We start from the raw sequence: 60,948 nt of genomic DNA, 5'->3' as shown, positions 1-60,948 counted from the left end.
CCACCACCAAACCAATGCTGCTGCTGCTGCTAAGTCGCTTCAGTCATCTCCGACTCTTCGCAACACCATGGACTGTAGCCTACCAGGCTCCTCCGTCCATGGGATTTTCCAGGCAAGAGTACTGGAGTGGGGTGCCACTATCTTCTCCGAAACCAATGCTAGCCTCCTACAATTTATAATCACCGGAGCAACCCTTACAGGTACAGGCAATGTCACCAGTGCACCCACTATGGTTATCTGTCCCTAAAACCCACAGTTCTGCCCAAGTGGACACTAACCATAGCAAGCCCCTGGCCCTGCACCCCTGGTGGCCTCTGCACCTTCCACTCTGTGAGCACTGTAGCCAGGGCTCCAACAGGAAGGCAGTCACCTGACCTGGGGGAGCTTCCCAACTTCTCACCAGGATCCCAACACAAAGCAAATGGAACCATGGCTTGGGCCATCCAGAGACAGCACCCCACGAGCCCTCTTTCATGGATGGATCATGAGGCTCCAATCCCCAGGCCTCCACACCAGCTGTCTCTTGATGGGTCGTGAATTTTCAATATACTGATTGTACACGTTAAATCAGCACCTTATAAACTGTCACCTTTAGATGTGAAAATAATATTTTAATAGGAACAGGAACACACAGCACCTCCTGGGCTGGAGGGTCCAAACAAGAACACTAAGCACAAGCCTCCCAGGTACCAAAGCTGCTTCCCTCACAGCTCTGTTGCGACAAAGGTCAGACACACCCCAGGTCTCCCTCAAGGAGGGGCCCCCCCGAGGCCCTGGCTCCTTACACAACGAAGGTCGCATGGACACTGCAGGTTTATCGTAAGTTGCCAATAGCACTTTATTTTTTCTTTTCAACATCCTGTTCTGCGGCTTCCTTGGCCCTTTTTGCCCGGATGCCGAAGAGCCGGGCGTTGGCACGGGCCATGCGGAGACTGGCAAATGCCTTAAAGTTCTTCTCCTCCTCTGTGATGACTCTGGCTTTCTCCTTCTTATAGACCTAGAAGGGAGCCCAGCCAACTGTCAGCAAACTGAGAGGCCTTGGGAGGGAATCCGCCCACCAGAGTAAAGCTAACTGGAGGCCACCAAGAGATTAGGACAGTGCCTCCTTGGTTCAAAGTAACCTCAAACTCAGAACCTAGTGCCGAAATCATGTGAAGGGTGGGTGGGGCCTGGATACAAGGTGGGTGTAGGGGTTCAGGCCCACCCCACCTCCCACTCCCAGGAGCCTTGTCAATTGCTGGTCAGGCTATAGGATCACCAAACATGCATGGAGACCTGCCTCTGGCCTGGGCTTCCCAAACATCAAGGAGTGGAAAGGACCTTACATAGAGAGTGAGGGCGACTAAGCTTTCCTCAAGGAGCCCATCTGTTTGGATGCAGCTGACTCTCCTCAGGGCAGGTCGGCCTTTCACAAACCAGTAAATCTCAACATGGGCCCTGGCTGCCACACAGAATCCCTCCAACCCAACCCCAGATACATTCTCCCAACACGCCCACTTACATTCCGTATGGGCATAACAGGTCCAGTCAGCTGAGTGGCCAGTTTGAGCTCTTCAGCCTGTTTGTCAATGATAAAGGAGTCAGGTGACTTTAGCTCATTTCCCAAGGAGCCCCAAACTTGTCACCCGAGTGCCTGTGGATTCCTGCCCGATCGAGTAAAGGGGGGCAGGGTCAGATGAGTCACCCATGCCTGAACCAGGGATGCAGGGAGAATGACTGCCAGCAACCCATGTAGATGGGCACTGCTGATCTCATGCAGAGTACATCATGAGAAACGCCGGACTGGAAGAAACACAAGTGGAATCCAGATTGCTGGGAGAAATATCAATAACCTCAGATATGCAAATGACACCACCCTTATGGCAGAAAGTGAAGAGGAACTAAAAAGCCTCTTGATGAAAGGGAAAGAGGAGAGTGAAAAAGTTGGCTTAAAGCTCAACATTCAGAAAACAAAGATCATGGCATCCGGTCCCATCACTTCATGGGAAATAGATGGGGAAACAGTGTTAGACTTTATTTTGGGGGGCTCCAAAATCACTGCAGATGGTGACTGCAGCCATGAAATTAAAAGACGCTTACTCCTTGGAAGAAAAGTTATGACCCACCTAGATAGTATATTCAAAAGCAGAGACATTACTTTGCCGACTAAGCTCCGTCTAATCAAGGCTATGGTTTTTCCTGTGGTCATGTATGGATGTGAGAGTTGGACTGTGAAGAAGGCAGAGCACCGAAGAATTGATGCTTTTGAACTGTGGTGTTGGAGAAGACTCTTGAGAGTCCCTTGGAATGCAAGGAGATCCAACCAGTCCATCCTAAAGGAGATCAGCCCTGGCATTTCTTTGGAAGGAATGATGCTAAAGCTGTACTGTGGCCACCTCATGAGAAGAGCTGACTCACTGGAAAAGACTCTGATGCTGGGAGGGATTGGGGTCAGGAGGAGAAGGGGACGACCGAGGATGAGATGGCTGGATGGCATCACTGACTCGATGGATGTGAGTCTGAGTGAACTCCGGGAGTTGGTGATGGACAGGGAGGCCTGGCGTGCTGCGATTCATGGGGTCGCAAAGAATCCGACAGGACTGAGTGACTGAACTGATCTCATGCAAAGATTACTAACACGCAGTACACTTTCAATTGTAACAAAGCTGACTCCAAGTCCTGCCCTTAGTGAATCCTGGCATTTCAGGCAATTAGTTTGAGGCTCCTCAGAGGCTTTCTCCCACATTATTTATCTTCTCTCTACTATGCGTTGCAACCCTGCTTTAGATAGGAAGCTGCAGACAGGTGCTTTGTCCTTGCAGCCCAGCTAGACCCACAGTGAGACCTCCACACCCTCACCCCGCTGGGCGCTGTGGGAGCCGGGTACTCACAGAGCTGTCTCCCTTCTTGGGGGCCGAGGGCTTCCTGGGGAACAGGATAAGTTTGGAGCGGTACTCCTTGAGCCGCTGCACGTTGGCTTGCAGGGACTCCGTGCACTTGTTCCGCCGCCTCGGGTCCACCGAGATCCCAATGGTCCGGGCCACCTTCTTGTGGATGCCGGCCACCTGTCCCGACAGAAACAGCTAAATCCCCGAAAACTCCCTGCCCCCCACCCCCTACACCAGGAGGGCCCAGCCGTCAGATGGAAAAGGGTTCAAATGCACTTTCATCATGGCAGTGCAGCGATTCCGGAGAAATGTCATCACTTGGCTGTGTGCCACGAGGAACCACCAGTGGGTCTCAGGACACGGGCTGGCGACACTCACCCTAAGCTCCTCCAGGCTGAAGCCCCTGCCGGCACGAACCTTCGTGTGGTACCTGACCGTCGGGCATCTCACCACCGGCCGGAGAGGACCGGACGCGGGGCGCGGGGCAATGCGGCGCGCCTTGGCCTGCCGGGCCTTGCGTCTGCGCAGAGAGAAGCCGAGCGGGGATCACTGTCCGCCCTCCCGCAGTGGGCCGGGCGCGCGGAGGACAGGACAGGACGGGACGGGACGGGATGGGATGGGATGGGATGGGACGGGACGGGACGGGACGGGCGCGCTCGCTCCCGGACGCTCACCTACGGATCTTGCGAGCCGGCTGGTTAAACCACGTGGCCACGCGCCGCTGCCAGTCCTTGTGGAAGTGGGGCTTCAGGATCATGCCATTCCGGCTAGGCGCCATGGCTGCGGCCGGAAGGCCTGGGGAGCGGGTAAGACGGGGAGCGAGTTAGGTGCGGGCGCCGAGTCCCGTCGGCGAGCGCACAGAGCACGGGCCAAGGCCCGACGCCGCTAGCGACAGGTGGACCCCGGTGACGGCCGATGGAGCCAGATGGGCTCGGATAACATCGATGGCACCGAGCTCCTGTATACTCACCTCCTCCGAGGGCTCACTGCCGGGAAAGGAGGAAGTGCCCCAGAGCACCCTGGGATGGTAGTGAGCCTGGCCAATCAGAAGCGTCAGAGCGTTGTGACCAATCAGAGCCAGGGCCACAGAGTGACGTCCATGCTTTCCCGGCAGTCCTCGCGGCGCGGGGAGATATGGCGCAGCGTTGCCGGCGTTCTAGGCGTTCATGCTGCGAGAACGGCGGTTGTCTGCGTCTGGCGAATCTCTGGTCTGCCTGCCTGCTAGTGTGCCACTGGAGGCCTCTCCCTCCTCGTCCCAAGCTGTAATACCGGACGCCGCGTGGAGCCGGCTTACCCTCTCTGTGGGCGCAGCGCGCACTTAGGAGCGGGCTTCCAGAGCGCCCCGAGCGTGTCGCCCGGAGCCTAGGCGCGCAGAGGTCTGTGGTCGGGCCGCTGGTGGCGAGTAGCCCGCAGATTGTGGAACTAGAAACCGTGGCCGGCCGCGGGTGGCCGGCGCTCCGCTGTGCGCACTGTCTTCCACGCAGATGAGCGTCTTAAAAACACCAAGTAGCCAGGCAAGCGTCCGCCCCCTGGACCCTGGCGCCTTCCTGTTCCCGGGTCAGCCTGGGACGACGCCAACACATCTGCCATCTATAAGCCTTTGCGCCCAGCAATCACCTTCCTTTCTACCCTCACGCCAATCGCCAAGATTCCTCTCGCGAAATCTGATCGCCATTAGGAATTTCATGACGCAAAATGAGAAATTCGGAGCCCTGTATCCTGCACCGAGTAAACAGTAGCTGATATTGATGCTGATAGAAGGAAATGGCAACCCACTCCGGTGTTCTTGCCTGGAGAATCCCAGGGACGGCGGAGCCTGGTGGGCTGCCGTCTATGGGGTCACACAGAGTCGGACACGACTGAAGTGACTTAGTAGCAGCAGCTTTGTGCCCTCTTGAGACACCCTCGGGTACTAGAAAAATCAGGTTGGGGCTAAGTGAGGAATTACAAGGTTACCGTAAGGTAGATAGAACATGTTAAGGGTAGAGGAGGCGTGTAACACAAGTGCCAAGGCTGTGGGGAACGTTGGAGCCCTGACACCTAGTAGGTGTGTGCTCAGCTCTGAAGCAAATAAACCCTGAATATTCATTGGAAGGACTGATGCTGAAGCTGAAGCTTCAATACTTTGACCACCTGATGTGAAAAGCCGACACATTGGAGAAGACCCTGATGCTGGGAAAGATTGAGGGCAGGAGGAGAAGGGGGCAACAGGATCAGATGGCTGGATAGCATCACCGATTCAATGGACACGAGTTTGAGCAAACTCTGGGAGATAGTGAAAGACAGGGAAGCCTGGCGTGCTGCAGTCCGTGGGGTGGCAAAGAGTTGGAGGCAACTGAGCGACTGAACAACAGCAGCAGCTGTGAAGCAAGGGTAGTACCAGCCTTGCTTTGCTGACAGTTGTTAGCAAATGCAAGAAAGCTCTTCTCAGTAACCTTGGAAGTGGTGCTTATTTCTGAAGATAGGGTCATGTTTAAAATCTCTAGCCTTTCATACGCACAGACAGCTAAACTGGAAGGTCAGTGATCCAGAGGAAAGTGTCTGAAGTCGGCTAGTATACTAGTAGAATCTTTGTACTAGATTTGAGATTTTGGGTATGTGATTGGTGTGAAATGGGAGAAGCTGCTGGGAGCCCTGTTAGGCCTCAGAACAAAGCTCAGTGCCCAGCTCTTGGTAAGTCAAGGTCACACCACTTTGTTTCCAGGTGACAGGGTAGGAGCCAGGATGGGGAAGGCAGTGCAGGAGAGAAGGAAGGGAGAGAGCAGGGGATTATCCACCTCATAAACTGCTTTGTCCATTGAAGCTGAACCCACACTCCATTCTGGAAGCAGAGGGTTTGTGTAGGAGATGTTTGCTGAAGAAATGCTTGCGTTGGCCTGGGGTTTATTTCTTCAGACACAGTCCAATGTTAGCCCTCACCTTCCATGTCTTTTTTTTTTTTTTTAGCTAAAGATTTCTGTATTGTTTTACTTTATTTTTGACTGTTCTAGGTTTTTGTGGCTGCACGAAGGCTTTCTCTAGTTGCAGTGCTCCAACTCTAGGTGCCCAGGGATCAAACCAGGGTCCTCTGTGTTGGCAGGTGGATTCTTAACCTCTGGAGCATCAGGCAGTACCCCGTGTCTTTGAGACACTTTTCAGTGATCCTGCCATGGGTCCTTCTCATTGAGAACACAGTCCCCATCCTCTTCTTCTGGACAGACTCACAGACTCGTGCAGCTCGTCTGCTCATAGTCAGGGTGCTGCCGGGGTACCGGGGTAAGATTTGAAGTCTGGAGTTAATGGTGAGAAGGTGAAGCTGTAGCTTGAGGACCTCAGTCTGCTGTGCACAGTCCAACACATTTTTTTGACACCTGAATAGTTCACACTTGCGTCCTTAGGGAACATGCAGAAAAGCAAGTCCTGAGGCTCTCATGTGACTGCTGAGAGCCTGCTGAGCTTCCCAGTTGGGAAGACTGAAGAAGTGAGCAGGAGTCCTTCTGATGCAAACACTTGTTTGCTCAAGGTTGTGAAAGTCTTCAGCTACAGGACAAGCCCCTCCCCGCTTGACACAAAACTCCACAGCACAACTCTGCCAAGGGGCTTTTGTCCCAGTCTGGGGCCTGCAAACGCCACTGAAAGGACTGGCCAGTGGCCCTGGACTAAGTGCTCACTGGGCACAAGGTTTCTGGAGGGATGGGGTACACACGGGCTTCCCAGAATTTCCTTGTAATTGTGCTTCAGTTACTCACAGATGGGTCTGCTTCCCCCACACCTTCACCTGACTGGCCCCCTCCAGCTGTTGCTTCAGAGTCGACCTCAAAGACAGTCAACACTACCTCCTGAAGCCCTTTGACACACAGTCTTGATTTTTTTAGTTTTTTATTTATTTTTGGCTGCACTGGGTCTTCATTGCTGCATGCAGGCTTTCTCTAGATGCAGTGAGCAGGGACTGCTCTTCATTGCAGTGCACAGGCTTCGCCTTGCAGTGGCTTCCCTTGTGGAGCACTGACTAGGCTGTGCAGCCTCAGTAGTTGCGGCTCCTGGGCTCGAGCACAGGCTGTAGTAGCACACACGTGTAGCTGCTCTGTGGCATGTGCTGTCCTGGATCAGGGATCAAACCTTTGTCCCCTGCATTGGCAGGTAGATTCCTAATCACGGGGCCACCAGGAAGGTCCCACAGTCTTGATTTTAAAAGTTAATCTCAAGGAAATCCCTGGGGATCCAGTGATTAGGATTCTGTGCTTTCACTGTTGAGGGCCTGGCTGGGTTCAGTCCCTAGTTGGGGAATTAAGATCCCACAAGCTGTGGGGTGCGGCCAAAATAATAACGATGTGTGTGTGCCAAGTCGCTCAGTCATGTCTGACTCTTTGTGACCTTGTGGACTGTAGTCCACCAGGCTCACCTGTCCATGGGATTCTCCAGCCAAGAATACTGGAGTGAGTTGCTCTATCCTCCTCCAGGGGATCTTCCCAACCCAGGAATCAAACCCACGTCTCCCGAATTGGCAGGCGTATTCTTTACCACTAGCGCCATCTGGGGAGCCCAACAATAATGATAATTAATTTAAAACATTAATCTCAAAGCAGCAATGTGTTTTTATTGTTTCGACACAAAGGCATGTTCCTATAGCACTTTGCAGAAACTAGCACACTAACAGTGTCCTCAATATGAACCATTGGTTGAATTAGGAAAAGCAGGAGCCTAATAACTCAGTAGGGACAGGTTGATGTTGGTGCTTCACAGAACTCAACCATCTGGCCTCTCAACTCTCCAGTCAGTTCAGTTGCTCAGTCATGTCTGACCCTGCCACTCCGTGGATTGCAGCACCCCAGGCTTCCCTGTCCATCACCAATTCCCAGAGCTTACTCAAACTCCTGTCCATTCAGTTGGTGATGTCATTCAACCATCTCATCTTCTATCATCCCCTTCTCCTCCTCCCTTCCATCTTTCCCAGCATCAGGGTCTTTTCCAATGAGTCAGCTCTCCATATCAGGTGTCCAAAGTACTGGAGCTTCAGCTTCAGCATCAGTCCTTCCAATGAATATTTAGTGTTGATTTCCTTTAGGATTGACTGGTTTGATCTCTTTGCAGTCTAAGGGAGTCTCAAGAGTCTTCTCCAACACCACAGTTCAAAAGCATCAATTCTTTGGTGCTCAGCTTTCTTTATGGTCCAGCTCTCACATCCGTCAGAGCCAATATGTAAACCTGATAAGAGGCTGGGCGATTGCCATAATATGAGGAACACCTCATGTCAGTGACCACCTGGCAGTGTGTTACTATAACACAGGTGTCTTATATGAAAGTTGCTGAGAGTGGATCTTGAAAGTAGTCATCACAAGAAAATCTCTGACTGTGTATGGTGACAAATGGTAATTGTGATCATCTCCCAGTATTTACAAACATGAACCACTGTCTTGTATATCTGGCATTAATATGATGGACTTCAACAAAAAATTTTAAAAACAAAAAATGTAACCAAAAATTGTACTGATTTGAGCATAGATCAGATTGGAAAACAACTTGCATTATGATGTGAGAACTATTTTAAGTTAATTCTTCCAATATTCTTTACTTGTCTTCTGGGCTCTGATGTGTTAAATGTGTCCACTTAATGTCTGTCTCAGCAAGGAGCCCTCACACACCTGATTCTGAGACAGTTCCAGAAACTGCAGTCAGGCCACGCCGTATCCACTCTGCTGGGCAGAGTAGGTTGCCCAGTGGTCTGGCTGCTCTGGTGGCCATGAGCTGCTGTGGAAGAACCTCTTCACCCCCAGGAACCCCTTAGGGAGGCGTGAGGAGTAGCAGGGGCGGCTAAGGCCCCACTCCCAGGGCTCTCCCCAAGTGCTGTGTCTTAAGGACCAGGAGGTGTCGTCACCTGTGACAACTCATTTCTGTACATCAGAGCACTGTCCCATCGGCCTCCCCTTGCTGGGCTCCCATGAGCCCATTCCCTGGCAAGCCCTGGGAAGGCAGGCTGCACTTCCTCCACTACGAGGTGCCCCTCTTCACCCCACCTAACAGCCTATTCCTGGCTATATGTCACCAGACACTGGCTGTTTTAATGGTAAAGTACAAGGGGGTGAGCTCGGCCATGTCCCAGTGAGGTCACAGAAGGGCCCCACCCTCCTAACTCCAGGCCATCTTCAGGAATGAAACAGGATGGGGCAGAGGCAAGGTGTTCCTTGGGTGGGCAGCCGCACCTGCCCTGCCCCTGTGCTTCCTTGGGGCACTGGGCGTGGGGGCGGCCCCACGTGCTGCGCACAGAAAGGGAATTAACAAGCAGCAGGTTGTGTCACAGGGGACTAGGGCCCTGAGTGCACCTCGTCTGTCTGTTTCCCCTGCTGCTGCTCAAGAGTCCTAGAGAAGGAAACTGGTTCCTGCACAGCTGACCTCTCACCCTGCAGACATGGGATCCCTGATCCAGGACACCATCAGGGCAGAGCTGACCACGCAGCATAGGCTTCCCTCCCATCCCCCAGACATCTGCCAGGGGCCCGCGTCCACATTGCAGGAGGTGGCCATTCCTTACTCCTCCAGGCCCAGCGCCTGCCCCTGGCTGACCACGGATCAGCGAGCCCAGGACAGGGCACCACAGAGGATAGGCAGCAAGGGGCTCAGAGGCCCTTCCTGTGCAGAGCTGGAGATATTCTGACCAGGTCTCAGGGGCCAGGAGGAGCCTCAAACTGTGAAACTGTCCAGATCCCTCGTGAGACAGGGCCACTCCATGCACCCCTGTGATGAGCACAGGTGAGCTTTCCACACGAGGACAACCCACAAACACAGATGAACCACCCATTTCGGCAGAGCCATTTATTCCTCCAGGCAAGGAAGTCAATAAATAGATCTTGAGGGGTCTTGACCAGCGAGGGCTGAGAGGTGAGGACTGCATGCCCAGCCCCCCGGCCAGCACCAGAACAGGGGTGGGGGTGGGGGCGCTACCGGGGCCAGGATGGTTCCTCCCCAAGCAGGGGCAGCTGCTAAGCCCCCTCCTCCTCCCCCGAGTCCTGCTTCTCCCTCTGGGCATCACTCCACTTCTGCGGCGCGATCCTTTTCTTGGGCCCGTGGGGAGGTGGGCCGATGAGGGCCTCGATGTCCTCGTAGTTGATCACTTCCTTTTCCAGCAGGGCACTCGCCAGCTGGAGGAACAAGAGGGCAGTGTGAGCGGCAGATAGGGGCCCAGACAAGAGCCCTTTGAGAGCAGAGCGCGGAAGGGGGAGGGCCCAGCCTCCCAGACCTGCCACTTCCCAGGGACACAGCACAGGCGGGCAGCCCACGCAAAGAATCGCTCCCTGTCTCCACCTTAGAGACAAGCCCAGCTGCCAGCCTCATTAACTTTTCTACTTCCCTTCCCAGTCTGTTTATTTTGGGCAACTTGGATTTCTTCTGCAAACGTGTGTGAGTGTCAGCATTGGGGGGGGCAGTGGAGGTGACGTGCAGGATATACCCCCCAGTGACAGGTTCCCGTCACCCCCACACTGGCTGCTCTGACAGCTGGCCCTTGGACAACACGGGCTTGAACTGCAAGGCTCTGCTCGCACTCGGGAGTTTTTTCAATGAACCTGACTGCAGGACTGGGGACCTACAAGCCACAGATGCAGAATCGTGGGCAGGGAGGGCTGACCCTGAAGGTGGCGCCCAGGGTAAGTTGTGTGGCACTCAGTCCTGGAACTCCAGGACAGTGTGGGCAGGTCACAGCAGCAGCACAGACTTGGCTCCCAAGACAGGGTCCCAGCAGGTTCTGCACTACCCACGGCTCCACGCAGGCAGGTGTTGCTGGTCTGAGGACCTGACACCAGTCCCCACAATGTTGCCTGAAAGAAATAGCTGACCATCCACCAGGAGCCGCCCCTTCACTAGGTCCAGAGACACTGCCTCTTGGGTCACTCCAGACCTGACACCTAGCATCACTGTGAGGACATCACACATAGCCCAACCGGGGATGTTCCCCACACACTAGACCAGCCCTCATGCTCTGCTATCTGCAATAGGAGGGGGACTATTCCAGCCAAGAGGGCCTGGCGGACGTGAGCACCGAGAACAGAAGGTGATCTGGGTGAAGTGTGGGCGTGGTGGTTGCTGGGTTGTGGAAAACAAGCCTGACTGATGGGGGGACTGTTCATGGGCTGAGGGCTCTGTGCCCTGTTTGCAGCTGCCTGTGCATCTAAAACTCTTCTGAGCTTTAACATCTAGTGTAAATTTCTAGAAGTTTGAATTGAAAAGGGATTAAGCCACATCAACCAGACCCACTGCACACTGAAGCTGGTAATGGGCCCTGAGGGCTGGCAGTGTCCTCCTGTCTGCCCTGAAGGAACTGGCCCTGGCCTGGCAGGTGCGTGCAAGGCAGGGAAGATGCTGGATCCAGCTGAGCTGGATGGGGTCCATTGGTCACATGGTTTTCTGAGGCGGGCGAGTGGCTGCGTCACTGTGAAGTGACAGTGGGCCCAGCTTCCGCAGGCCTGGGGCCGGGGACAGCGGAGGCTCACCGCGTGGAGCTTGTCCAGGTTGTCCCGAAGCACCTGTTCCGTATGCCTATAGGCAGTGGCCACCAGCAGCCTCGCTTCCTGCGAAGGGAGAAGATGTGTGATGGGTCAGGATGCTGCCGCTGTGCACGGGGTCCCCTGTGGCCTGGCCCCGGCACTAAGGCACATGGAAGAAACAGGAGTTCAGAACACGGCCTTTTGTGTCTTACAGGGGACAGGAGAGCATGGCGGCCAAGAATCTCCTGCCCTCACCCCCACCCCAGGAACCCTCATGTGCAAGGGGCCGCCTGCTCCTGGAGCCTTGGACCTCGTTTCATCCTCCACACCCAAGGCTGCCTATGTGCCAGTGTGCCAGGCCGCCAGAGCTGCCTGAGGGTGGTGACACTGCCTGGCTGTCTCCTCAGGCTGCAGAGGTCACAGGCACTGGCTCTGTCCCCGGAGGCATTTATTCGCTGTCCCTGATGGCGCCGCAGCACCCACAGTTCCATCAGGAGCCAGTGGGTCCTCACCCAGAACCTCAGCTCCTGCGGGCGTGGGGCCAGCACACCACACCCCCCTCCCCACACACAGGGCTCAGGCTGGGAGGGACTAACGTGGTCCATCATCTGCTGGAGGCCCTGGCTGAATGGACGCCGTCCGATGCCCGTGATGCCCTCCTGGGCCTCGGGGAAGGAGACGGGCCCAATGCTGGGCACCATCCCAAACTGCTTCACCATGGAGTAGGCGATGCGGGTGACCTTCCGCAGGTCGTCCTGTGCCCCTGGAGTGTGGGATCAGAAAAGGAGGTTCTTCCCTAGAACTGCAGGTCGGGGACCCCGCCAGCCCTGACAGCAGAGGCAGTACCCAGGGACCACTGTACCCGGACAGCAGAGGTGGGAACCCAGGGAACAACTGTGCCCTGTTGCTGGTCCTTTAAACTTAAAAAAATTTTCTTTTCTGTAAAAAAACAACTCGGGGTTTCCCTGGTAGTCCAGTGATTGGGAATCCACCTGCCAATGTAGGAGGCACAGGTTCAATCCCAGGTCCAGGAAGATCCCACATGCTGAGGACTAAGCCATGGGCCACAACTACTGAAGCTCAAGTGCCCCGAGAGCCCATGCTCAGTGACAAGAAAAGCCACCACAGTGAGAAACCTGCACGCTGCAACCAAGACCAGTGCAGCCAAACACAGCCCCTAATGAAATTCAAGATGGCACGTGCATCCCACTACTTAGACCCCTCCACAGACTCCCCCTCCCTCGCGGAAGGGCTGAGGGCAACGAAGCAGCATGGGAGCTGCCGCTCACCGGAAGTGACCCTGTTGAAAGAGATGGACTCGGATGCGCGGCCGCCCAGGGCCATGCACATGCGCTCAAAAAGCTGCTCCCTGGTGAAGAGGTGCTGGTCTCTCGGGAGCATCTGAGCAAAGCCCAGGGCTGCGTTGGTCCGAGGAGTGATGGACACCTGCACAATGAGGTGGTCTGTTAGCCGGCAGGACCCAGGCTTCAGAGACGAGGGGGCACAAGATAGTCTTTGCTCAGAGGGTTCGAAGCAAGAAAGCTAATCTGAGGCCCCCATGTTTGTAACAGCATTTGCAGAGAAGGGCGTGAGGACCCCACACACGACCATGTGTCCATGAAGGAAAGAACAGGGACGAGGAGAGGTGAGTCCACGCAATGAGGCCGGCCCTGAGCAGGCACAGGTCTGAGGGTCACAGCCGCGGGAGGCCACCCCGAGGCTCCGAGGAGTGCACGTCACCACGCTGGCTGGCAGGGACTGGGTGCGGGAGAGCACCTTCTCAGCACAACTCATCTACCTGGCCCTCAGGCACCAACTGAATGTCCTACATTCACTTTCTTGAGATACTGCATGAAGACACTGATCTTAATTACTGGGTCTTCTCACACGTACACGGGTCTCAGTCATAGCCCTCTGCAGAGGACACGACGGACCGGCCTGAGCAGCGGGGCACCATCCAAGGCAGCCTGACAGCAATGCTTGGCTGTAGCCAACGCCCCTGGGAGACACCCGTACCCAGCTTGTAGCTGCCGGCACGGCCCTCTGTCTGTAGGTCAGGGAACAAAGAGTGAGGGGGGACAGGTCCAAGTGGAGGGCAGTTACAACCCTCAACACGGGGCACCCACGTCCCCAACACGGGCACTGTCCCCGGTGGTCACTCAGGGACCCCCGGTCAGAATGTTACCACCAGGGGCAGCGGCATGGCATCAGCCCTGCCACATACATGATGTGTGCCGACCTCCCTTCTAAGTCAGCACATCTCAGAGCTGATGGTTCGCCTGGCAGTTCTTATTTCCACAATCTACCATGCAGATAAGGAGGGAGACTGCAGGTCATCATGTGGCTTTCCCACGGTCACCCACCCCTGCCCCTCCAGGCACAAAACGTGGGCCTTCCAAACTGAGCCCAACTGGGCAGCCAGGCCAGGGCTGCCCATACACACCTTCATCACAGCCTCCGTGTGCTCCAGCAGCCAGCCCACCAGGGCATGGCCCGACTCGTGGAAAGCAACCACCTTCTGCTCTTCCTTGGAAAGGACTTTGCTCTTCTTGGCAGTCCCTGAAAGAAGATCAGAAAGGTGAGCTCAGGCACCCCAAGTACATGGCAGGCACATTCCTGAGGTGCCAATGCAAAGCTGCCACCGGACACTCAGCTTGTGTCCCCAGCCCAGCTACCCATCCTCTCCCCGGCTGCTCAGACTGTGAGGATGCCACAGGAGCCTCGCTTGGCCCACTGAACCCACCACTCAAAACTCCGCAGACTGCAGCCCCTTCAACATGGCCCTCGCTGGGCTGCCGGGCCGACGGCATGACCTAGTGGGGCAGCTGCAGCCTGCGACTGTCCAGTCCTCTTACCTGAGTCGCTGACCCTTCACCTCATCATCTTTCATTACATCCTCTGCTCAGGTCACTGCTGAGGCCTCACCCACTGTCCACTCATTGTTACCCCTGGGTAAGCCCTGGGTTTGGGGATGCAACCGGGACCACCTACGCCGCCAGCTTCGAGAGGACACGTCTTACGTGCTGGCTGTGGCAGTCGGGCTGTCCCTCGGACCCCGGGAGCTGCCACGCGGGAGCACCCTGCTTGAGGCGCTGCACGCTCGGGCAGGATGCTAGGCGCTCTTCTCTAGTCTTTCCTGCTTAGAACACTTGCTGTAAGCATGTCAGTTTCATGCAAAACAACCGGCTTATGTAAACCCTGATCTACAGTGAGGAATCTCAAGGCGAGCCCTTCTGTCCTCGCGCACTTGCTGTCCCCATTGCGGAGGGTCCTGTCCTAGGTCTGAAAGACTAAGAGGGACGGGCCATCTGAGCGAGGCGCTGCCTCCTCGGCGTCCCGCTCAAGTGCCTTGGTTGGAATTCCGTTTAAGGACAAGACACACCATGTCTGGTGTTGCCACAGGGGCTATGGGAGCCCTGGCCTGCTCTCCTCACAGAAGTCCACGCATTCCACGTCCAGCAGCAGTGGGTAAGCACTGCCCAGACGCCGCCCTCCCCTTCCCCCCAACAGGGCACGGAGACCCTGGCATAAAAGGCCACCTCCTCGACCTCAGGAGCAGCGGCTCCAACCCCTGCCCATGTGGACAGCGGCTGTCTGGGTACCACCTATCAGCTGGTGGGCCAAGGATGCTGAGTTTGCGAGATCCTTCTACATTTCTGTTTCAAGAGCCCGCCTGTTCTTGGTCAACAGAGAGTATCTCAAACTAAGGAGAACAAGTCACACCTGACAGAAAAGCAGGAACAGGTGGCCTGTCTTCCCTCTTGGGCAATAATGCCATCACACAATGTCTAGGCCTGCCCCCTCCTGCCGCCCCCCAAGACAAGTCCACGTACCGGCCACGACGCGCTCCACGGCATAGTCCAGGTTGGACGTGTGTACAGCTGTGTGCCCCTCCCGTGCCGCGTGCAACGCAGCCTCATTACAGATGTTGGCAATGTCAGCGCCTATCAGCACAGGGGTGGGGGGTGTTAGTAGATGCAGTGGTACAGGGACGGGAGGGGAGCCACCCTGTCCCCCTCGAGCTGCCCCACAGCTGTGCAAGCAGCCTCTCTGGACCCTCTCTTTCCTTCCACCCACTGTTTCACACACACACACTGAGGAATGAGAAAGGTTCTTGACACCCATGAGGTTGTAGTTCAGGGTGTTAAAGGTCCAAAGGGAAGACACTTACATCATGATAACAGAGGTTTACACCATGATAACAGGGGTTTTTATTTATATCACCCTGTGAAATGAGAACCGTACAGAAAAATCTAGATTTGTGATAACATGGAGAAGGTGGCGGGGAGGGACACGGCCTCTCAGGGTTGCCTCTGGTGGGGAGCAGTGGGAGGGAGCAAGGCTGGGTCAGCCCTGGGGCACAGGACAGAACCTTGGGGAGGAGTCCCTCTACCTCTGCCTGCTGGGCGCACACCTCTCCCACCCCAGCTGTGCTGGCCAAGGAGCCCAGAGCACAGCTGGAGAGTTCCCGGGGAGGCCCGCCCCCGTTGACCCCAGACTAGGACCAGTGCCCCTACAGCCCTACCACTGAAGCCAGGTGTCAGCTCCGCCAGCCGCTGGGAGTAAAAGCTGCTGGCCCGTGTCAGCTTCAGGCTCTTCAGGTGCTGCTCAAAGATCTCCTTCCTTTCCTAAAGGACAGGGGGCAAAGGCCACAGGTCAAAGGCCATGGGACAAAGGCCACGGTGCTGGCTCCCCACCTGCTGATCAGGAGCCACTGGCTCAGCTTCTACTCTAAGAAACCAACTCAAGAGCTGCAGACGATACCTCCACGCGTGTCTCCACGGAAACACTAACCTGCCAGCCACCTGCTACGCTCACCCTCCAGACCCTTCCCCGCTCTTGCGGGGTCTCCTGCTCCCTCGGGAGCCATCAGGAAGGTGCGACACCCTCGGAGGTGGGCATCCAAGTTGAGGCCTGAGGCGGCAGGGCCAAGAGGTCCCAGGGCTCACAGCCGTCCACCCCGGCAGGGCCACTGTGCAGCTCACTCTCCAAAGCCACCAGCACATGGCTCTGCACCAGCGTGAGGCTCTGCAAAGGCTGTCCAAGAAACTCAGCCCAGACGTCTCATCATAAAGGTCAGTGAGAGTCAAAACCAGAAGGGCAGGGAGCCTGGATGAATTAGCCAGGTCATACTGACCTGCAGAGTGGGAAGGTCGATGAAAACGTGCCTGTCCAGTCGGCCTGGCCTCAGCAGAGCATTGTCCAAAATGTCAGCTCGGTTGGTGGCTGCCAGGACGATGACGTGGTCGGTGGTACCCATTCCTGGAGGGACAGACAGCGGCCGTGAAGGTGAGGACCCCAACTGGGCAGCTTCCCCACAGACCGCCAGGACAGCGGCACCACCAGAAAAAGTGAGTACCACCCAGTGTGCAGGAGGCACCAGTTTCACTGCCAGACAAGCCAAGTCTCACAGGGAAATGAGAGGCTTGCTGGAGGCCAGGGCCCTGGACAGACCGGACTCTACTCCCTGGGCCACCTGGGGACGGAGGGGCACCCCCACAGCTTGTCTCAGACTCCTGCCTGGGCTGCCCCTTAGGGCTCCCCAAATGCCTGCCCGCCATGGGCCGGGGCTATGAACACAGAACCATATTATGTAACAGTGAAAAGACACTGAAAAAAGCAGAAACAAAGGGTACAGGAGAAAACAGCAGCCATGCCAGGGGCTCGCGGAGGGCGCTCCCGCAGAACGGCCTGTCAGCAAGCCGCCACAGGGCTGGTTTAGGGACTCACACAGCGTGGACACATGACGAGGGGGCAACACCACAGACGTCCCCACGCTGAGCGCTGACTCCCGTGGAGGGCCCACGCTGCAGGTGCAGGCCGTGTGCTGCCCCCCAGCAGCTGGGCACGTGCCTCTCCGCTAGCACCACCATGGAAACCTCACTGTGCCAGCCCCTCACAACTACTCATCCATCTGTTCTCCAGAATTCTGTCATTTGCACAATCTCATATACATTGGATCAGATGATTTATAGCCTCTGAGCCTGGCCCTTCTCACTCGGCATAAATCCCGAGGTCCAGTCAGGCAGACAACATCCGGTGTCTGCACTGTGGCCGGGTAAGCACACACAGAGCTCAGCCAGGCACCCACTGGAGGTCGCACAGGCTCTTTCCAGAGTGTTCAGCTATTGCAAGGGAACACTGCAGCACCATGTTCTGTGGACACTGGATCAGCGTGCAGATCAGGCGTGCTCAGTTGGTTCAGAGCAGGCCCGAGAGGCTGCATGCTGTCCACCCCCACTGCAGGAGGTCAGGTTTGCTTCACGGACGCCTTTTCACAGCTGCTTCACTCACTTGAGGGCCTGGGTTCACACACGGGTCTGGGATCCAGTCTCCTCCTCCTCACCACGTCTGCTGTTGCCACTACCTTGATCAAAGACTGAGTGCACAGCTAAGTGACAAGGGACGCGAGTGTGAGGATGGAGTCACGACCCAGCCGCTAGGGAGCCAAGAACAGGCTCTGCCGAGGCACCGGCTGCGCTCGCGGGGAGGTGAAGGCTCAGCGCAGGAGGACGGTGCTTCAGCAAGACGTGCTGGAGCCGCCGGCATCCACACACACAGTGAGCCAGGACCAAGCGGCACGCCTCCTACAGATTCAGTCACCACGGGTCACAGACTAATGTTTTTCTACATTAGGCCGTGGGAGGGCTACCTGTGGCTCCTTTTGTTTGCTTTCTGTTTTCCTATTGAAGTGTATGTTATTTACAGTGTTCACGTACACAACACAGTGGCTCCGCTATGTTTGTGTATACGTACGTATTGATGTACATTCTCGCAGATTTTCCTCCATCACAGGTCATTACGAGGTACTGACTATAGGTCCTTGCTGGTTAGATGCTTGGACCTTTCCACGAACTTGGGCAGAATCAAGAACATGGGGGTGTGGACAGAAATGTCCACCATGGGGCACTGAGCTCGAAGGCCTCTCTATGCCCATCAGGCTGTGAGTGGGGTGGCAGGTGCCCGGCCTCCGCCTGTGTGGTGGGCTTCCTCCAGCGCTGGCTTCCCACGGCCAGCACCCACTCCTCCCCGAGGGGTGACAAAGGCTCCTCAGTTGCCCCTGCAGGCGGAAGAGGCTCAGCTGTCTCTGGGCACAAAGGCCCCTTCGCAGCAGCCCAGCCTTGCCAGGGCTTCTGGGGGGTGTCTGGGGAGGGAGCCGGGGCTCCCACGGCTGCAGCAGAGCTGGCAGAAGTCACCCCGCTCCGAGCAGCACAGAGGAGCAGAGAAGGCGCCAGCTGGGAATGCTTCCTGGGGGTGCACGACACCTGGAGGGCTGGTCTCTGGCTTCAAGTGCCAACAACAACAGGAGCAGGGGTGGGGGGATTGTTGCACTAGGGCCACAAGGGAGCACCCCCGTCACCCACACAAGGTCACGACTAGGCTCAAGGCTGTGCTTTAGCCTGACGACATGTCAGGAAACCCCTGCTCCGAGAGGAGAGGGGCGGGAGTGGGGCACCCCACCATGTCCCTGCACAGCCCCCACGACAGTGACTTCAAGATGCTCTGCCCGTGTCCCACAGGAGCACCACGTTGCCCATCTTTCTAAAGAGCGCCAGAGGTCACAGTCCTGTCTGCACTTCTGACAGCAGACTCATCACATCCTATGATGGGATATCTGGGGAGCAGGAGTCTAACTTGCATACGAATAGACGGCACATTCAGGATCCAGCCGCTCACAGCCCAGCACACAGGGAGGGGCTAGTCAGAGCCGAGGGTGACGCGGGAGGCAGACCCCACTGGGGACCCCATCTCCAAGGAGCGTCTCATACAGCCACGTGTCAGGTCCACAGCTCTTGGGCACGTCCTCCCCAGGAAGATGGCTCCTCAGACCTTGACCACAGGGCAGAGACCCTGAGCCGTTCTGACTGACACACCCAGATGCAGAGAGGGGCACGGGTCCGCAGGGGCAACCTCAGACGCAAACGGTCCTCAGGCCCTGACGAGGCTGCCCTTTCCTCGGCCTTGTGAGAAATGACTTTCATTTTGAACCTGCGGGGCTTTCACATGATGAAACACTCCCATGCCATCAGTCCCTGACCTGCCCAGCTGCAGGCCCGAGTCCCGGCACCAGGGTCAGGGGGCGTGGGCGCCAAGGCCAGCTGCACGGCTCTTGCCAACACCCGGGCCGGACCCCACTCTGAGGACGTCCTTTCCCAGGCTTGGCCTGGAGGAAGTGTCACAGCCACAAGGGCAAAGAGGGGGAGTCAGGCCCAGGCTGGAGAAGACTAAGGAGACAAGACACTTGGGCAACATAAGCCTGCCCTGGGCCCTGTAGAAAGGCACATCTGCCTGACGCCCATGTCACGCCTCTTCCATGTCGGCCCTCAGGCTGCGGGGGGTAGGGGGGAAGGACACTTATAGGAGTTCTGACTGCTTCTGCAGTGTTTTTCAAGTCTGAGACTCTAAACGTAAGAGGCCAAAAAAGTTTCACCTTTAGCCATATACAACCAAAGTCCATTGCCCCACACACTGGTCACCAGATCCACCATCCCAAACACTAAGAACACTTTAAAGAGGAAAATAAATACACCAATAAATGGTTCTCTTAGGACCAAAACTACTTTAAGAAAAAAGCATCTTTCTCATCTACAAGACCTAGAACAGAACTAGAATTCTGATTAAAGAAAACTTACAGATGGGTCCTGCACAGCTGGGGCATGGGGAGGGGAGACTGTGGAGCTAATGTTTAATGGGGACAGTTTGTGTTTGGGAAGGTAAGAAAGTTCTGGAGATGGATTGTAGTGATGGTTATACAACACTGGGAACGTACTTACAGCTGTTAAACTCTGCACTTAAAAATGGTTAAAATGGCTTACTTTTGTGGTTTGTATATTTTACTATAAACACCACAAACACATAATGTCTACACATACACCCCGCAAAGAGGATCTTACAGGAGTAGCTCAAAAGAACTCTATTAAAGAACTGTGTGGCAGCCAGTTCCAGAGGTCATCTCAAGGACAGCTGACACAGCATCCCTGGCAGTGTACCTGAGGCACCCTCTGTGCCCACGCTGGGCAGAGACTCTTGTCAGCATGACCACTGGCCCCCTCTGAGACTGACGACCACTATCATGACCTGACCCCACATGATAGTCCCAGCTTTTCTTCCTTGTTTCACTACTGCTCTGACTTTGGGAAATTGAAAGCTATGTTTCTGGTTACCTCCTGCTGGAGAAGAGTTCCTGGTGCTGACAACCCCTCACTGTCCACGATCATCCCTGCCGATCCCGGCCCCATGGTGCTCACCGTCCATCTCCACCAGCAGCTGGTTGAGCGTCTGCTCCTCCTCTGTGTTGGAGAAACCGGACACGGCGGTGGAACGCTTCTTGCCCACGGCGTCGATCTCGTCGATGTACACGATGCAGGGGGCCCGGGCCCGGGCTTCCTTGAAGAGGCTCCGCACACGGGCAGCACCGAGGCCTGAGGACACAGAGGACGGGGAAGTGGGCAGGTCATGGGCACGAGCCCTGCTCTCAGGGAAAGCCCAGTAGGTGGCCTCTGGTGCACATGGGCTGGCCCATTCCCTCCTGGACTCCCCAGGACATCAGCAGCTGCTCCTTCCATGCCTGTGACTCCCAGACACAGGTCTCATGTTTCCACCTTCACCCCCACAGCCCCCGACATGCAGCCAGGTGGGCCCACCTCCAATGACCTCCACGAACTCTGGGCCAGCCATCGCCAGGAAGGGCACCTGGGCCTCCGTGGCCACTGCTTTGGCCAGCAGCGTCTTCCCGCAGCCAGGGGGGCCAAGCAGCAGTGCGCCCTTCGGGACCTTGGCGCCAAGCTGAAGGAAGCGCTCCGGGCTCTAGGAGAGCAGCAGAATGAAGGCTGATCTCTGGGCTCCAGAGAACGATCCAGACACAACCCTCGGAAGGCTTGGGTCCTGAACTGGTCCCGTCCACACGGCTCAGGGAGAACAGAGTGCTCCGCCGTGACAGGTGACGGGCCGCGCAGGGCACCATCGGTCTGGGCTGAGCAGGGGATGCACCAGGAGCGCAGCATCAGGCTGGGCAGTCCCCCCACCCACCATGCCCTGCGTGCTCACCTTCAGATAATCCACGAACTCCTTGACCTCCAGTTTGGCCTCATGCATTCCTGCCACATCTTTGAAGCTGACTCCTTTCCCCATCTTGCCATCCACAATCGTGAAACGAGCCATTTTCAGCTGATTCTGGGCAGAAAGATAGAGGGCAGAGCCCTATGCAGCCCAGTGGGGCAGGGCGGAGGAGCCTGGGGGCCGGTTCACCTGCACGTCCTCCCACCCCTCCACTCGCTCAGACGGCAGGGAAGGGCACAGTCCAGACACATGAAGGCGGTGACAGTTAGAGGCTGCCTGGCACTGAGCAATCTGCCCTAAAGGAAAATGCTGCTCACGTTAACCAGGTGATTTAACAGAGTCTGTGTGGGAGTGTTCTTATTTCTCTATGTGACTTTCCCCATTAGTCTCTGACTCCTCTTACTGATTTATATAAAAGTTACCTAAAGACACTCAATTCTGGAAGTGTTGGTAAAAATGTCATCTCGTCAATTTTTGGCAAGCAATCTGGCTGGACAGATAAGCTCTCAGTGAGCAGCTCACCTCAGCCAGAATCTCCTTCAGCTCTCAAAAGAGGCAGAGTGTGGAATCCGTCACAGCATTATTTAAGTACAACAAAAAAACAGTCCAGAATGTGCAAGAATTATCACACTGTTTGAGCCAGGTATACTGCACCCCAGGAGACACCACGCTGCCCAGTGTGGATGCAAGTCCAGAGCTCCCAAGGGCCCATTCAGGGGGAGACAGGGGCACTCTATCCCCACCACCCCGGTTCCCAGGAGGGCCTCCTCTGTGGCCCTTTGCTGATGAGCCAGGTATGACTTGACAGGGAGGGCAAGTGCGCACGGCACTGAACACCACTGGACAGGAGAATACTTGGGGAGTGTATTCAGGTTTTTCTTTTGAAGACAACCTTCAAAGATGTCTCAGCTAGTACATGAAACCCCCAAAAGTCAAGCCCGGCTAAGAGGGAAGTGCAGAGCACACTGTAGTATGTACCCCCTTGGGTTCAGCCCCTCCCACATCACGAAAGGGGCCTTGGCTAGAGCTGGGGAGCCAAGCCCCCATGTCAGTCAAACAGGAGGAAAGAGGAGCTGCCAGACGACATTCAGATCAGCCTTTGACAGGCTAGCGTCCACCGCGCACCCATCCTGCCGTTTACGGGAGAGGGTTCAGCCCACAGACAAAATCCCAATGGCACAAGTTCAGGGGAACAATCTGCACAACTTACAAAGGCACTGAATCCGCCTTCCCGTCCTGTCATCCCAGCCAGACGGAAAACATACCACAGGATGGCCAGGCCCACGGCTGTCATCCCCAGGGCGTAGAGAGCACTGGCGGGAGAGACAGGCGGGCAGAGGCTCAGGCACGGCTCTGGGCAGCCCCCAGACACGCCTCACCCAGGCTGGGCCCAGACCTCCCAGAAGGAAAAGGACTCCCTCGCTCTGAGACCAACCTGTGGAGCCAGCACTGAAAATGCATCTCCTCGTCCAGTTCTCACCACCTCCCTTCCTTCACAGGTTGCCCAGGTATGGGTACCGCGGTGCTGAGCAGGCAGCACCAACCAGGCATGAAGCCAGAACCACCCACTGTTCAGAGCTGGACAGCTCACGCCCACCAAGAGCAGCTCTTCACCGTCCATGCATTTTGCTTTCAAAAGTAGGCCATCACTTTGGGTCACTAAGCAAAATCAGCCTAACCGTACAAAGAGCAAACCTTGGAGCCTCACCCCCAGATGAAGAGGGGTGGGCCTCCACCATCTAGAACAAGCAGAGGTGCTGCCTGGGGGAGCTGCCCCCTGAGGAGCTGGAGCTGTGACAGACACATGGCACTTCACAGATGCTGCCACTCCCCATGAGGGGACATGGCCCTAGTATGCACACCACGGTCCCAGCACCCAGCTACACGCCCAGGCCCACCAAGTAACTGGCTCCCCCTCAGGAGGGTGCAGATCCTGCCACCCGTAGGCCCTGCACGGAACCAACAGGTTCCCAGGGACATCTGCTTCTCCCTTCCCCGCCCCACTTTCCTGTTTGCAGATGGCAGCAAACCCACCCTGCGCCAAACAAGAAGCACCACAGATTACTGGAGCAGTGACCAAGGAACTCCAGGCTTCCCGCCCCACACCAGCCACTCCCAGGCCTGCCTCCACCAGGGGCTCAGTTCACTGTGGGCACAGTCAGTGCGAGACTCTGTTTGGACTTTTTGTCTCTCACGTCACAAAGTGAAGCCTGGTTTAATTCAGAGGCCCCCAGAAAGGACCAACCTACTTTCCAAAGAATCCCGTCCGCTTGTAGGAAACTGGAATCCTGTCCTTGCCTTCAATATTCAGCTCATCCTCAGCTGCTCGAAGCTTCTCTTCAAATTTGTCGATGTTTGCCACCTGCATTCGGTACATCAATGCCAGCCGCTGGGGGCAGAGAGCAGAGGCATGTGAAAGTGACAAACAGGCCAGACAGCTGACCCCGAGGAGAGAACAGAGCCCCCGCCACACTGTGGACAGCTACAGGGCTTCAGAAGCAGATGCCTGCTGCTCAGCAACCTCCTCCACATCCAGAAAGCTTTTGTTTTCTCAAACACAATTACAATGAAATGTTCACTAACAGAAGGTTTTGAGAAAATGCAGGGCAGCACATGCAACTGAAACTCAGCACCGGGCTGGCACTCCACTGGAGGGCAAGGCAGACCCTGGCAAGGAGCCTGAAGTGTGGGATCCAGACCCACAGTCACCCTCCAAAAGTTCACTGTTTGCCCGTCAGCTGGACCTGACAGTCAACCGAGGCGGCTCCTCGGTCCTCAGGGAGACAAGAGGCTAAGGAAGTGGGAGTGGGTGGCACTTCCGGGAGGCTAACAGGAAGATCTCATCACTGCCACCCTGGCCCACAACAGTCATCTTTCCAGGAGCCACGCTTTCCAGAGGAAACTGTCCACTCTGACTCTAAGCTCTCTAGTGTGAAGGTCTCATCACTGCCACCCCAGCCCACATCAATCATCTTTCCAGAAGCCATGCTTTCCAGAGGAAACTGTCCTCTCTGATTCTAAGATCTCTTAGAACTTAAACCGAGCAACCCAGATCTCCCTCTGCTCTGAAGTCTCTTCAAAGTCTAGTGGGATGACCATCATTATGAGTGGTCAGGCTCCACTTCAGAGGTTAAAAGGCCAGGTCCTCACAGCAGAGTCCACCCAGCCAGGTTCCAGCACTGTCACAGGTACCTCTCCACTCCCTGACGCCAGATTCCCTACTGGGGTGAAGCCCGGGGACCTTTCTGCCTCTCCCCTGCCCGCACAGCAGAGGGCCACCTGTGGCGGGGAGGAGCAGGGTCCCTCTCCTCTGCCCCTTTTCTTTCCTGCTCCTTCCAAGGGCCAGTCCTTCCCAACCTGTCTCTGCAACCTGTTCCAGCCTGAGGGTTTACCACTTGGACAGCCCCGCCACCTCCCTCCTGCTGCTCACATGCCATGTGGACCCTAGACGTCACTGCGACCCTCCCGGCTTTTCCCGAGGACCACACGGCCTTGCCCCCTTCTCAAAGCCTCCAGGCTCCTCCTTAAATCAAGACACTCACGGCTCGCTCTAAGCAACCCCCGCTGGCGCGGCACTCACAGGCCGCCCGAACACCACGGCACCGGGGTGCAGGTACACCTCCACCACGTCGCTCTCGGGCACCACTTGCACCCGCTGCACCTCGCCCTTGGCCAGCATCTCGTGCACGAAGTCATTCCAGGAGATGTTGCCCCCGCTGGAGCCCAGCGCATTGAGCAGGCTCATGATCACTGCGATGACGAACAGGGTGCGCAGCCGCTCTCGGTACATCTGGTCCTCGCGCTCCCGGCGCCTGCGCTCCTCTGCCAGGTGGGGAGCAGGCGTGAGAGGAGGGCGGAGCTCCATGCCCGGCCCCACGCCCCACCCCCGCGGCCCTCCCCACCCCACCCTACACCCGCAGGAGGGCTCTGCACCCTGTGTCATCCCGCTGCACTTAGCTGCTCAGTCTACACTTGGCCAATATTACAACAAAGTGACCAATTACAAGCTGTTCAAGGTCACTAACATTCCTGTTTACCGAAGTGCCATCTGCTTAGATAACATGAAACCAACATGAAGTAAAAAACCTCCTCAGAGTACTTCCCTGGCAGTCCTGTGGCTAAGACTGCCCCCCCAATGCAGGGGGTGCAGGTTCCATCCCACAGGTCCCTGGGGGAAGCCCCCCCTCCGCCCCCAAAATTAGACCGATATACCTTCATCATCCTCAGGGCTCCTCCCCTTGGCTTTATCATTGTCCTTGGTCTTCTGCTTCCTCCTCGAAGTGTTAAAATAGTAAGTGCCTCCTACAAGAAATGGGGAAAGTGCTTAACAGCAACCAGACCTGCAATTACAGGGAGACATTCAGGACAAAGGGCTTCCCTGGTGGCTCAGACGGTAAATAATCTGCTTGCAATGCAGGAGACCTGGGTTCAATCCCTGGGTTAGAAAGATCCTCTGGAGAAGGGAATGAGAGCGAAAGTGTTCAGCCACTCAGTCACGTCCAACTCTTTGTGACCCCATGGACTTAACTTTCCCGCATGGAGCCCGTCATGCTCTTCTGTCCATGGGATTTCCAGGCAAGAATACTGGAGTGGGTTGTCATTCCCTTCTCCAGGGGATCTTCCCGACCCAGGGATCATACCTGGGTCTCCTGCATTGCAGGCAGAACTCTTTACCATGTGAGCCACAATGGAGAGCAGAAAGGATTGGGAACCCACTGCAGTATTCTTGACTGGGCAATTCCATGGACAGAGGAGCCTAGCGAGCTACAGTCCATGGGGTTGCAAAGAGCTGGACATGACTAAGCACTAACACACACACTCAGGAGAAGAGGACACTTCCAGACAACCAACAAAACATAAACTATCGAGAATCTACCTGCACAGGATTTAGAAATCTGGATGATCGTTCTTGGTACAATATTTATCATCTCACTGTAGATGATAAACCACTTCAACTGAAGGTTAAGTGTTTTTATAATTTAACATAGCCAACGTGATGGAATAAAAGTTATGAACATAAACTTGAGAAAGTGTCATGGGTCTGCGGGAGAACCACTCTTCCCACACGCACAATTGTCTTCAGTGAATTAAACAAATGAGCAGCACAAGCGCCTGTGGCACAGCAGCACCCACTCCACACACTGAGGCTCTCACTTGTCCACATCAGTGCTTAAAATGGGGGAGAGCGCCTCAGAAAGTCACTGGGCTGCACCTTCCTTCACAGATACTAACAAAATCACAAATAAAACCGCCTCTGTGTCCACCAGACACTGGGCTGTTGGAGGGTGAGGCCTGTGCTGCTGGGGGCACATGTGGGCTGCTGGGACTGGGTAGGCACAAGGCTGCTTGTCTACAGCAGTGGAAGATTCTACTGTTTTCCTGTTCCAAATGAATAAAGCGGGGCGTAAAAGCATAGGTGTCAACCCTTACGGGCCTTCGACCTAAGATAAAGGAGACAGCAGGGGACTTCTGTGGTCCAGTGGTTAAGATTCCCCCTTTCAGTGCAAGGGCGCAGGTTTCATCCCTAGTCTGGAAACTAAGCTCCCACACGCTACAGGGTACAGCCAAAAGGTTTTAGAAAGAGAGCGAGAGAGACAGCAGGATATCACAAGATGTCATGAAACGGTGCAACTCTAGTGTAAAATGAAGTTATGTTTACTTAATTTCTGCACATAAACCACACAGTTTGTAACTTCTTACCATTGCTGGAGCTCACTACAGAACATGAAAATGTTAGCTGCTCAGTCACGTCTGACTCTTTGTGACCCCATGACTGGAGCCCGCCAGGCTCCTCTGCCGATAGAATCTCCAGGCAAGAATGCTGGAGTGGGTAGCCATTCCCTTCTTCAGGGATATTCCCAACCTAGGGATCGAACCCATATTCTCTTGCATTGCAGGCAGATTCTTTACTATCTGAGCCACCAGGGAACGTGGAAAACCTCTGTCAAGCAGCCCTTACTAAGCTTGTAGCTCCTTAGTAAGCATTACTGGAGCTGGAGAAACCTCTGTCAAGCAGCCCTTACTAAGCTTGCAGCTCCTTAGTAAGCATTACTGGAGCTGGCTACAGAACATGAGAAACCTTTGACAAGCAGCCCAATCATGGCCAGAATTTTTTAAAAAGAAGAGACAACTCAAAATAAGCAAAAATGGCCTGTTCTGACCTTGGACAAATTTCCTTCTCAAAAACTTCACTTCAGAGCATCTGAGGGCTCACACTGGGTAGCAGCTAAAGGGCCTCTTAGTGATTTCGTTTTTTCTGACAATGTCAAACAAGCAGTCCTCTGAATTTATTCACAAATGCCACACGTTCTGCCTGTCACTTCTGTCTTTTCAAAGATACAAACCTAGAAGTTTCCAGAGTCTGACTGGATTCTGTACAATGTGCTGTTTCACCAACAATCTGCTGATTCCTTCAAAGGTAGGGGTTAGCAGTCGCAACTGGAAACTCTGAAGAGAAAAGAAGGTCACAGAGCCTCAATTACACGGACGCCACAGCACAGCTGGCAGTGCAAACTCACCCCTGATACAAAATTTTTCCTAAAAGCGCCAAGATTCATTTATGTAATATTTACACTGCGCTGAAATATGAACCAACAATCTGACCATTATTTCAAAGTTTTACCATAACATCAAAAGAAAAAAAAAGTTCCAAATGTCAACAGCAAGAAAGCAAGTCAAAGAAACGCTGAAATGGAGGTGCGGAACACTGGCTGCTATTCTGTGCCCCAGGACTCCTGCAGGACACAAGCAGCAAAGGCTTCACTGGCTGTCCAGAACTTTTGCTCCCAACATCTCCAGACAACCGTTCCTTGTGGAACATTCCCATGAAGTCCAGTTTCCCACTTGAGTGTATTTTATGTTATGGTCAATGGTCCAACCTAATTTTTTCTATCTCAGTGGTAGCAATTTCTCCATTTTTATTGACTTATTTTAAGGGCTTCCCTGGTGGCTCAGATGGCAAAGAGTCTGGCCACAATTCAGGAGACCAGGGTTTGATTGCTGGCTCAGGAAGATTTCCAGGAGAAGGGAATGGCTACCCATTCCAGTATTCTTGCCTAGAGAATTCCAGGGGCAGAGGAGTCTAGCGGACCATAGTCCATGAGGTCTCAAAGACTGGGACATGACTGAGTGACTAACACACTTAATATACATACATTTAAGTTCTTTCCCTTAGTTCATCCTGGTCGGCTGCTATTATGAAGAAAAGTAACTCCTTACCAAAGGAGTATGCTACATCTAATTTCCTTTTAGCAGCAGGTTAAAAATTCCTAGTACATACAATTATTATCCAGTTTAATTAATACTACTATACTTGGTTCAGTGATGGCCAGGAGGCATATAAGGGAGAACCAGAGAGAGGCAGACTGGGCACTATAAACGTGGAACAGTGTGTCAGGCACAGCACACACAAAAGTCATTCTTCAAAGTCAACCCTAAACGCTGTTTGTTTAAACCAGATTATGTTATTACTGTTCTAGTTGTTAGTGAGATAATCTGTTATGTATCCACCAAGTATGTGTGAATTGCCTACTTCAGTCCTTATTTTCACAGAATAATCAAGTCTGACTAAAATTAATGAATTATGATTTTCCTTCTCAATAGAACTTAAAACAAAAACAAGTGTAATCTATCCTTTCAGTTCAGTTCAGTCGCTCAGTCGTGTCCGACTCTTTGCCACACCATGGACTGCAGCACGCCAGGCCTCCCTGTCCATCACCAACTCCCAAAGTTTACTCAAACTCATGTCCACTGAGTCAGTGATGCCAGCCAACCATGTCATTCTCTGTCATCCCCTTCTCCTCCTGCCTGCAGTCTTGCCCAGCATCAGGGTCTTTTCCAATGAGTCAGTTCTTTGTATCAGGTGGCCCAAGTATTGGAGTTCAGCTTCAGCATCAGTCCTTCCAATGAATATCAGGACTGATTCCTTTTAGGATGGACTGGTTGGATCCCCTTGCAGTCCAAGGGACTCTCAAGAGTCTTCTCCAACACCACAGTTCAAAAGCATCAATTCTTCCACACTCAGCTTTCTTTATAATCCAACTCTCACATCCAAACATCACTACTGGAAAAACCATACCCTTGATTAGCTGGACCTTCGTTGGCAAAGTAATGTCTCTGCTTTTCAAAATGTTGTCTAGGTTGGTCATAACTTTTCTTCCAAAGAGTAAGCGTCTTTTAATTTCATGGCTGCAGTCATCATCTGCAGTGATTTTGGAGCCCCCCCCCCAAAATAAAATCTGCCACTGTTTCCCCATCTATTGCCATGAAGTGATGGAACCGGATGCCATGATCTATAGTTGTCCTCAGACTCAGAAAGGGTGTAGAATAGGATTATGATATGAAATTGGTTCTCAACTTATGGTAAAATACAATAATACATTACAACCTGAAATGCGAGGGTGGGGTCCTAAGAGAGGGCTAAAAAAATCAGTGAAAAAAGCACTTAGGGTCTGTTTCCAGAGTGAAATGTTAACATTAACAGGGCCTGGAACACAGCCTTCACACAGAGGGTCAATGAATTTGTGTCCATAACATGTCAAGCTACACGATAAGAGTAAAATACAGTTACAGTGCTCACATGAAAAACCGCTCAGAGCAATTGGAAGGCACTAGAATTCATCCTGGAGTGATCTGATCTATATGACTGCAAATAATCCTCTGCTAGATATCAGTGAAACTCTTAGTCGATTCAATTTCAAAACACCAAGAGGACGGGCAAAAAATATCAATGTACGAAACAAGTGCTGTTGTTTAGTCGCTAAATCCTTGTGACTCTTTTGCGACCCCATGCGACCCCGTCAGGCTCTTCTGTCCATAGGATTTCCCAGGCAAGAATACTACAGTGGGTTGCCAGTTCCTTCTCCAGAGATCTTACCCACCCAGGGTACCATCCTGCATTGGCAGGCTGGTTCTTTACCACTGAGCCACCAGGGAAGAACGAAACAAGTGCTAGAAAAGTCCAACTGTGCGGCCTCGCCCCCGGTTTCTCCCTTGGGCTGCCCGCCGGCCTCACCGCCCGCCTCTCCTCCGGGTTGCAGGTAGGAGCTGCCTCTCGGAAGACGAAGCCGAAGCGGCGGAGAGCATCTTCCACATTACCATTCCAAACGCCGCTGCCGGAGGCCCGTACATTACCTGCAGGGCTCGGCCACCAGGCCCGTCGAGGCCCATCGGAGGCCTGTGGACGACATACGGCCACCTCCACTTGGCCCCGGAGGAGCAGCCTGGGTTCCAGCCCGAGTAGGGGCACCGCAGCCTCCCCGGCCCCGGTCCCGGCCCCGGGCGGAGAGCGCGCAGCAGCAGCCACGCGGCCGCCATGTTGACCCGGAAGCCGCGCCTGCGCTATTGGGGAGGGAGGCGGGGGGCGGGGTGGGGGTGGGGTGTCTCCGCGGGGCGCCTGCGCGGTCGGGCCTCTTCCAGTCAGGCCTGTCAAGCCTTGCTACTCCGTGATCGGGTTCCGTGACCCAGCGATCCGCTGCAACTCTAATCCGACTGGGATTCTTTGGCGGGTTTGAACTGCCACTTTGTACTGCGAGTACAAGCGCTGCGAGTAGAACTGCAGCCTGGCGGGCCGCGAGTGGGGGCATCAGACGCCGCTCCAGGTCGCGGCTCCCGGGAGGACTTGGCCCAGCGGGTCCAGGGGCTGCGGAGGGAGCCCGGGAGCCGGAAGGGAGCGGACGTGCGTAGATGGTGGGGCCCGCCTGAGGCCCTGACCCCGACTTCGGGCCCGAACCCTGACCCCCGACTCCAGCCTCAGATCCAGACTCTGAGTCCGACTGCCACCTAGACCCGGGCCCCTGACCCCTACCCTGCCGCAGTCTTGGCGCGAGGAGAATGCTGCGGAGGGGGGAGTTTCGCTCTCCCGGGCTCTAGCTGCAGAGCCTGCCCCGCTGGTGCCCCAAGGGCCCTGTGTACCGAGAAGAAAAGGAAAGGGCTTAGGGTAAGAGCAAGGACTTCAGGGTAGCTGAGCCAGCTCCCGGGCGCGAGCGGCCGGCAGTCTTGCCTACAAATGCTTAATTTTGAAGAGGTAACCGTCGCCTCCACTATTCTTTTCTTCTGAAGACAGGCCGACTCCCTCTAGAAGTCATGCCTAGCTCTGGAGACCAGGATCATGGCCTAGGAGACTGTAGTCCGCTCACTCCATTCCTTGGAGAAGGGGAGGAGTCTGTGGTTTTATCCCTGGGATTGCGGACCCCAGGCTCCCTTAGGTCTGGTGCTGGAGTGCTTAGAGTACTTAGCCCTGAGACTGCTGACTGTACGGTGACTTAAGTTTGTTTCTGTGTTTTTCTGTATTCCCCAAATTCCTAAGGTCATTAGGCAATAACCGTTCTTACTGAGTGCTAGCTGGGGCTTGGCTCTGTAGCAGGCATTCTTTTAATCCTCACAAATGTGAGAAGTAGATACTTTTACATCTGTTTTACAGATAAGGAAACAGACTCGGCACTTTAAAGTGACTTCTCCGAGGTCACAGCTAAGAACTGATGCACAGAGTTTCAGAGCTGGTCTGACTGGTTTCAGGGCCTATGCTCTCCACCCTATGGCTTTGTGTGTTACAGCAGTAACATGTATGATGTAAAAGTCCTGAAGCTCAGAAGGTTTAGGGACATTGTTTTAAATGCAGAGTCTTGATTATTGGTCCTCGGCTCCAGCAGCCAGGTTCTTGTGTGTGGCGAGGGGCTGACCCTGACCTGCACATCTGGACTGCTTCCCTTTCTCACTTTCTCTTTTCACAGTCCATCCATCCTCCCTGGTTTCCTCCTTCACTGTTTTTCTTTCTCTGGTTAAATTGTCCCACCCACATTCTGCCGTCCACTCCCCCTAGACTAGTCCCGTGACCATGATCATGACCAGGCTTCCGAGAGTGGTTTCTTGCACCCTTGCACCCTATTGAAGCTTATGCAATGCTGCCCTGACAGGAAGTGACCCAGCCCCACCCTACCCCGGTTCCCTCCTCACCCAGACCAGAGAATGCGTGACTCAGAGCCTCTAACAAATTTGAACGTGTTTGGGGATAGTGTAAGATGCAGTCTCATTAACATTGCTTGAAATAAAAAGCGTTATTGGAATCTAAGCTCTTTTCAGGAGATTCATCTGAAAGCAGTGCAGGGTGATGGCAGGAGTTGAGCTCTGGAGAAAGCGTGCTGGCTTTTGCCCTTCTGAGCCTCAATTTTCTCATCAGTAAAATGGAGATAAAATTATCTGCAGAGCCAGGCTGATATTGGGTGTCCCTCAAGTTTGTTGTAAAGATAAAATGCAACTGAAGTGAAAGCACCCAGGATGTCATGGGAAATGAGTTGCTGGGAAATATTAATTCACTCGTCTAAACACATTTACTGAATAACTGTGCTTTGTGAGCTGGCTGTGACCCAGCCTCAGGTAGGAGGTGGACCTTGACTCTGAACCCTGTCCTGCTCAGTCCCACCTCTGCAGTGGCCTTGGGGACGGGTGTTTAGTTAGAGGACTCAGATGCCCTGTGGCCTGGACTCTGGAAGAGAGGGGGGTGGGGGTGGGGGTGGCTTCAGCTGATCTGGCTCCTCCCAGGCCCCACTCCAGAGTCACCGCCTTCATTTTCCTGAGCCCTTCCTGTTCTTCACCTGCTCTCTCTGTTCTTTCTGTACCTTGTGACTTCTGTTTACTCATTTCGACTTCCTCAGCCCTCTGAACCCTGTGCACATCAGGACCTTTGGGCTCAGCTCCCTTTAATTGTGTGAGAGGTGATCTCATGGTGAGCTGGCTCTGACCAGGGCATGTCGAGGTTGCTGTATCACCTCCCAGACACCCCACACAAAGCAGGGCCTGGCGGGGGGGTGGGAGGTGGGGGGTTGGGGAGTAGGGGTGGCAGGAAGGGCAAGGGAGCAGGCAGGGCACTCCACCTCCCCGTGCTTGCTGGATTCCTGGGGCTTCGGGCAAGCTCTCAGGGGATGTCGCTCTGTTGCCTTGTCTGTAAAATAGAGATAATAGTTTTGCAGTCTGGGGACAGAAGTTGATCTTTGGGGCCATTTTTGGCATTAATATCTAACTTTGTTATTAATATCAGAGCAAATAATTATTTGCTTCTTCCTAATTTAGGCAGCTTGGCAGCAGCTGAAGCAAAGTGCTAAACTTTTAAAAAAAAAATCACAGGTCTGACAGGGATCTACTGTATAGCACAGGGAACTCTGCTTAGTATCTTATAATAACTTATAATGGAAAAGAATCTGGAAAAAATGCATATATCTATGTATGTATGGCTGAATCAGTTTGCTCTACACTTGCAACTAATACATTATAAATCAACTACATTTCAATCAAAGTTTTTAGAAAAAGGCCTAGTTGATTCCACACTTGGCCTGACCTTGGAGCCCATAGGCTGTCACACAAGGTCATGGCTGTACCTGTGCCCACGGTGGCAAGCTTCTGGCTGAGGCCGTCTTGCTGCTTTGAATGACTTGGGCTACACCTGAGTTTTTGGCTAATGTTAGGATGTCATTTACAAAATAGACTCCCCTGTGGAATGATTGAATAAAATTGTCATCTCTCTGAACTTTGGTAAATTTTGGTTCTGAACTTAACATCTTTCTTAGGAAACAATTCTTTCTCGTATGGCTCATTATTGTGTTTTATATATCACATGTACAACAAGATTTTGTAATGTTCGATTTGTTCTTGAAAGGGGAAAAGTCCTTGGGACTTCCCTGGTGGTCCAGTGGCTAAAACTCCATTCTTCCCATACAGGGGGCCTGGGTTTGATCCAAGATCCTAGATCCTGATGAAACTAAAAGTTGGCATCTGCAACTAAAGATTCTGCATGATGCAACTACAAAAAAAAAAAAAGGATTCCACATGTCACAACAAAGATCAAACAACCTGCATGCCACTGCAAGTAAGACCTGGAGCAGCCAAATAAATATTTATTGAAAGAAAGGGGAAGACTCCATTATTACCAGCAGAAAACCTGTCCAGGAGTTTGCACATGACTAGGTAGCTACGTGTCCCCCAGTGGTTCTCAGTATGTGTATGTAGGAGGGCCTGGAAAGGGCAAGTCTGTGTCACTTCTCAGAGATCAACAGCACATGCCAAATTCATTAAAGTAACCACTTGCTCTGTTGATTGTATTAGATGCCTATTGCTATATAACAGATTACCCTAAACTCAGCAAGTTAGAGCAACCAGTATTCAAGGCCTCACCACTCCTCAGTGTTTGGCTGGCTCTGGCTCAGCCGTCTCACCAAGATGCAGTGCACATCACACCCAGGGAAGCAGTCATTTGAAGCTTGCCAAGCTGCCAAGGGGATGCCCTTGCCTGGCTCCTGGCTGGCCGGTGGCAGCTGCTCCTCACCATGTGACTCTCCATGGGCTTCTCAGGTGACGTGGTGCCATGTGGCCCGGTCATCCCAAGTGTGTGAAGTCCAGGGGGCAAGGGTCACCAAGGGCCAGCTTGGAGGCGCTGCCTGCAGTAATGACTGGAGATGCCTGCTGTTCATACCTGCTTGCAAAGCCTGACCGCTGGGTTCCTCACTGCCCCATTGGTGGCCCTAGCCCTTTGTCACACTAGTCACCACACGGGTTAGTTCATGGACATTCCCCAAGTCCTTCCTTAGGACTCGTAACGTTTTTTTTCGGCTGAGACACATGGCTTGTGGGATCTTAGTTCCCTGATCAGGGACTGAACTGGTGTCCTAGCAGTGAAAGTGCTGAGTTCTAACCACTGGCAAGTCCCAGGACTTGTATGTGAAGATGAGGAGCAGCCCGCCTTTGGGTTATGGAGGAGACGTGTGTGTTGACAGGGCTGCCAGCACTCTCCCGGCTGTGGTTGGAGTGGGCATTCCCTTGTTACGAGCCAATCCTTTTCCTACAGTGTGAGTTTGCAGTGGATTTTCCATCTGTCCAAGTTGGGGTTTGTCTGTCCAGTCCTTTAGCCACTGGGGAGACACAGCCGGACAAGTGAGGTTCACCTCTGTGCCCTGGCGCCATTGCAAAGCACTGTCTGTGTCCAGTTACCAGGAGAGAGGGACCTTGTTTAGATGTGCAGTTTATAGCCTGTATCTGAAAGTCACTGGCTTGATATCCCTCTGGTCCCGTGGATTACTTGTTAAGGAGATGATGAAACAGTGGAAGACAGAAGGCTTCGCTGCTCTGGGTTTGGTCTCCCAGGAGCTCCTGTTAGACATGCCCTGCAGCCAACAGATTTCTCTGGGATCCTGTAGCCACTGGTCAGATTGTGTGCTCATAACACCCAGCTAGCAGTTCCCTTGACCCCTCCATTTCATCTGCTGCACAGAGCACACCATCTCCCTGAAGGAGAATGGTCCTAGGCCTCTATGCCCTTCCGTACTAAGACAGAGTGTTACTTGGCTGGTTCTGGATCCCAGAGGTCTGTGGCCATTATGACTTTTCAACACATCAGTAGTGGGCTTGCCTCTGTAGGTGTTCCACAAACCACACTGAAGGTGGACAGTTCAGTTCAGTTGTTCAGCTGTGTCCAACTCTTTGCCACACCATGGACTGCAGCACATAAGGCTTCCGTGTCCATCATCAGCTGCCAGAACTTGCTCAAACTCATGTCCATTGAGTCAGTGATGCCATCCAACCATCTCATCCTCTGTCATCCCCTTCTCCTCCTGCCTTCAGTTTTGCCCAGCATCAGGGTCTTTTCCAATGAGTCAGTTCTTTGCGTTAGGTGGCCCAAGTATTGGAGCTTCAGCTTCAGTCCTTCCAGTGAATATTCAGGACTGATTTCCTTTAGGGTGGACTGGTTGGATCTCCTTGCAGTCCAAGGGACTCTCAAGAGTCTTCTCCAACACCACAGTTCAAAAGCATCAATTCTTAAGCGCTTAACTTTCTTTATAGTCCAACTCTCACATCCATACATGACTACTGGAAAAACAGCCTTGACTCGATGGACCTTTGTTGGCAAAGTAATGTCTTTGCTTTTTAAAATGCTGTCTAGGTTGATCATACCTTTTCTTCCAAGGAGCAAGTGTCTTTTAATTTCATGGCTGCAGTCACCATCTGCAGTGATTTTGGAGCCCAAGAAAATAAAGTCTGTTACTGTTTCCATTGTTTCCCCATCTCTTTGCCATGAAGTGATGGGACCGGATTCCATGATCTTGGTTTTTTGAATGTTGAGTTTTAAGCCAACTTTTTCACTCTCCTCTTTCACTTTCATCAAGAGGCTCTTTAGTTCTTCTTCACTTTCTGCCATAAGGGTGGTGTCATCTGCGTATCTGAGGTTATTGATATTTCTCCTGGCAATCTGCATTCCAACTTGTGCTTCATCCAGCCCAGCATTTCACATTACATACTCTGAATAAAAGTTAAATAAGCAGGGTGACAATATACAGCCTTGACATACTCCTTTTCCAATTTGGAACTAGTCCATCGTTCCATGTCCAGTTCTAACTGTTGCTTCTTGACTTGCATATGGATTTCTCAGGAGACAGGTAAGGAGGTCTGGTATTCCCATCTCTTGAAGAATTTTCCAGTTTGTTGTGATCCACACAGTCAAAGGCTTTAGTGTAATCAATGAAGACGTTTTCCTGAAATTCTCTTGCTTTTTCTATGATCCAGCGGATGTTGGCAATTTGATCTCTGGTTCCTCTGCCTTTTCTAAATCCAGCTTGAACATCTGAGAGTTCTCAGTTCACGTACTGTTGAAGCCTAGCTTGGAGAATTTTGAGCATTACTTTGCTAGAATGTGAGATGAGTGAATTGTGTGGTAGTTTGAACATTATTTGGCATTGCCTTTCTTTGGGATTGAAATGAAAACTGACCTTTTCCAATCCTGTGGCCATTGCTGAGTTTTCCAAATTTGCTGGTATATTGAGTGCAGCACTTTCACAGCATCATCTTTTAGGATTTGAAATAGCTCAACTGGAATTCCATCACCTCCATTAGCTTTGTTTGCAGTGACGCCTCCTAAAGCCCACTTGACTTTGCACTCCAGGATATCTGGCTCTATGTAAGTAATCACAGCATCATGGTTATCTGGGTCATTGAGGTCTTTTTTATATAGTTCTTCTGTGTAATCTTGCCATCTCTTCTTAAGATTTTCTACTTCTGTGAAGTCCATACCATTTCTGTCCTTTATTGAGCTCATCTTTGCATGAAATGTTCCCTTGGTATCTCTAATTTTCTTGAAGGGATCTCTAGTCTTTCCCATTCTATTGTTTTCCTCTATTTCTTTGCATTGATCACTGAGGAAAGCTTTCTTATCTCTCCTTGCTATTCTTTGGAACTCTGCGTTCACATGGATATATCTTTCCTCTTCTCCTTTGCCTTTTACTTCTCTTCTTTTTTCAGCTATTTGTAAAGCCTCCTCAGACAACCATTTTGCCTTTTTACATTTCTTCTTGAGAATGGTTTTGATTACCGCCTCCTGTACAATGTTACAAACCTCTGTCCACAGTTCTTCCGGCGTTCTTATCTATCAGATCTAATCCCTTGGATCTATCCGTCACTTTCACTGTATAATCATAAGGGATTTGATTTAGGTCATATTTGAATGGTCTAGTGGTTTTCCCTATGTACTTCAATTTAAGTCTGAATTTGGCAATAAGGAGTTCATGATCTGAGCCACAGTCAGCTCCCAGTCTTTTTTTTTTTTGCTGACTGTATAGAGCTTCTCCATCTTTGGCTGCAAAGAGTATAATCCATCTGATTTCAGTATTGACAATCTGGTGATGTCCATGTGTAGAGTCTTCTCTTGTGTTGTTCGAAGAGAGTGTTTGCTATGACCAGTGCATTATCTTGGCAAACTCTGTTAGCCTCTGCCCTACTTGATTTTGTACTACAAGGCCAAACTTTCCTGCTACTCCAGGTATCTGTTGACTTCCTACTTTTGCATTCCAGTCCCCTGTGATGAAAAGGACATCTTTTTTGTGTGTTAGTTCTAGAACGTCTTTTAGGTCTTCATAGAACCATTCAACTTCAGCTTCTTTGGGATTATTGGTTGGGGCATAGACTTGGAATACTGTGATATTGAATGGTTTGCCATGGAGACGAACAGAGCTCATTCTGTCACTTTTGAGATTGCACCCAAGGCAGACAGCCCCAGGCGTAATGGGGAAAGACAGTGACAGGCAAGTGCTCTCCTCCAGTCCACTAAGGACAGCCTGCCTTCCTCCAACCTCCTGCCCTTTTCCCTCAAACTCAGAGATGGCTGGCCCATTCTCAATGTGCTGTAACGCAGAATAGAAGGAGAAAGGACAAACAAGGCAGGGCATGGAGAAGGCACCCAGAGCATAGCTGATGGGGAGAGGGGGAAGGAGGCTGGAGCTTCTGGGATGAGCTTTGGGGGGACTGGTGAGAGGCCCTTGAAATAGAGAAGGAAGGAACTGAGGGGCAAAGGAGATTTTTGTGGGGCAAACTGGAATTGCCTTTGACAGATGTCCACTGCATGGCTGTGTTCTGGGTGTGGAGGACACAGCCACAAACAAAGTAATGCCTGGCCTCTGTGGCTCCCACTCTTCTGATCAGGGAGAAACAACAGTAAACTGAGCCCACAAAGCGCACGGAAAGTGCTTTCCCCTGGAGGCGGACAAAACACAGAGAAGGGCACATAGAAGGGCACATTTTAAAAATTGTGGTAGAATATGCCTTACTCAGGACCCTGCCTCTATGTTGGAGGGACTGAAGGATTCTGAGCCTAGGACCAGTTGGTGTGTTTTAGAAGCATGACTTGGACTGCTTCCTGGAGAACAGACTCTAGAGAGAATGCTGTGGGGAACGGGAGGACAGGAAGACCCTCTATGGAGGAAGGGGAGTTCGGGTGAGAGGGGCTGGTCTCCTGGAGGCAGTGGAAACCTGGGGAGCTTCCAGTTTACTCCAGTGGCGGGCCACTGGACTTGCCCTGCAGCCCCAGGAAAGTCTCAGGAAGTCCCGGGCAGGCCTCCCTCCAGGATAGGCTGTGGGGGCAGAGGCCCAGGTCTAAGGGGAATGGGACACTGTCTCCTTTTCTCTGTCATTGGTTTGACAGAGGACGAGGTGGCTGCTTCCGCAGAGAATTTGAACCATGCTCACTTAAGTCCCCCTCCCCCTGAATTGTTGGAAAAAAAACACAGGGTGCAGGCAGTGGGCGCCAGCATCTCCCAGCAGCTTCTGCCACAGGGTCCTGTGTCTTTGGAATTCACAGCCAGCCCTGGTTGGGGGTAGTGGAAAGTTGATCAGGTTAATTTGGAGATTACTTGGAGACAAGAGGGTGCTTGGGTTTCATAGACTCTCAGATCGCAGTATGCAGTTTGGGCTTTGCCATCGTCACCCCTGCTGCTTTATGTTTTATTTCCTTTGACAGTTTATTTGGAACTTGAGTCTTAAGGTGATCCTATACGAGATTACAGCTTTGTAAACATAATAAACAAAATAAAGCAAATCCCATAGACTGTGTTTACAATCTGTCTGTGGCAGAGGGAAAAACTGAAGCATTTGTGAGGGTGGATGGGGAGCACCTGGCCTGGCTGGACCCTGAGGGCACAAAATGGATCACAGACCTGGACACTGGAGTGCAGGCCAGCCAGAGCATTTTTACATTAACTCCTGTGACACCTGTCCTTTTAGTTTCTGGATACCTTTGAAAGTTGCACAGTAAAGCTGTGTTGCAATGACAAACTATTAATTCCTACAACACAGAGCACCTACACTGTTGCTGGCATCAGATGACTTTGTCATGGGAGTAGGTGCAGGCTTGGAACCCCACCCAGGACTTCGTGGAAGCAGGCGCAGGGCCAGTTCTCAGCAGCAACTCGGCAAGAGCTGGCCTGGTCAGGGCACGTCCTCCACAGCAAATCTGTCAGCAGGTGTGTAAGTGACAAGGGGCAGCCCCGGAGCCTGTGCAAGCTCAGGAAATGCTGAGGACCAGCCCAGCCCCACCTTTATACACTGCCCCCACCATCTTCCATAATCCCCAGGGCTGGCTCTCTCTCCTTCCTCGCTGTGACCCCTCAGCTCCTTCTTCCAGAACACCCACCCCTGGAGCCCAGCCTCAGTCCCCAGGCTACAGGCCTCTAGAGGCCTGTACGTGCCCTGGGCTTGCTCTCATGGGCATTCAGAACTGGAGCAAGATGGCAGGGGACCTCCGGAAATCAGATACGGAAGGACACCCACAGGTCTAATGTGGGCATTCCCTTAGTTTGCAGTCACAGTCAACAGGTTTCTGCTGTGTTGGGCACACTGGGTGGGTGCTCACACCCCCCACTGTTGGTGGGAAACCAAGAAATCCGCTGCTCTGGATCACAGTTAGTAGGGGCGGTTTTGGGGTCTAAACCCACATGGACTGGTCCCAGAGCCCGTGCCCTTCCTAACGACTGCTGTGGGAGAGGATGTGTGGAGACTGGTCTGCAAAACACTGAGCACAAGCCCACCCCAGAGTCTGCAGTCACAATCTTACTGTTTACATGTTATTTGCACATCATGCACTACTTTGGGGCTTCCCTGATGGCTCAGCAGGTAAGGAATCTGCCTGCAATGTAGGAGACACCCGGTTTGATCCCTGGGTTGGCAAGATCCCCTGGAGAAGGGAAAGGCTACCCACTTCAGTATTCTGGCCTAGAGAATTCCATGGACTGTCACAGAGTTGGACACTACTGAGCAACTTTCACAGGCACTGTTTTAAAATGTCTTTGTGTCCTTTGGGACTTGCATGATTAGTGCTTGGTCGATGAAGAGCTCGTATGCTCACAGCTGCATCACCTTTGGCTCCAGCTAAGCCCTTAAATATGTAGATTCTATGTTGCTGTTTTTGCAACCCCCTGAACTGCAGCACGCCAGGTTCCTCTGCCCATGGGATTTCCCAGGCAAGAATACTGGAGTGGGTTGCCATTTCCTTCTCCAGGGGTCTTCCCAACCCAGGGATCAAACCCAGGTCTCCTGCATTGGCAGGAGGATTCTTTACACACTGGGCCACCTAGGAAGCCCTTGTAGATTCCATGGAATAGCGCAATACTTTATTTTTATTTTCCACCATGCTGGGTCTTCGTGGCAAGGGCTTTCTCTAGTTGTGTTGAGTAGGGTCTAATCGCTAGTTGCATTGCATGGGCTTCTCATTGCAGTGGCTCCTCTTGTTGCAGAGCACATGCTCTAGGCAAGAGCGCTTCAGTAGTTGTGGCACACAGGCTTAGTTGCCGTGAGGCATGTGGAATTTCCCCAGACTGGGGATCAAAACTGCGTCCCCGGCATTGGCAGGTGGATTCTTAACCACTGGACCACTGGGGAAGCCCATCCGAAGAGTTTTTGTTTACGTGGGTTGTGTCTACAGATATTTACCATATTCTTATCAGAACTGAGAAATGTTTAAAGTACAAGAAAGTACACTACTCAGTGTCAGAGGGACATGGTTGTCCCGTGTCATGGATGTGCACTCAGGAGGAGAGGGAAACAGAGACACCACCTAGTACCATCAGGAAGATAGCTGACCTTTGCCAACACCCACAGAGGGTCTTGTCCTCCTCCCCCAGGACTCTCTGGAACCTCCCTTGCAACCTAGTGGTCTAAGTCAAACACGGCAATTCTGATGTAACTAGAATTACTTTCCACCAAAGACATCTATAATCATCATAAATTTAAGAAGGGAACTTGGATTTGAGATTATTCTTTGGATGGACCTAGAGACTATCTCATGAAGCGAAGTCAGAGACAGAAAAATATGTGATACCACTTACATGTGGAATGTAAAATACGACACAAATGAACTTATTTATAAAACAGAAATAGACTCACAGACATAGAGAAACAGACTTATGGCTACCAAAGTGTTTGGGGGAAGGGTGAGATAAATTAGGAGTTTGGGATAAACATATACACACTACTGTATAAAATACCTTGTAATAACCTATAATGGAAAAGAATCTGAAAAAGAACATGCATATATATAAATATATATATATATATATATAATTGAATAACCTTGCTGTACATTTGAAACTAACAAAACATTATAAATTATACTTCAATCAAAAAAAAAAAAGACCATTAAAAAACATTGTTCCTTTGGGCCCCTCTCCAGCTAAGTACCAAGGGACAATTTGGGGAATTTGTTTTTCATATAAAGGCTTTACTGAATTCAGCATTAGTGAAACAGCCTGCATTGCGCATCCTGGAAAAAAAGCATTGTAGTTAGTTGAATAACTGGCACTAGCCAGAGGACTGCTGTCCCAACCACTGTCCCCAGCAGAGCTCAGTTGTGTCCCCAGGGGCAGCTTTCCATGGATGGCGAGGAGCAGACAGATGTCTGTGGCTTTCTCAGAAATCCAAGGAGGGGGCTGCAGGTGGGTATCATGCCACTGACTGAATGTGGCTGCCTGAGAAAGCTTCTGGCACATCCTACTCCAGTTACATTATCACAAGATGGTGTGTCAAGTCCTGACCATCTGACTGTGAAAATGTCAACACATTTGTGTATGTGTGTGTTTTTTTGGGGGGGTGGCTGTAATGTTGTCCAGCACACGTATCCGGCATCCAATCATTTGCTGAATGAGCATGCGTCCGTCTCCCAACAGAACAAGGCCCTCGCCTTCTGCAGGTGGAAATTCATTGTGCAAGTGTAGGACAGTGTGATTAGGAAATGTCTTAGGAAGACTTATTTTTACTCTCAGTCTTCTAGTTGGATTTGTGATGAATTGATTTAAAAAAATTACATCATCATATTTCAACTCTTAACATGACATCAAAACTTGTAGGACTACAAGAAAAGTATTGGGTGGAGAGTTTTAAAAATTGGGGGGTGTTCTGATGGCCCCAAGTTCAGGGCCCACAGGAATATCTGAATCCTGCTTTCTGCCATAGTTCCTCCTCCTCTTGAGGTTTGGGGGACAATCCAACACAAAGCTTGGAGAACGAAATGGCAACCCACTCCAGTACACTTGCCTGGAAAATCCCATGGTTGGCCACAACTGAGCAACACAGAGCTATGGTAACTGGGAAGTGAAACGTGTAATAATTTACTGTGAAATGAACCTAGGTTCCAGATTCTAATGCTGAGAATGCTAGCAAGCTGGGGTCGAGCACAGGGCTGAGGCTGGGCCAGTTGGGCCCAAACCCAGATGCCAGTTCTTAACACAGGGCCCCAGGGAAAAAGAAGAAGGGAGGTGCCAGGCTGTGGGCCTGCTCTGACCACTTTACAATGGAGGGAGGAGTTCCACTGGGCACAGCAGCCCACCAGTCTCCCAGGCCACACATGGCACAGGGTGTGGGTGGCTGGTGAGTGTGAAAAGGTGATCGGTGCCTTCACTCAGGGAAGAGCCAGGTAGGATGCATCATTTCTTCTCTGGGAGGGCACCCGGCATCACTGGGGGAGTCATGGACTGGCCTGTGTCTGGTCAACTATGAGCTCCACTGGGTTCCAGAGACACAGACATGCTGGAACATGTGTGCCTTTGGCAGGAACCTGGTTTTGTTCGTGGCTCAGTACACAGTTCCCAGGGCAGTTCCTGGCAAACGTAGGCCTGAATCAGTGTTTGCAAGGTGAACCTAGGAGCTTTGGGTGGGGGCTCTGGTGCATATACTCAGACAGCAGTATGTGAGATGGCCAAGCACAGGTGCTGCTGAGGCCAGGCCTTCTTGACTGGGCTTGGGGATGCTCTGGGCTTCTCCCAGAGCTTCTGGGCCAGAACCTTGAGGTGAGCCCAGGTAACTGCTGAAGGAAAGCAGACTTCACAGGCAAGGACTGGAGAACTGCCCTTTAGGGATCAAGGTCAGGAATTTGTAGATCCGATGTTTTGCTTGGCTGCACAATGTTTGACAAATTGTTGAACTCTTATTGAAATGTTCTCTTCTTGAAATGTCCAATCAAAATTTATTTTCCAATAAAAAACTAGAAGATGTGGCAATGCTGGCTCTGGCAGGCCCCTTCCAACCCCCTAGCCCAGCAGGCGGTTGGCTCCTGACCCCTGTCCCCACCACCCTGCCACTGTCCACCTTCTCTAGGTCCCCATCACTCTTCCTGTATCTCTTTTCTCTAGAACCACTGCGACAGCTTTCCTGCTAGCCCCCTGTCAAGTGCGCACTGTTTTGGCAGTTGCTGCCTCTGAGCCCTCCACTGCAGGCGCTACTTGCAGGCTGAGATCCAGCCCTGTGCCTGGAGGCCTCCAGGGCTCTGGCCACCTCTCTGCTGCTGTCCCCTTAGTATTCCATGAGGAGGCCCAAGCATCTCAGACTTAGCCGTATAAAACTAAATTCCCAGTTTTGTGACCCAGACCTATTCCTCCCCGTCTTTCCGGCCAATGTTGACTGCATCCCAGACCTGCCTCTTTCTCTCACAGCTCACAAAATCATGCCTACTGTATCTTCAAAACACATCCCAGATGCCATTGTCTCACCAGTCTGGACATCACTGCCACCTCCTCCATGCTCCCATCATCTCCAGAGTGACCCTTTCAACAGTGGGTCCCCTCACCTTCCTGAGACCCTCTGTGGTTTAGTTTTCATTCAGAGTGAAATTTCAACTCTGAATTGGGACTTTTAGCAGCCGCTTCCCTCATCTCATTTGCTCCAGATTTGCTCTGTGGTTGCTGAGGCTCCTTCCTGTGAGTCCTGGGGTGTTCCTCCCCAATCCACATGCCTTGCTTCCTTTGTGATTCAGCTCAAAGGTGATCTAATCTGAGCCCCCCACTACCCCATATTTAATACAGGCCTTAGAATTGTGCTGGTCTTCCCTTGTGGCTCATAAGGTAAAGAACCTATCTGCAATGAAGGCAAACACAGGTTTGATCCCTGGGTCGGGAAGATCTCTTGGAGAAGGGCAAGGCAACCCACTCCATTATTCTTGCCTGGAGAATCCCATGGACGGAGGAGCCTGGTGGGCTACAGTCCATGGGGTTGCAAAGAGTCGGACGCAACTGAGGGACTAGCATTCATTTTTTCACTTTTAGAATTGTTCCAGGCACATAGTAGGCACTCAAAAGCCCTCAGTGTGCTTTGAATAAATGAGTGCTATCCCTCCAGCCACCAGGCCTCTCTCTACCCAAAGGAGATGGGTTAGGACCACTCTTTGCCCAGGGTGGTCCAACAGAAATGGAACGCAGCCAGGATGTCATTTAAAATTCCCAAGTGGCTACAATTAAAAAGAAAAAAAGAAGATTTAATTAATTTTAACACTATATTTTAATGCAATTGTCCCACACACTATCATTTTCACATGTAATAGGGCTTGTAGGCTGCAGTCCATGGGGTCGCTAGGAGTCGGACACGACTGAGCGACTTCACTTTCACTTTTCACTTTCGTGCATTGGAGAAGGAAATGGCAACCCACTCCAGTGTTCTTGCCTGGAGAATCCCAGGGATGGGGAGCCTGGTGGGCTGCTGTCTATGGGGTCACACAGAGTTGGAGATGACTGAAGCGACTTAGCAGCAGCAGCAGGGCTTCCCCAGTGGTTCAAAGAATCTGCCTGTAATGCAGATGTGGGTTCTATCCCTAGGTTGGGAAGATCCCTTGGAGCAGGGCATGGCATGGCAACTCATTGCAGTATTCTCGCCTGGAGAATCCCATGGATTGAGGAGCCTGGTGGGCTACAGTCCATAGGGTTGCAAAGGGTGAATGACTAAGCACACACACCACTTGTAAAAAATACAAAGATTTACTTTTTCACATTTTACATTCTTTTCTTCACACCACACCGTCGAAACCTGATATTTTATATTCACAGCACATGTCAACCTGGACTTGCCACATTTCTAGTGCTTGTCACATGTGGCTAGAAGCCACCTTACTGGATGTTCTCCACCACATCTTACTCCTACTTCTTCAGCCTTCTGGCAGCACCTTAAGTGTCAAGCCACTGCTCAGACTAGACTTGATTTTCACTCAGTATTCCTTCATAACTCCCTATACTTCTCTTTCAAAGCACTTATCACAGCCTGTAAATAGGTACTTGTATTCAACGAACGTGTGTCTTCCCTCCATGGTGAGAAATCATATGCTGGTAGACAGAGCCGCTGTTACAGTTCGCTTCCAGTGCCTGATTTAGTGCCTGGCCGGTAACAGACACTCAGTAAACATTTGTGAATTAATGTGTTCAAAGGTTTCATTCTTTCCTTTTCTCTGCACTTCTTTTCGCTACTGTATATTTTTATCCATATGTTCTGTGGAACTTCACTATGTTTTTGCTTTAGTATATTCTCAGATTACTTCTAGGCAAACTGCCTCCTTATTCATATTTCCTAATTTTAATCCCCTATTTGGTTGAAGTCACTGTTTTTCTCTTTGGCCCCGCCGCGCGGCTTGAAGGATCTTCGTTCCCTTTAAAAAAGCAGATCTTAGAGACGACTCGGTCGGTGGACGGTGGGCAAGCGTCCCTGCGCCAGCGGCAGGTGCAACAAGAGCAGAATGGTCTGGATGTGAGCTGACACGGCACCAATCACCCCCACCCGGCCCTGAACTCGCGGGCGCGCCTCCCTACCAGCGGGCGGTCCGCGACACCGCGCCTTCTAGCGCCTTCCGCCCAGACTCTCTCCCCACCGTTCCCTTCGCCGCTTCCGGCACTTGGAAAGGCCAATCGTCATATTCGGGCTAAAAGACCCGCCCCCTGTGGGAAACTCGTAGCCAATCCAGCTTCTCGCTCCCTCGGCGATTCTTGCGCCTGGACGCAAGACCTTGTCCAATCCGACCCCGGACGTCCTTCTGGTCCCGCCCCAGCCCGTCCTAGAAACTGTCAATCTCTCCTTCTCCCTTGGCCCCATGAGCACTTCCTCTCCGACGCCGTGACGTAAGCAGCCCTGTGCCCGAACTCGGTGGACCAATGGTGGTGGCGGATACGGCGGGCCAATGGGAGGTAACGTCTCATGCTGCCGGCGCCGCCGCAGCCGCCGCCGGGTCCCGGAGCCAGAGGCCGCCCGAGCCGGAGCGCGATGGAGCGAGGGCCCCAAGCGGGGAGGCGCCGCCGAGCGCGCGGCCCGACGCCCCCTCAGTGAGAGCCAGACTGCCGCGGCGCCGCCCGAGGGCGGGCTCGTCTCCGCCCGCCTCGCCGGCGCTCGGAGCCCGCGCCGCCTTCCCGCTCGGGCCGCGGGCCGGTGACGGGCCGGGGCTGCATGGCCTCGCCCGCGCGCCGCCGCTGAGCCGCGGGCCAGAGCCGGAGTCGGAGCCGGAGCCGGTGAGAGCCGCGGCCGCGCGGGGCTCGGGGCGGGCGTGGGGCGGCCTCGCGGCCTGCAGGCCTTGCGCGCCGGGCGGAGCAGCGCGGCGGGCTCCTGCGGGCCTGGGGTCCAGGGTCCGGGGCAGTGGTGACGGCGCTCTGGGTCTCTGGGCGGACTTGTGGGGGGATTCAGGTGGGCCTTTGGGGGGCAGCCGGGCGGGTCGACGGTGGTCTTCGGGCGGACTTGGGGGCTGGGGGCCCCGAGGGGTTCCAGGCTGACCTGAGGGGCAGGCGAGGGCTAGGGTGGGCTCGGGGTTGGCTTGGAGGGCCCAGAGGGCCGACGAGGGGCTCTTGGCGGGCCTGGAGCCTTGGTAGGGGGGGGCTACAGGAGTCCCGGGCAGCATTGAGGGGCAGAGGATGGACTGTGGGCGGGCAGGGGCCGACGGGGGTCTTCAGGGGTTCTAAGGAGCCGACAGGGGTTCGGGGCAGGCCTGCGGGGGGGGCCGTAGGCTGCTGAGGGTGGGCTCTGGGTGAGCCTTCGAAGCCCGAGGGGCCGACGGGGCGCTTCGGCTGGGCCTGGGGACCTGGGGGTCCCGGGGCAGCGCGAGAGGCAGATGGGGGGCGGTTGGGCGTTCCAGGCGGGCCTGGGGGGCCCAGGCAACCTTGAAAGGCCGGCCCGGAGCTGCGGAGGGCCCCGGGCACCTGGAGAGCGGGGCGCCGACCTCTGACCCGCGGGAGGGGCGCATTCGCGGTGTGGGCTGTAGTTGTTATTCCCAGCGTCCCTATTATTATCGCTGTTTTGAAATGGGAGCAGGCGGCTTCGGGCTCCAAGCCGGAGGGGGCGGGAGAGCCGGGGCCCTGGAGGGAGAGGGGGCGCTGGGGCCGCTGGAGGCGCGTGGGCCCGCGGAGGGGCAGGAATGCGGGGCAGCGGCGCGGGGGTGTTTCGGGGGGAGGGTAGGCGGGACTGGGGGCGGGTGGGAGGGAAGCGGCGGCGGCGGCTGCACCAGCAGCAGCCCTTGGCCTCAAGGAACAATGTGAGACGTTGCCTGAAATGTTAATTTCCGTTCCTCATTTCATCATCCCCTGGCAGGGCGGTAGCTGTGAGAGTGTGTGTGTGTGTATGTGTATGTGTATGTGTGAGGGTGTATGTAGGGTTGGCCCTGCCACATGGTTTCAGTCCCCTCTCAAAGAGGGATTGTGTTGAATCTTGTATCTCTGGCGTTTTGCGGGGAGTCTTAATTTTTCTTGGGGGCTGCTCTTTTCCCGGTGTCCTGTCAAGCTTTTCTGTTTCTGTTGTTTCCTGTCCCAACTTCCGAAGAGTTTTGGAAGAGGCTTTTGGAAGATTAAGCTGGCCTAAGAGGGCTCCGTGCTCTCAGAACCATTTTCTTTCTAGCAGTTCAGATGGAGCAGGCTTAGGTTTCATGGTTTCTATAGGCTTTGAGAAGCTTTATATTCGTTTGCAAGAATTTCTCCATAGTCACATTTCAGACTTTCTTATATGGTGAGAGGGTCTTCTGAAGTGACTTGCGCAATATCCTTCACATTCCTTCTCCACTGAGGAGTGAGAGTGTATGCAGTTGTTAAATTGCAAAACTTAGACTATTCTGATCCTTTGGTGGTGGGGGGGGGGGCGGTGATGAAATGCTGTTAGCCAAAAGATGTAAGATGATTCTGCTTGTGGAAAAAGTGCCATTGAAACAGTTACTATTTTTGGTTCCTGCAGACCCAGTCAATGGCATAACTTGGATAGTTCTAAATCAGAGACCCTGAGACTGCATTTGCTCTCTGTAGGACCCTGATTGCTCTTCCTCAGTGTTGCCATCCTGGAGGACCTGAGTTCTGTTTGTGTCTTTTGAGGATGATTGCACAAGTATTCTGGTATTACTTTGAAACTGTCGTTAGAGAAGAAAAAGGGAACACATCTTGCTCAACCTAGATTGTGACCCTTGGTCCCCCGCCCTCCATTCAGCTGTTGTCGGTCCTCTGTGGTGTCACGCTCAGGAGCAGGCTCGCCTTTGATAGGCTGGCTCTCTGGACAGAGGAAACAAAGACCAAGTTGCTGTGACATTTTCCTCTGTTCTTTGTGCGTGCCTCCTGAGTTAGTTAAAAAGCTGCCCAAAGATAGTGCCAAATTTGACCCAGATTTGGAACTTGGAAAAGGTCTTTTTCTTCTAAGTTTTGTTTTTGTTTTTTTTTTTGTGAGAAAATGTGCATAACAAGATTTACCAGAAGTTTGTTTTTAAAGGTGTCACGTAATCGTGAATTTCTCCTTTGCAGTTGTACCTCTGGGTTGCTACTGTTGGATGTTTTTCTCTGGGTGTGCTGCGGGCCCGGCCGTGATAATCGCACCGCGCAGCAGGCCTTTCATCTCTCCAAACCAGATGGGCTGCTTGGGACCAGTGGCTGTCATCTCAGCTTTAATTACAGTGTTGATACAGTGACAAGTAGAACTTTCTGCACATAGAGTTAAAGAAACTATGCTATTTGTATTGAAGAGTATCTGTCAAGATGCTTTGTGATCCTTGAGTTTTTAAGTACATTTGACATAGTAAGGTTCCATTTCATCCAGTATGAGAGAGGAGTTACTTTGCATAGGGTGGCACTGAGCCCATCATCAATTAAATAACATAATTAGAGAGCCAGTAAATGCCGGTTCAGGGCATGGTCGTCATTTGTTGCCAAAATAAGTGTTTTGATCTGTCCATTATCCTGTGGAAGTCCCTTCATGTCTCAAATGAAAGTGTAATGGATGAACTTCCTTTAATAGCAAGACACTCTCGAGTTGATAGGTGAGACTGAAGCTGCACTGCTTGTCTGGCCGCGCACCGGGTCAGTTCACTACTGTTGTTCAGTCAGTGCTCTGTGGGGATCGAGCTCGGCCATTTGGTAAACTTAACGCAAAAAATAAGTGAATGGAAATAACTGAAAGTTAAACTGTCTTGAAATGTTTTCATATGTGTTCTCTTAATTTGAATTTCAAATGGAATTTCTTTGCAGTTCAACTTTTCCAGTTTTATCTTAAAGCTATACAGAAAAAAAAAAAAAAGAGGTCAATCCCCGGCACCTGGAATGCAGGCAGTTAGAAAGCCTTTTTAAAAAGGCTTAGGAAAGGGTCCACTTTAACACCTGCTTTGTTAATTCTGATAGAGATGTTTCTATTCCAAGTGATTATGTTGTTGTTGTTTGATGGATGTTATTCTTGATATCTCTTAAGCCAGAGTCAGGCTCAGCTGTGTACATAAATGTATGTTTTTGTTAGCATTCTTCTGTGCTTTTCTTAACTCCCATTCTTCCCTCTCCATATTTAAAATTTTCTTCAAATTCAGCTTTGGACCAAATAGTTTTTTTGTTTTTGTTTTTAAATATGACTGTGCTGGGTCTTCATTGCTACGTGGACTTTTTCTCCAGTTGCAGTTCGAGAACTTCCCATCACATGGGGTTCTCTTGTTGTGGAGCACTGACGTTAGGTGCCCAGGCTTCAGCAGTTGCGGTGTGTGGGCTCAGTAGTTGTGGTGCAGGGGCTTAGTTGCTCCTTGGCTCTTGGGCTCTCTCTGGACTGAGGATGACATGTCTCCTGCATTGGCAGGCCGATTTTTTACCCCTGAGCCACCAGGGAAGGCCAAATAGTGTTTTATTTATTTAGTGTTTTATGTATATGCCAGAACTACAAGCATTTTTAAGAAAAGTGTCCCAAATAATTATTAATCAGTCTAACCCTGCTTGTGTGACCTGCCCGCCGCCCACACACACACTTCACTCAGGTCTTTTCAAACCTGATGCTCTGGCTCCACTGGCCTTTCATTTCCTAGGCCTCTGCCTGGACCAGGGTCTTGCTGAGTATCCTTTATTGTCTCCCTTGCAAGTCTTCCCTACTTGTCCCCACCCCAAAACCTCTAAGATAACCCCTGCTCAGCCTTTGGGTCTTAGTTAAATATGCTTCCTCATAGAGTCTTCTTATAAGCCCACCTTGTAAGCCATGTAGAACTTGACACAGTTGATCAGATGTAATTGGTTTGTATGTGCCCTGTGACAGCAGGGCTGTAAGCTTAATAAAAGTAGGCATGGTCTCTTTGTCATCTGAGTTACAGGCTAGAAATGACCATAGTCATAGAATTGGCTCAAGAAGTATTTGTTGAATTGTTCAGAGACTGTGTATGGAAATATTTGAGTAATTTTGAAAGGACGAACTTAGGATAATGAACATTTATTTGACTGACTAGAAATTATGTTATGTACATTTTAGCTGTTTTCCCATTTGTTATCATTACAAGTTTACCTTTACAATTTAGAGGAAGGTGTGAGGCATGGCTTTTACAGTTGGCACAAAACAAGAGACAAAAGAAAATGTCCGTAATTGAGGCGGGTTCTCTTTGTGGAAGAAGAAAGTTCTCTGTGAAAGCAGTTTTGGTAGGACTGCTATGTTGGGGCCACAGTCAGGCTGGCCAGGTGTCCTCTGCTGCTGGTGCTGCTTGTGTGTCGTGTCAACGGTGGTTTAGTGTCATAGTCGAGTCCCTTGGAAGGTTTAGCATTTTTTGATTTAGTTTTTAACTTCCTGAGCAGTTGTAATAAAAAAGGCCAAAGCAATATAAATTCTCCAGAATGGAGGCAGCCCTTTTTACGTTTATTCCTTATCCCCCTGCTCAGTTTTGGTATTTTAATGAAGGAAAAAAAAAAAAATCTCTTTGGGGAGAAACTCACAAAAATAGGGTTGTACGTGGTTTATGTTTTCTAAAGTTTAAAAAATGAATCTGTTATGTACTTGGGAAAAGGTTGTTATTGAAAACCCTTGTTATTGAAAACCCTAATTGTGGACATAATTTGGGTGATAAAGATTTGAGTTCTTGGTTTAGATAACAGTAGGTTTAGGTTTGTGTGGTTTTAACATTTTAGGTGAGGGGGATTGGTTGTTTTTGAAACTAAAGACATCATTCTAGAACTTGAGAAAACCATCAGTTCCAACTATGATCCTTTGAGTAAACAGTTAAGGGGGTTTTCAGTGTAAAGAAGTCTGGTTTATTAATATAGCTCAGATATTTCAAGGGCTGAAATGACTGAAAATCCTGTTGCAGGGTACAGCTTCTGGGAAGCCCACCCCAACCAGGATTGAGGTGAGCGGTGCAGTCTGAGTTACAGAGTGCTTGCTGGCTGGGTGAGACCCGCATGTCCAGTCCTGCCCTTGGCATCTGTGCAGTGAATTATTTATTATCCTGAAAATCTGTAGGTGTTCTTTTTCCACTTGTAAAGAAACCAGTGTGCACCTCATCATGACATAATGTTGGCCTTTTCTCAACTAAAAACATTTTTGATCACTTAGATTGAAAAAGAAGTGTTTTTTTGGTCAAGGTTAACTAAAATTCATAAAATCCTTCCTTCTCCAGCCACTTGTTCAACTAAAAAAGGTGATCTTTAAGAAGGGCTGGGATTGAAATTTAATTTGTAAATGCCTAATAACTTTCTGATATCAGAGATTATTTTTCATCTAAAATACAGCAAGTAGATTGTTCTCAGCTCATCAGTAGAGAGTGTCCTATCCTCTTCCCCTTCCATTGGTTGTCTTCAGACCCAGAATTCGAATGTGCTGGAATAATGAACGTTTCTAAATAATGAGAGCATTGCGGGAAGGTGCTTGTTTCATAAGGTTTGGGCTAAAGTTACAGTGTTTTTGTGTTTTTCTTTTTTACTTTATCCAGCAAAGTAAAACTTTCATTTAATTCAGGGTGAAAATGTAGACTTGAAGATATTATGGCTATATTGTGTAAACTTACCTAAAACAGAGAGCATGAGAAATGCAGTGGAGAACCTTATTTCTCTTAAGAAATTAAGCCTTGCTAGTGTGCTTCTAAATGCGGTTTTACATCCTGTAAAACAGGAAGTAAGAATAAAAACTCAACAAAACCCCAAGACACCACTCTTGAAGGAATTAACTAAAAAAAAAAAAATTACTAAAACGCCTGACTAATTAAAGGATGTGCAGAACATTTTATAAGAAGTCTTACCCTTTTGGATGCTTATAGAGGAGAACGGCCAGCCTTAGGGGTTGAAAACTGTAGCCCTCAAGGTGATTATGTTTTCAAAGAATTTCTAGACTTTGTGAATTCTTTCTTTGCCAGAGTTGTACGATTGGCTTCTAATATGTTTAACTCTAGCTTACCTACATAGAGGTTTCCATTATCTTGAGAAGAGTCCATCTAGAATTTGAAGTTTTTGAGTTTAGAGGTTAATATATGAAATATGCTTAAACTCAGAATGTTTTCTTATGGGGAAAAATTTCCCCTAATACTTGGGAAAGGTGATCTTTGAAGTGTCTTATCATTTAGTATGAAACTTAGAAAAGTAACATGTGCTTTCACTCATATCCTGAGTGATTTCAGCAGCTATGACCTTAATGAGATACGTGTGAACTTTGTTTTTCTTTGGTAAAGTGATTAGATCTGATTCTGCTGAATCTGGGTTCTCATCAGATGACTGACTTTTTAAAGAGTATGTTTAAGCAATAACTAATCTTTAAAAAAAAGTTATTTAATGGCACAGTGAAATTTTAGAAAGTTGGGGAGAAAATCTCTTATAATAATTTAACCCATAGCATCTCCTTTTCCTTGATGTTTTTCTTCTAAACCTCCCAAGTCTGTTGGCTGGAGGGAGGTGGGACCCGGAAGGGAGGTGAGGGGCGGGGGTTGACTCAGGCGGCTGTGAAGGGTGGAGGAAACATGGTCTAAGGGTTTGGAGAAGCCCTTGTGAGTTTTCCGTTTCAGTGCTGTCACTGCTTATTTTCTGTGACTGTAACAAATGACCAGGGCTGGTTCCTTCTACCAGTTCCAGGGAGACTTCATTTCCTTGCCTCTTCATCTTTTGGAGGCTCTTCACATGGGCCCTTCCTCCATCTTTAAAGCTGGCAACCTTGCATCTCTCTGACCTTAGTCCAAAGTCACGTCCTCCTTTGACTCTCTTCTGCCTCCGTCTTCGACTTTTAAAGACCCCTGTGATTATGCTGGGCTCACCAGAATCATCCATGGTGGTTAGTCGCCTGTCTACTGATTACTAGCCTGAGTTGTCTAGAGGTGCCAGGGATCAGGGTGTGGACCTCTTTGGGGGAGTCGCTCTGCTGACCACACTAGGCTTGGCATCCTTAGATGCTGACCTTACAGGTGAGGTTGGGTCAGGTCAGTGTGCAGTAGGCTCTGGCACTTGGCCTTGGTTCATCGGAGCTCTCTTGATTCCTGGAAGACATAGTACCATTGGTCAGCTAGTGTAGTTTGGGATTGACAGGGTATGGTGGAAATGCACATTCTGTATAAAGTACTGTTTTATTTTAAAGTTTTATTTAAACATTTTAACTTCATTAAAAAAATTAAATGTCATATTATATTTTTGGCTGTGTCACTTGGCATGCAGTATTTTAGTTTCCTGACCAGGGGTCCAATGTGTGCCCCCTTGCAGTGAAAGCGTGGTCTTAACCACTGGACTGTTGGGAAGTCTCAAGGTTTTGTTTTAAATAAACTTTCTTTTTTGGAATAATTTTAGATATACAGAGAAATTGCAAAAATAATAGAGAGTTCCATTATATTCTTTATTCTGGTCCTCTATTATTAATATCTTACATAGCAACGTTAAGGTTGGCAAAGCTAAGAAATTAGCATTGATATGTTATGCTGTTAATTCAACCCCTGATGCATTTAGATTTCACTCACTTCCCACTAATGTCCTTTTCCTTCTCCAGGATCCCACATGGCGTTTAGTTGCAGGTCTCCTTAGTCTCCTCCTGTCTGGAACAGGTTTCCAGGCTTTCCTTGTTTTTCATGACCTTGGCAGTTGTGAAGAGTACAGTCTTTGTTTTTTCTGTCGTCGTAACCATTCACCCATTTGGCACTGTGTAAAGCCACTGTGTATCGGCAGTTGTGTAGCTGACTTCTGGTTTTTCTGAATGTGGCCTGCTGTGTTTTGGGAGGATAGTTGGGAACTGGGGTGAGTACACGTCTTAGGGAGGGGCCTCTGAGACTGGACAGACAGCTTTCCCCATGTTCCACTGATGTGGTCAGATGTTCATTGGTTGCTCACTGTGTGCAGGACTGCGTGGTGGATGCAGGGAGAGGAAGGAGGATGTGGGGCCGGAGCTGCCCGCAGAGGCCAGGGCACTGTGAGCTCTGGAGGTGTGCTGGAGGAAGCCCTCTGGTGCGCAGAGCAGGGGCAGTAGCAGAGTCAGAAGGCTCTGGACAAAGGCGGGCAGGACGGGTGGTAACGTGAGGACGGCCCGGAGCCCAGGCAGGAGCCAGTAGCTGCTGAAGCCAGGAAAGCAGAGCGCGGTCTGAGTGTGGGTTCTGGGGACGAGGGCCCTGCTGATGGGGATGGGGAGGCAGAGACCACACGTGGAGTGGGTGGTGTCAGAGAGGCTAGAGGAATGCCAGTGCATGGTGGGCAGAAGGCTTGGCGGTGAGCGCCCTGCGCCTGGATCTGGGGCCGGGAGAAGGCAGCATCTAGGGCTCGGGTGGAGGGAGAGTGGCCAGGTGGCCACTGCTCATGAGAGGCCCTGCCTCATCTTCTGGCTGTTCTTGTCCCCCTGCTGTCCTTTGCTCTGGGATGAATATCAGGTTTAAGAAGGTCTCAGTGGAAGAGACACTGTTAGGGAAAGTGGGAATACCATTTTACGGGGAAAAGTATGTGATGATGACTAGGAAGAGCTAGATGACGGGGTTGAGATTTTGCTGCCTACAATGATGCCTGAGTTCACACACATGGCAGAGATGATATCCTGGGAAAGTGACTGAGGAATGAAGTGTGTCTGCTGGATCCTGGCTGGAGGCCGCTCAGGGGACAGGGAGGGCCTCCCATCATAAAGCGGTCCTCAGAGTGTCCAGGGAATCTTGAAAGTGGGCTGTGTGGGCAGGATAGTGTTTCCTGACAAGTGTTGATGTACATACTTGAGGGTCGATTGAGAGGGATGACCAGTTTTAGGGAAGGTGCCCTGCCTGTGGAGCTGTGACAGACCCAGGTGCCCCGTCTCTGGTGCTTGCCCCACTGCAGGGAGGAGTGGGCCATTCCCCAGGAGCCTGCGATTGGCTTGAACACCTCTTTTGACCTCTACGTTCAACTGCAGGCCTAGCAGAGTAGCTCTGGGTCCGAGTGGTAGGAGCTGGAGAAGCAGCCTACGGTGGAGGTGGTGGATGTATCCAGAGGAGAAAGACCGCCCTATCTTAGGCTTCTCCTGGATGCTCTCTGCTTTGTGTCTCTCATAGTTCTGCGCACATGTTATGCACATAGGATTAGATGCTTAGCCAGTGTTTGCCCAGGAGTTCGATGTTAAAAGGCTCTCGGCTGAGAAAGGAGTGGCACCTGGCAGGAGAGCCTCAGTGTCTGCTTGGAGCTCCTGTGCTTTGAGGCTGCGTGGGGGCCTGCTTGCGTGAGTAGGCGCGGTTGGTTGGCTTCACGCCATCAGAACAGAGCCTCTGCCCTGCTCTGTCACAGCACGCTGGTCATGTGCCGTGTCACACGGACTTCGTCCTTTGGTCTGGCTGTGGGCGGGGCAGCAGTGACACTCAGGGCGTCTGGCTGCTGGCCTTCAGCGGGGGATGGCCTCTGTAGGCTGTACTGTTTCTGGCAGGGCCCTGAATTGCTCGCCGTCTCATCGCGGATGCAGAAGTGGACGTTTTGGGCCGCTGAGCTGCGAGGTGCTTGGCTTTGTGTTCATTCTCACTCACGCTCTCCCTGCTCTGCCAGGTCCCCGTGTCACCAGCCCTCCATGACAGTGGAACATCTCACCTCTGCTGGCTGACAGCTGCTGCTCACTGGAGGGAGAGAGCTCGTCTTCACCATTGCTTCTGAACTAACTGCAGTGATGATGGCTGCTCAGGAGCACAGGAGTGGGGCTGGGGTGGGCAGGGGCTCAGGCAGCTGGTGCCCTCTGGCCTTTTCTCACCCTCCCCGAGGCAGGCTTGGCACTATTTCTTTGTTTATCCAGGGCTGCTTTTGAGGATTGGGCTTTCAGCAAAGAGGGTTCTGTAAAAATAACTTTAAAAAAACCAAAAACGCAGACAGGAAAGGAATATCCTGTGATTTTAAGATGTAAATGTCCTTAGAGACTCGAGGCCACGCAAGCTGTTGCAGCCTTGGTGTTACTGCAGCTGCACACCATGCTAGTGACTTGCTCTACTGACACCTGTAAGTTGCTATTTGTTAAACCTCATTTATAAAAGCTCCTAAATGGGCAAAGGCTACTTGGTTTCCAAGTGTTTGCAAGTGGGTTGAAGTCCATGTCTGGGCTGTTGGTTTTAAGCTAAGGAAGCAGTCTGTGCTCCCCCCCAACCCCGTCCACAGACTCTGTTCTACTGAGCTACTTGCAGGCTGAAGTTCTCACAGCAGCAAATACCAGCTGCAGGGGTGCCAGGTGTCTGTGCCAAGGGGCCAAGCTTCGCGAGCTTGGAAATGGCAGCTTCTGTCCTCTCAGTGGAGGCTGGAAGTGGGTTGTGGGCTTCTAAAGGAGGCGAAGAGATTTGTAGCAAACAAGTTAATGTTGACGAGTTTATTTCCTGTGTGGCCTGGCATCTGGGTGTTTACAGGGCAGTGACCTGAGAGCTGGCTAGCCCATGTCCTTACCGAAAGCTAAGGTGCCTTCTAAACTTCTCATGTAGATGACTGTTGATAGTGGCTACATTCCCTAAACTAGCTTTACTGCTGAAAATACCACTAGTCACCTGTAAGATTTAGAGCTGAGTCACACAGATTAGACTCTGCTCGCGAGACATTTCCCCCTTGAATTAAATGAATTTCCAATTTGACTTGGAAACCTAGCCTGTAGTTCAGAGAAGTAAGCCCTCATTGTTAATAGTTGATGTTGTCTAGTGAGTGGATTCTCCAGGTATTGTCCCTGCATCAGAGGGGAGAAAAGGTTGTCCTGGCCCTTGTAGGGAGGGCACACCAGATTCCTTGCCCAAAGGCTCCCTGTGCTGTGTGGGCGAGGTGGTGCTGGCTGGCTTCATCCCCAGGGGCCTATTTTGCAAATGTTACAGACTGATTAAGTAATGAAAACTATTCTTTGGGGATGTAAAATGTAAAAGTCAAGTTAATTCTAGATGTTAGCAAATTTATGTTAATAATTCTGTTTAATTTAAAAAGAAAACTATTACCAAAGTGGAAAGAAAATGTATGGAATTGGGAGAAAATACTTGTAAACCATGTATTTGATAGGGAGTTAATATCCAAAATTATAGAAAGAGCTCATACAACTCAATAGCAAAAAACTAAATAATGCAATTTAAAAAATGGTCAAGGGACTTGAGTAAAGATTGTCCCAAAGAAGGTTTATGAATGACCAACAGGTACATGGAAGATGCTCAGCATCATGAATCATCAGGGAAGTGCAGATCAGAATGACAGTGAGCTGTGACCTCACACCTGTCAGAGTGGGCTGTTATCAACAAGACAGCTAGCAAGAGTGGTGGGGACGGAGACTGGCACAGCCTTGGAAACAGTGGCGGCTCCTCACAACATGCAAACTGGATCGTTGCGTGAGCCGCAGCCCACACCTGAGCGCTCACCCCGAGAGAGCGGGGCGCCACGGTGGGAAGACAGGCACCGCCACGGCCACTGAGGCAGTGCTGCCGAGAGCTGAGAGAGAGCCGAAGAGATAGACCAGTAAGGGGGGTGCAGCGCAGATACCCAGTGGACAACCACTCAGCCATAAAAATGAGGCGAGCCTGCCATCTGCAGCAACACGGAGGGGCCTTGAGGGTATTGTGTAAGTGAGATCAGTCAGAGAAAGACAAACGCCCTTACATGTGGAGTCTAAAACAAAACAGAACACTGAAGTCATAGAAAAGAGGCAGAAGGAGGGGAGAGGGGAACTCGAGGAAGGTGGTCAAGAGGTACAAACCCAGCTGTAAGACAGCTGAGTTCTGGGTGTGGTGTGCTACACCCAGGAGAGGAAGGCCTGAGAGTCTTCAGGGAAAGGAGAGGGTATTTTCCTTTTCTTTTGTTTGTTTGTGTCTGATGAGAAGATGGACATCAGCTGAACCTGGTGTAATCATTTCACAGTGTCTGTTAATCAGACCATCATGCTGTACACCTTCAATTTATATAGTAATCTAAGTTATTTTTCAGTAAAATGAAAAAAATACCGAAGTTGACTCTAAGATCTAGTTGTGGGAATGCAGAGGGCGAGCCTGCCGACTGCCCACCTGGGGACCGCTCTGCGTCTGTCCTTGTTAGTATATCTGTACCTGCTTTTGCTTAAAAAGATAACAAGGTAAACACAGTTTATAAGTTGAGGTTATACAGAAGCAAGTATTAAGTGCTGATGAATCTAGGGAGTCGGCTGCTTTAAATAGCCTTCAGTTTCATTAAAAGTCACTTTGAGTACCAGGATATTTTTTATATCGGGTCATATTTGTTTTATGCAGGAACAAACCTGCCTTCTAGTGACCCTACACTTTCCCGAGGTCAGTTAATCTGACACTGAAACCCTTAAGGACTGAGTCTCCAGGTACTGATTGTTGGGTGGGGGACACATGGGGAGCAGGAGATGAGAGTCCTTGCCAGTGGTGGGATGGTTACCTGCTTGGGATCGTTGATGTTGGTGCCCAGGTGTGTCACTGTGAGATGTCTCAGTTTAGGCGCGGTGAGCTTTCCAGATCACCTCGTCCTGGAGAAGTTCAGAATAATCAAGGCTTCGTTCTGCTGAGGGGTGGTGCTTTGAGGTTAGCGTTACAGTGAGGGTTTTTCATTACTTATCTAGAATTGGTGATGACAAAGGTAGGAAGCAGCTGCTGGTTGGTGGCAGACTTTACCAGGAGTGGGTGCGTGTGAGCACCACTCTGCAGCAGCCTGGGAGCAGCGCCACCAGTGCGTGCCTGTCCCCCCGCCAGGGTGCTGCCCGTTGGGGCAGGACGTCCAGGTTGCCTCCACTGGCAGCCAGGCCCTGAGAACTTGTGGGGAAGGTTCACATGTGGGCTGAAGGCATCAGGTTGGTTAAGGGTGCAGGGCCTTTATTTTTTATTGAGGTGTTTGGAATAGGATGTCTTATTTTTAGACAGATTTGAGGGATTTCAAAAGAAAAACCAACTCCAATGCTTTGGTTTTGCTTACCCTCCAGTTCTTGTCTATCCCTCTCTCTCTTTTGCAGTCAGTGTCCGTTAGGGTGTTTGTTCACACGTGCCCTCCAGTTTTGTCAGACATGACTGTAAAGGTAAGGTCCGTGAGGCTTGGGGACTGCCAACCCGGAGGGCCCCGTGTGTGCTGTTCTGCAGAACCCACATCCAGGCTGGATGGGCGAGCACCCCGTCACTGCTGCTGTGCCCTGTCCGTGGTGTCCCGATGGAGACTATTCCTGTAGAGCTGGGCACACAACCAGCACGCCCCACAGTAAGGCATTCCCTCTTCCCTTGGTTTCTCTCAAAGCCAGAAGAAAACACACCAAAAAACAAATATAAGGTCTGATTTTTCAGATTTAAAATTTATCAGTCATGGGACCTGTTTTCCCATGGAGCACAGCTAATAATATTCAAAGATACATTGTCACCAGTGCTCTGACAGCACGTGGGTGAA

At 51.6% G+C, this 60,948-nt stretch overlaps 2 protein-coding genes and 1 non-coding gene across 3 annotated transcripts; all 3 read right to left on the bottom strand.

Moving 5' to 3' along the window:
- Positions 1 to 609: 609 nt before the first annotated feature.
- On the bottom strand, positions 610 to 3,831 carry RPL13 (ribosomal protein L13). Its single transcript, XM_068992037.1, has 5 exons — positions 3,542 to 3,831; positions 3,246 to 3,387; positions 2,871 to 3,044; positions 1,502 to 1,558; positions 610 to 997 (listed from the first exon to the last, which is right to left on the bottom strand). Exons 1-5 carry the CDS (start codon positions 3,643 to 3,645, stop codon positions 839 to 841), a joined length of 636 nt encoding a protein of 211 aa, XP_068848138.1. The 5' UTR covers positions 3,646 to 3,831; the 3' UTR covers positions 610 to 838.
- Positions 3,100 to 3,184, bottom strand: LOC138097237 (small nucleolar RNA MBII-202). The gene has a single exon (XR_011146443.1). It is a non-coding gene; the product is annotated as a small nucleolar RNA MBII-202 (small nucleolar RNA).
- Positions 3,832 to 9,691: 5,860 nt separating the features above from the next.
- On the bottom strand, positions 9,692 to 30,697 carry SPG7 (SPG7 matrix AAA peptidase subunit, paraplegin). The gene is made up of 17 exons (XM_068991953.1): positions 30,515 to 30,697; positions 27,727 to 27,829; positions 25,595 to 25,684; positions 24,963 to 25,204; positions 23,632 to 23,771; positions 22,593 to 22,695; positions 21,371 to 21,496; positions 20,968 to 21,130; positions 20,572 to 20,745; positions 16,461 to 16,585; positions 15,849 to 15,951; positions 15,157 to 15,267; positions 13,767 to 13,882; positions 12,613 to 12,769; positions 11,920 to 12,086; positions 11,330 to 11,407; positions 9,692 to 9,982 (listed from the first exon to the last, which is right to left on the bottom strand). Exons 1-17 carry the CDS (start codon positions 30,695 to 30,697, stop codon positions 9,824 to 9,826), a joined length of 2,340 nt encoding a protein of 779 aa, XP_068848054.1. The 3' UTR covers positions 9,692 to 9,823.
- Between the last annotated feature and the right edge of the window lie 30,251 nt (positions 30,698 to 60,948).

Source organism: Capricornis sumatraensis, chromosome 20 (genome assembly GCF_032405125.1).
Source record: "Capricornis sumatraensis isolate serow.1 chromosome 20, serow.2, whole genome shotgun sequence".
Taxonomy (NCBI): Eukaryota; Metazoa; Chordata; class Mammalia; order Artiodactyla; family Bovidae; genus Capricornis; species Capricornis sumatraensis.
The sequence above is the reverse complement of the archived record's forward strand: the minus strand, read 5'-3'. Positions and strand labels throughout refer to the sequence as shown.

What these genes read in the sequence shown, in the direction of transcription:
- SPG7 (XM_068991953.1), bottom strand. Translation starts at nt 30,697, where the DNA reads ATGGCGGCCGCGTGGCTGCTGCTGCGCGCTCTCCGCCCGGGGCCGGGA. An exon ending in CCGTGGTGTTCGGGCGGCCT is followed by an intron (nt 23,772 to 24,962) that starts GTGAGTGCCGCG and finishes CTCTGCCCCCAG; the next exon opens with CGGCTGGCATTGATGTACCG. An exon ending in GTTCGTGGAGGTCATTGGAG is followed by an intron (nt 20,746 to 20,967) that starts GTGGGCCCACCT and finishes CTGTGTCCTCAG; the next exon opens with GCCTCGGTGCTGCCCGTGTG.
- RPL13 (XM_068992037.1), bottom strand. Translation starts at nt 3,645, where the DNA reads ATGGCGCCTAGCCGGAATGGCATGATCCTGAAGCCCCACTTCCACAAG. An exon ending in CCGGCTCGCAAGATCCGTAG is followed by an intron (nt 3,388 to 3,541) that starts GTGAGCGTCCGG and finishes CTCTCTGCGCAG; the next exon opens with ACGCAAGGCCCGGCAGGCCA. An exon ending in CCAAGAAGGGAGACAGCTCT is followed by an intron (nt 1,559 to 2,870) that starts GTGAGTACCCGG and finishes ATTGACAAACAG; the next exon opens with GCTGAAGAGCTCAAACTGGC.